This window comes from Schistocerca cancellata, chromosome 1 (assembly GCF_023864275.1).
Source record: "Schistocerca cancellata isolate TAMUIC-IGC-003103 chromosome 1, iqSchCanc2.1, whole genome shotgun sequence".
NCBI lineage: Eukaryota > Metazoa > Arthropoda > Insecta > Orthoptera > Acrididae > Schistocerca > Schistocerca cancellata.
Window position 1 is genome coordinate 1,204,064,984 of NC_064626.1, and position 72,089 is coordinate 1,204,137,072.

A 72,089-nucleotide genomic window follows, 5' to 3' on the forward strand; every position below is an offset into this window, starting at 1 on the left:
TAGCAGTTACTCTGATATTTCTTTGTAATAGAAGATATAAATTATGCCACAAGCTATAAATCTTAACTGTGTTTTGCAAGTGAAATTCAGTGTCTAAGTTTCGTGAAATTTTACTACCTAATTTCTTGATATGAAAGTTACTTATTTTTAGCAAATCGACTATAACTGGCTATGGCTTCATTCAATTTCTGACATCATTCGTACTGCAACCAGATATTTAATTATTATATAATATTCTAAAAGTTGTGAAAATTATGTTTCTTTAATCAAATAAATTTTAATTTTAATGGTGGTACGAATTTACACTCTCGTTCGGGATAAATGTAGACCAGTCTTTGCGTCTGATGTTACTGAGTGTTTCGAAAAGAGAAAATGTGTAACAATTATGCCCTACTAGAACAAAGTTTTAATTCTAATGCTGGTACGAAGCTGCACTTTGGCTCAGGATGGCTGTAGAACAGTCTCTAAAGATAAAGAATTTTTATATATCTAATGCTCTTAGTACATTTGCATCGTGTTATAAGTAAATCATGTATTAATAAGAAGTAAAACGTACAATGTTAATTCAGTGCTCCTGGTTTACCTTGAAATATCAAGATATTTGTATCGACCTGACACTGTTCAACATAAATCACTGTCGCCGAAGCTCTCTGCACAGCCAAACCAAGTAAAGGATAGTCACAAGCCCAAGAGATTGTAGGATGTTGGAAAGACAACTGCACTAATAACTATAAATCACGGAGGCAATGAAACTGTTACTGGTAGTACCAAGTAATACTAATAGGTGAAGCAGTAGCTATTTGAAACAAAAAAGGTCAGTTGCACAAAGGTACCCTGACTGGTAAGAAACCCGATTGACTGTACTTAGTTTACCCACTACACCACAGTGATGATGTCCAACTTCTAATTACTCTATCATGCGCCTTCAGAACCATTCAAACGCCGATAACCCATTATTTGACACTGAATATCAATGAACTGTACGATTTGAAGAGATCCTCGACGTGTTAGTGTTTTGGAACGGCAGTTATTAATAGGACGTAAGTTATAATGCAGTTATAATATACAACACACCAAATATGAGTTTGATGGTATACAGAGCGTCCTAACCCAGGTGCTTTAGCCAAAGGATATCTTTGCAAGGAGTGCACAGGGCCTCTCCTAACGTACATACACTATTGGCCATTAAAATTGCTACAACACGAAGATGACGTGATACAGACGCGAAACTTAACCTACAGCAAGACAATGCTATGATATGCAAATGATTAGCTTTTCAGAGAATTCACACAAGGTTGGCACCGGTGACGACACTTACAACGGGCTGACATGAGGAAAGTTTCTAACCGATTTCTCATACACAATCAGCAGATGACCGGCGTTGCCTCGTGAAACGTTGTTGTGATGCCTCGTGTAAGCAGGAGAAATGCGAACCATCACGTTTCCGACTTTGATAAAGATCGTATTGTAGCCTATCGCGATTGCGGTTTATCATATCGCGACACTGCTGCTCGCGTTGGTCGAGATCCAATGACGATTAGCAGAATATGCAAGCGGTGAGTTCAGGAGGGTAATACGGAACGCCGTGCTGGCTCCCAATAGCCTCGTATCACTAGCAGTCGAGATGACAGGCATCATATCCGCATGGCTGTAACGGAGCGTGCAGCCACGTCTCGATCCCTGAGTCAACAGATGGTGACGTTTGAAAAACAACAACCATCTGCACGAACAGTTCGACGACGTTTGCAGCAGCATGGACTATCAGCTCGGACACCATGGCTCACTACACTCAGCTGGCGGCTACACTGGTAGCGGAGGCTGTGTGGCGTGGACTGGGCGGTTTTTTAGGTTAGAAGGCCTCGGAAAAGTACGGGGTGGGCAGCAATCTCAAAGGGTGCATGGCAAATACAGGACGTGCTTGGATGAAGGAACAGTCGCAATTGTAGTTGTAAATTGTTCTAGTTGTGCTGGGAAAGTCCCTGAGCCTCAAGCGCTAATAGAAAGCACAGAAGCTGAAATCATTATAGGTACAGAAAGCTGGCTAAAGCCTGAAATATTTTCTGCAGAAATTTTTACGAAGTCTCAGACGGTGTTCAGGAAAGATAGATTAGGCAGAATTGGTGGTGGAGTGTTTGTGTTTGTCAGTAGTGGTTTATCTTGTAGTGAAGTCGAAGTAGATACTCCGTGCGAATTGGTATGGGTGGAGGTTATACTTAACAGCTGAACAAAGTTAATAATTGGCTCCTTCTACCGACCCCCAGACTCCGATGATATAGTTGCTGAACAGTTCAGAGAAAATTTGAGTCTCGTAGCAAATAAATACCCCACTCATACGGTTATAGTTGGTGGGAACTTAAACCTTCCCTCGATATGTTTGCAAAAATACTTGTTCAAAACCTGTGGTAGGCAGAAAACATCTTCCGAGCAGTTAGTCCACGAACCCACGCGAATTGTAAATGGTTGCGAAAACACACTTGACCTCTTAGCCATAAACAATCCAGAGCTAATAGAGAGCATCATGACTCATACAGGGATTAGTGATCACAAGGTCGTTGTAGCTAGGCTCAATACCGTTTCTTCCAAATCCACCAGATACAAAATAACTTTATATAATAAGCGGATAAAGTGTCACTAGAAGCGTTCCTAAGAGACAATCTCCATTCCTTCCGAACTGACTATGCAAATGTAGACGAGATGTGGCTCAAATTCAAAGATATAGTAGCAACAGCAATTGAGAGATTCATACCTCATAAATTGGTAAGAGATGGAACTGATCCCCCATGGTACACAAAACTGGTCCGAACGCTGTTGCAGAGGCAACGGAAAAAGCATGCGAAGTTCAGAAGAACGCGAAATCTCGAAGATTGGCTAAAATTTACAAACGCGCGAAATTTGGCACGGACTTCAATGCGAGATGCCTTTAATAGGTTCTACAACGAAACATTGTCTCGAAATTTGGTAGAAAATCCGAAGAAATTCTGGTCGTATGTAAAGTAAACAAGCGGCAAGGCGCAGTCAATACCTTCGCTGCGCAGTGACGATGGTACTGTTACCGACGACTGTGCCGCTAAAACGGAGTTATTGAACGCAGTTCTCCGAAATTCCTTCACCAGGAAAGACAAATGGAATATTCCAGAATTTTAAACGCAAACAGCTGCTAGCATGAGTTTCTTAGTAGTAGATACCTTAGGGGTTGCGAAGCAACTCAAATCGCTTGATACGGGCAAGTCTTCAGGTCCTGATTGTATACCGATTAGGTTCCTTTCAGACTACGCTGATACAATAGCTCCCTACTTAGCAATCATATACAACCGCTCGCTCACCGATAGATCTGTACCTACAGATTGGAAAATTGCGCAGGTCGCACCAGTGTTTAAGAAGGGTAGTAGGAGTTATCCATCGAACTACAGAACTATATCATTGACGTCGGTTTGCAGTAGGGTTTTGGAGTATATACTGTATTCAAACATTATGAATCACCTTGAAGGGAACGATCTATTGATACGTAATCAGCATGGTTACATCGTTCTTGTGCAACGCAGCTAGCTCTTTATTCGCACGAAGTAATGGCCGCTATCGGCAGGGGATCTCAAGTTGATTCTGTATTTCTAGATTTCCGGAAAGCTTTTGACACCGTTCCTCACAAGCGACTTCTAATCAAGCTGCGGGCCGATGGGTTATCGTCTCAGTTGTGCGACTGGATTCGTGATTTACTGTCAGGAAGGTCGCAGTTCGTAGTAATAGACGGTAAATCATCGAGTAAACCGCCTTTCTATATCTGTTATTTTCATCCTCGTCACTACCACTACTACTACTACTATTATCTTTTTCGTAACCACCACTGCCACTTTCCATCTTTCTTTTTGCTCCTTTCTCCGATACCTCCAGCTTATCTTTCACCTTTAGCCCACAGACGCTTGAGTCAGTCACGACCTTGGACACACCTGTAAATATGTCTTCCCCTGCGAAATCCAGCTTTTGTCCCTCTTCCGGCCAGCAGGTAGACGGAGCGCGCTCGGTCCTACAGGCGGCCACAATGGGACGGACCGGTTCCAGCGGCGGGCTCTTTGTGGCCCACGCGAACGTTCAGTCGCTAACGGCTCACTTCGACGAGTTCTGTGACCTGTTCTGCCAATCGCTGTTCCATGTTATCCTCGTCTCTGAAACTTGGTTGAAACCAAACATTTCTTCCGACGCTATCCGAATCACTGGTTACTCTCTCCTAAGGGCATATCGCGAAACACGACGCGGGGGTGGTGTGGGTGCCTATGTTCGCTCTGATCTCAGACCTACTGTACTATGCACATCGGACGCAAAGGGCGAAGGAGAAGCAGAGTTCTTGTTTTTCGAAATAAATACATCAAATCAGAAACTGCTAATTGGAGTAATCTATAAACCTCCAAACGTCGGTGCTATGTCCTCCTTTCAGTCTGCCCTGTCCTCGCTCGTGACACTGTATGAACACATAATCATTATGGGCGACACAAACATCGACTTACAGTTAAAATCTCCCTCTGCAGAAAAACTAAGGAGACTGTTCCACTCCAATGATATGAGTTTAACACCGCTGGACCCAACTCATCACACGCCACACAGCCTTACACTCATAGATATAATAGCAACAAAGCGACCAGATAAAATAATTCGCGCCAATCAGACATCCGCTCCAGGACTCTCTGCTCACGACGTGATATTCTTAAATTACTCAGTGCATACTACCAAAGAAAAATCTCACCTGGTAACCTACAGAAACCTAAAAAATGTTAACCATGCCGCTCTTCAAAAGGATTGCTCAGACATCCCTTGTCATGATATAAGCAATGAACCGACTTTAGACGGAAAAATTCGGGAATTACATCGCAAAATTATTGCACTGTATGATAAACATGCTTCTCAACGCACTGTCAAGGTAAAGAGAGCTCCCGCTCCGAGGGTCACCACTGAATTACGCCAGTTAATGAATAAACGTGATGCTGCACATAGGACCTTCAAGCGTAACCCAACTCCCGAGGCGTACGAAGCCTATAGGAAACTCCGAAATAGAACCAAGCAAAGCGTGAGGAATGCCAAAATCAGACATGCCCGCTCTGTCGTATGCGGTATAACAAAACCTGCTGCACTGTGGAAAAAGCTGCGCAGTTTCGGTATAGAGAAGCGAAGATCTGACGCTGTTTATCAAGCGTCTGCAGAAGAATTCAACGATTTCTTCTCAACAGCTGTAAACTGCCACGCAGCGACAAATTACGAGCCCCAAGATATCAATCTCTCGAGAGACAAGTTTTTCCTAAAACATGTAACTACCGGCACAGTACACAAGGCAATTATGAGAATCTCTTCCGAGGCAGTAGGAAATGATGGAGTGAGCATTGGCATGATTAAGAACGTCGTAAACACTATTACTCCAATTATCACAGACATCTTCAACCTGTCTCTTGTCAGTAGTACATATCCTACTGAGTGGAAGCAAAGTTTAATTCAACCTATACCCAAGACTGACAACCCTAAGTCGCCAGGTGACTACAGGCCGATCAGCATACTACCTGCAATATCTAAAGCCCTAGAATACATCGTCCATGAACAGCTGACGGATTACCTCAAAACTCATAACATCCACAACAAATATCAGTCAGGCTTTCGAAAGCACCATAGTACAGCAACAGCATTAATCAAAGTAACTGATGACATTAAACATGCTATGGACAGACGTGAAGCTACCATCCTAACACTGCTTGACTTTAGCAAGGCTTTTGATACAGTTGACTTTGATATATTACTAATTAAAATGAAACAGCTGAATTTCTCAAACAGCGCTATACACTGGTTCGACAGCTACCTCAAAAACAGAAGTCAACAAGTCATTTGTGGGTCGGAAAAGTCATCATGGAAAAAAGTGCGCTCTGGAGTTCCCCAAGGCTCCGTCCTTGGTCCATTACTCTTCTCACTGTACATTAATGATATTTCTTCAGTGATTCACTCCTGCAACTACCATCTATATGCCGACGACATCCAACTGTACATAAGTGCAAGCCCCAAGAACATTGCTGACGCAGTAGCGAGTATGAACGCAGATCTTTGCTCTGTTTCTCGATGGGCACAGAACCTAGGTCTGAAACTAAACCCCAAGAAATCCCAGGTCATACTTATATCTCATCCAAAGTTAATCAGTCGGTACTTTCGCGAAACAGTCCCTCAAATACTCCTCAATGGTACCCAACTACCATACCAAAAAACAGTAAAAGACCTTGGAATAATCTTGGATGAACACCTAAACTGGGAAGAACAAACAGTCACAGCTTGCCGGAAATCGCTCTCCTCCCTACATGCAATTCAAAAATTTAGAAAAATATTTCCAGCCCATGTTAAACAAAAATTAGTCCAAACACTAGTCTTGCCTAATCTTTACTACTGTGATGTAGTTCAACACGGCACAAACAGCGAAAATTCGAGATGCCTCGAGCTAGTGATGAATGCTTGCGTTAGATACGTATGCAATATACGGTTGTATGATCATATCAGTCCTTCATACTCCCAGCTAGGTTGGATACGCCCACATAAGGCACGCGATCTCCACACGATGTGCTTACTTCATCGATTTCTTAGTCACTGGTGCCCCCAATACTTATCTTCTCACATTAAACACCTATCATCATCCCACAACCGCAATACCAGATCGGATACGTCTAGCATCTTGGCTGTACCTTTACATAACACAAAATCTTTCTCTGTGTCATTCTCCATCTCAGCCATACGACTATGGAACGCACTCCCCTGTGATCTGCGTCTTATCCAGAACCACTTAACATTCAAGAGGGAACTCAAGACTTACATATTAGGGACGGTATAGCCACCATTGTCGTGCCCCTCTCATCTTTTTCTTTCTCCTCTCCATCATAGCTTCGAATTTCACCATTCTATTTCTCTTCCTCTAACCTATCTACCTCTCCTATATCTCTTTCACCCCATTCTATCGTCTTATGTCTCTGCTTGGTGAGAATAACTCACAAGCTGCAAGAATATAACGAGAAAATTCCCAACTAGCAATAGGACTGACATTCATAAAGAAAAAATATGTTTACTTTCCTATACATAGTCATTACTATTATTATTACTCTTGATTATTATAACTATTTTTTGATTGTTATAATTATCATTGTACTACTTTTATAATCTCTAATTTTTTTCTGTAACATTAATACTGTATAACATGTTATATGTCCTTAATGTTCTGTAGAAACTGAAATTTGTTGAATCTGAGTATGCCTGGTTAGGTGTAAGAGAGGGCCTGAAGGCCCTAATCTTGCCAGGTAAAATAAATGCATAAATAAATAAATAAATAAATAAATAAATAAAACTGAAGTGATATCAGGTGTCCCCAGGGAAGCGTCCTGGGGCCTCTGCTGTTCCTGATCTATATAAATGACCTGGGTGACAATCTGAGCAGTTCTCTTAGTTTGTTCGTAGATGATGCTGTAATTTACCGTCTAGTAAGTTCATCCGAAGACCAGTATCAGTTGCAAAGATTTTTACAAAAGATTGCTGTATGGTGTGGCAGGTGGCAGTTGAAGCTAAATAACGAAAAGTGTGAGGTGATACAAATGAGTGCCAAAAGAAATCCGTTGGAGTTCGATTACTGGATAAATAGTACAGTTCTCAAAGCTGTCAAATCAACTAAGTACCTGGGTGTTAAAAATACGAACATCTTCAGTTGGAAAGACCACATAGATAATAATATGGGGAAGGCGAGCCAAAGTTTGCGTTTCCTTGGCAGAACACTTAGAAGACGCAACAAGTACACTAAAGAGACAGTTTACACTACACTCGTTCGTCCTATGTTAGAATATTGGTGCACGGTGTGGGATCCTTACCAGGTGGGATTGAAGGAGGACATCGAAAGGGTGCAAAAAAGTGCTGCTCGTTTTGTATTATTACGTAACAGGGGAGAGAGTGTGGCAGATATGATACGCGAGTTGGGCTGGAAGTCATTAAAGCAAAGACGTTTTTCGTCGCGGCGAGATCTATTTACGAAATTTCAGTCACCAACTTTCTCTTCCGAATGCGAAAATATTTTGTTGAGCCCAACCTACATAGGTATGAATGATCATCAAAATAAAATAAGAGAAATCAGAGCTCGAACAGAAAGGTTTAGGTGTTCGGTTTTCCCGCGCGCTGTTCGGTAGTGGAATGGTAGGGAGATAGTATGACTGTGGTTCGGTGAACCCTCTGCAAAGCACTTCAGTGTGAATTGCAGAGTAATCATGTAGATGTGGAAGTAGATGTAGATGGCTACGGTTACACTTGACGCTGCATCACAGACAGGAGCGCCTGCGATGGTGTACTCAACGACGAACCTGTGTGCGCGAATGGCAAAACGTCATTTTCTCGGATGAATCCAGGTTCTGTTTACAGCATCATATGGTCGCATCCGTGTTTGGCGACATCGCGGTGAACGCACATTGGAAGCGTGTACTCGTCATCGCCGTACTGGCGTATCACTCGGCGTGATGGTACGGGGTGCCATTGGTTACACGTCTCGGTCACCTCTTGTTTGCAGTGGCGACACTTTGAACAGTGGACGTTACGTTTCTGACGTGTTACGACCTGTGGCTCTACTCTTCATTCGATCCGTGCGAAACCCTACATATCAGTAGGATAATGGACGACCGCATGTTGCAAGTCCTGTACGGGCCTTTCTGGATACAGAAAGTGTTCGACTGCTGCCCTGGCCAGCACATTCTCCAGATCTGTCACCAATAGAAAACGTCTGGTCAATGGTGGCCGAGCAACTGGCTCGTCACAATACGCCATTCACTACTCTTGATGAACTGACGTATCGTGTTGAAGCTGCATGGGCAGCTGTACCTGTACACGGCATCCAAGCTGTGTTTGACTCAATACCCAGGCGTATCAAGGCCGTTATTCCGGCCAGAGATCGTAGTTATAGGTACTGATTTCTCGAGATCTTTGCATCCAAATTGCGTGAAAATGTACATATCAGTTTTAGTATAATATATTTGTCCAATGAATGCCCGTATATCATCTGCATTTCTTCTTGGTGTAGCAATTTTAATGGCCAGTAGTGTATAAGTAGGTACACTTTAAAGTTCGTAGGTCACAGGATACATATATTTTCCGAAGAGTATTTATTGCTCCATACTTCGCTACTTATTTTTGCTCGCCACAGTCACCCACTTACTAGGTGCATGAGACCAGGGGATACCTACCATCACAGCCACGAGTGGGTGGCAGTGAATGGCCACAGAGAAAAGTCTGTCAATATGTACATAAGCAAGAGTTTTATATATACACACAGATTTTTTCAACATTTTAAATTCTTAATTATTCAGTAAAGAGTGACATACTGACTTTCTGGAAGTCGGCACTTTGTCTCGCGAGGGAATATAATCACCAATCACAATAAGAAATCCATTGTGGTTTTGCTTATGGGCCATTGTAAATGAACTGACAGTAAGCTAAGCACGATGTGCTTGGCAGCTTGACTCGAAAACAAGGGAAGCGCGGCGCGGAGCGTGAGGCCAGGGGCGGCACCCGCACGTATTGGTGGCGCCAGCAGTTACCTTAACGGCGCGTGCCCCCTGCCGTGGTCCTGCAGCGCTGGCGCCAGCGCTCGGCGTTCTCGTTTACGAGCCGGGCCGGGCCGGCCTTAACGCAGCGCAGACACTGTGTTTGGCCGTAATGCGGACGGCGCGTCTCCCGGGAGCGGCCGTGTTCCGGCACGACCGCCGATGGCGCCAGCGGGCACATCACGCGTCCGCACCGCCAAACTGCCACCGCAAACAGTCGCTGCCTCAGCCAGCCAGCATTCGGCTGCCGGATGGACAGTGACCGCTCATCGACTCTGTCATACATAGGAATTTAAGGTATTCACATGGACAGCCCAAATTTTGATTCTTTTCTTTTTTTTCTTTTTTGATTGCTCTAACGTGAGGCACTACTGACCTTATGATTTATCTTAGAAGAAAGATTAAGGAAGGGCAAACCTACGTTTCTATCATATGTAGACTTAGAGAAAGCTTTTGACAATGTTGACTGGAATACTCTCTTGCAAATTCTAAAGGTGGCAGGAATAAAATACAGGGAGCGAAAGGCTATTTACAATTTGTACAGAAACCAGAAAGCAGTTATAAGAGTCGAGGGGCATGAAAGGGAAGCAGTGGTTGGGAAGGTAGTGCGACAGGGTTGTAGCCTCTCTCCGATATTATTCAATCTGTATACTGAGCAAGCAGTAAAGGAAACAAAAGAAAAATTCGGAGTAGGTATTAAAATCCATAGAGAAGAAATAAAAACTGTGAGGTTCGCCGATGACATTGTAATTCTGTCAGAGACAGCAAAGGACTGGGAAGAGCAGTTGGATGGAATGGACAGTGTCTTGAAAGGAGAGTACAAGATGAACATCAACAAAAGCAAACCAAGGTAAATGGAATGTAGTCGAATTAAGTCGGGTTATGCTGAGGGAATTAGATAAGGAAATGAGACACTTAAAGTAGTAAAGAAGTTTTGCTATTTGTGGAGCAAAATAACTGGTGATGATAGAAGTAGAGAGGATATAAAATGTAGACTGGCAATGGCTAGGAAAGCGTGTCTGAAGAAGGGAAATTTGTTAACATCGAGTATAGATTTAAGTATCAGGAAGTCGTTTCTGAAAGTATTTGTATGGCGTGTAGCCACGTATGGAAGTGAAACTGAACGATAAATAGTTTGGAAAAGAAGAGAATAGAAGGTTTCGAAATGAGGTGTTACAGAATAATGCTGAAGATTAGATGGGTAGATCACATATCTAATGAGAAGGTATTGAATAGAATAGGGGAGAAGAGGAGTTTGCGGCACAACTTGACAAGAAGAAGGGACCGGTTGGTAGGGCATGTTCTGAGGCATCAAGGGATCACAAATTTATCATTGGAGTGCAGCATGGAGGATAAAAATGGTAGAGGGAGACCAAGAGATGAATACACTAAGCAGATTCAGAAGGATGCAGTTTGCAGTAAGTACTGGGAGATGAAGAAGCTTGCACAGGATAGAGTAGCATGGAGAGCTGCATCAAACCAGTCTCAGGACTGAAGACCACAACAACAACAACGCTGCCTCCTATAAATTAATCTCTTGAGGCAACATCTCAGAGCTGCTCTTTTACCCTGCGTTCTGAGCCATTTGTTAGACATAGTCCCAACTCTGTCTTCCCCTACACTTTTTACGCATTGCGGCTCCCTCTGATGCCTTAATGCAGGTCCTGTTGTTCCCTTTGTTTTCAGTGTGTTTCTTTCTTCTCCGATTCCGCGGATCCCTCATTCCCTATCAGTTAGCCCGTAACGCCGGAAATGCATATCCTCCTATTTCCATTTATGGTACTATAAATTTTTTCCTTATTTTGTTACCTGAAGATATGACATTTCTGTGTCTTTATATATTGTAATAGTCTTACAATATATATATATATATATATATATATATATATATATATATATATATATATATATATATATATACAGGGTGTTTCAAAAATGACCGGTATATTTGAAACGGCAATAAAAACTAAACGAGCAGCGATAGAAATACACCGTTTGTTGCAATATGCTTGGGACAACAGTACATTTTCAGGCGGACAAACTTTCGAAATTACAGTAGTTACAATTTTCAACAACAGATGGCGCTGCAAGTAATGTGAAAGATATAGAAGACAACGCAGTCTGTGGGTGCGCCATTCTGTACGTCGTCTTTCTGCTGTAAGCGTGTGCTGTTCACAACGTGCAACTGTGCTGTGGACAACATGGTTTATTCCTTAGAACAGAGGATTTTTCTGGTGTCGGAATTCCACCGCCTAAAACACAGTGTTGTTGCGACAAGACGAAGTTTTCAACGGAGGTTTAATGTAACCAAAGGACCGAAAAGCGATACAATAAAGGATCTGTTTGAAAAATTTCAACGGACTGGGAACGTGACGGATGAACGTGCCGGAAAGGTAGGGCGACCGTGTACGACAACCACAGAGGGCAATGCGGAGCTAGTGCAGCAGGTGATTCAACAGCGGCCTCGGGTTTCCGTTCGCCGTGTTGCAGCTGCGGTCCAAATGACGCCAACGTCCACGTATCGTCTCATGCGCCAGAGTTTACACCTCTATCCATACAAAATTCAAACGCGGCAACCCCTCAGCGCCGCTACCATTGCTGCACGAGAGACATTCGCTAACGATATAGTGAACAGGATTGATGACGGCGATATGCATGTGGGGAGCATTTGGTTTACTGACGAAGCTTATTTTTACCTGGACGGCTTCGTCAATAAACAGAACTGGCGCATATGAGGAACCAAAAGCCCCATGTTGCAGTCCCATCGTCCCTGCATCCTCAAAAAGTACTGGTCTGGGCCGCCATTTCTTCCAAAGGAATCATTGGCCCATTTTTCAGATCCGAAACGATTACTGCATCACGCTATCTGGACATTCTTCGTGAATTGGTGGCGGTACAAACTGTCTTAGACGACACTGCGAACACCTCGTGGTTTATGCAAGATGGTGCCCGGCCACATCGCACGGCCGACGTCTTTAATTTCCTGAATGAATATTTCGATGATCGTGTGAATGCTTTGGGCTATCCGAAACATACAGGAGGCGGCGTGGATTGGCCTCCCTATTCGCCAGACATGAGCCCCTGTGACTTCTTTCTGTGGGGACACGTGAAAGACCAGGTGTACCGCCAGAATCCAGAAGCAGTTGAACAGCTGAAGCACTACATCTCATCTGCATGTGAAGCCATTCCGCCAGACACGTTGTCAAAGGTTTCGGGTAATTTCATTCAGAGACTACGCCATATTATTGCTACGCATGGTGGATATGTGGAAAATATCGTGCTATAGAGTTTCCCAGACCGCAGCGCCATCTGTTGTTGAAAATTATAACTACTGTAATTTCGAAAGTTTGTCTGCCTGAAAATGTACTGTTGTCCCAAGCATATTGCAACAAACGGTGTATTTCTATCGCTGCTCGTTTAGTTTGTATTGCCGTTTCAAATATACCGGTCATTTTTGAAACACTCTGTATATATATATATATATATATATATATATATATATATATAATATGCATTTACGTCTATGTATAATTGGCTTGTTTTGTAAGTATTATTTGTATTTTTACGCTTGGTCTTGCCTAGGGAAAACTATGCTATCGAACGATTACATCGATAGGTCGTGTGGAGAACGAAAGTGTTTAGGATCTTTGGTAGTGTTAACTCGGCCGCGTGGAGCGCGGGCAGAGTAGAGTCTGTCTGGAGTAGGGCGGTGAAGCAGGAGTGTTGCCGCGCTTTCGGGGTTTGGCAGCATGTAATTATGCTCGACTTGCTATGATAGTTTCTGGCACGGTGTCGCGGACGGGAAACATTAGCTGGCACACATCAAGAGCCCGTTTCGCCTGGTGACCGTGTCGAGAAAAAGGCGCGCCAACAGCCAGCTTCTGCAACAGCGACGGCCGACAACAAGTGACTGTCGCCAACTCCTCGATCGACGATTTCAAGCCTTCAATCAACCAACAAGGAAGACTGGATGCACGTAAAGTTTTAGAACTTTATGGCAGACCTCAGCTTTTCAAACTGTTCCATTTGCATCACTAAAATACAGCAACTTGGCTTGAACCTTTGTTGCTCACTGTCTCAATTGCATTACCGAGCAGGGTCCCTTCCTTTTCCGAAATGAACCCGAGTGTCGTTGAAATTCAAACGCCAGCATTAAAGTAATATCATTCGATTTCATGGCTTCAATTTTAAAGTTCAGTTAAAGCATCCATAGCTGGCTACAATAACTAAACAGAACTATATTTAGATTACACAAGCACAAATTAAGAATGCAAGTTTTGATACTACGTTTTAGCAAACCTCTGACCGCAGCTCAGCTTGGTACGTACTAAATTTTACTATTGTTAATTGTTCAGAATCATTTAATTCAAGTTCAAAGTTAAATCTCTTATTTCTAAATTGCGTAGTTTCAAGTTGCTATTAAGATGATTGTTGAGGTAGCCCAAGAATAACCTTATTTTATTTTATCTCGTAGTTCTTCAGAAACAAAGTTCTCTATTAATTTCAGCCGGCCTGAGTGGCCGAGTGGTTCTAGGCGCTACAGTCCGGAACCCCGCGACCGCTACGGTCGCAGGTTCGAATTGTTAATTGTTCAGAATCATTTAATTCAAGTTCAAAGTTAAATCTCTTATTTCTAAATTGCGTTGTTTCAAGTTGCTATTGAGATGATTGTTTAGGTAGCCCAAGAATAACCTTATTTTATTTAATATCGTAGTTATTCAGAAACAAAGTTCTCTATTAATTACAGCCGGCCAGAGTGGCCGAGTGGTTCTAGGCGCTACAGTCTGGAACTCCGCGACCGCTACGGTCACAGGTTCGAATCCTGGCTCGGGCATGGATGTGTGTGACGTCCTTGGGTTAATAAAGTTCAAGTGGTTGTAAGTTCTAGAGGACTGATGACCTCAGCAGTTAAGTCCCATAGTGCTCAGAGCCATTCACTATTAATATCAGTCACTAAATGAACTTTCAATTTTCCCGTTTCATTAATTCATTTGCTAAATTAAGTCAGAGTGTAACGAAATTTATTACTTCTGACAAATAGTCAGTTTTTCACACGAAACGTGTCAACCTTCATTTGCCATGCTTTTAGTGCTAATTATGTATGCATTAACCTTTCTTTTTCAGTTATTATAGTAGTTGTCCATAGGACTGGCGACCGTAATTTTCCTCAAATCTCAAATATCTAATTAACGCTAGGTAATTCCTAACGTAATGACCGTACATTTACTTTCTTTATTAACATTACCCTTTCTCAAAATTAATTTCCACCAATTTCATTTGCATTTTTCCTTTCATTTAGATGTTACCCTTCCTCCCTCTTCACCGACAGATTAACTTCGCTGACGATTGATTTTCCCAAATTTCCATTAGGTACACGCGGTTTAATTTTTCACTGTCATTAAGGTCGCTAAGTGAGAGGGAGGTTACAAGCCTAATTTCCGGCAGCGTTCTAATGCACCACATATCTAAGAATTCAAATGTAAATTAGTTGTTACCGTTTAACAGCACATCCATCACCGTTGATGAACTCCTTTTTTTTATTACTAAGGTTAGTGGCTTTCGGTACGAGTCCATACAGCCATCACAGCTTTGGAATGTCTATTACGATGATGCGAACATAAGGCCGGAGTAACACCCAGTCCCCGAGTTGATGAGCAAATCTGCGACTCGGCTAAGAATCGAACTAGGTTTGGTAAGTAGGCCCCTGCGTTCACCGTGCAGCTGCTGAGGCGGACAAGAGAAATACTGAAGTAGTAATTAGTAGTGACTTAGAAACGTGTAAGCGGTTGAGGTGCCATCATATTAAAGATTCTTCTGTCATTTCTTGGTGGAATAGTTTCATTCTTCCGTCACCTCTTGGTATAAAAGCGTCACATTTGAGGAAGAAAATCCAACAAACTGTTTTCGTCATATTAGCCCAACATCAGTTGAATAAGTTTACCTCTGCAATCTTATCTTCAATTTTGATGTTATCTTCTTAACCGTTACATAAATATGATCTAGGAAATTAATTAGCCAGCCAACCGCTCTGAAAAACTGGTAAGAACGGGAACCATTCATTATCGATTAAGTAAAGTATTGGGTAAGAGTGGAACGTGATTACTAGGATTCATCTGGCAGAATATAGAACGGCCTATTCCTAGAATACAAAGCAACTTCCATAATGTTATAAGCGTACTAAAAGAGTGTGTAGACTGTTCATTTACTGCGTAACTCTCTTATCTTTCTAGATATTATTGTTTGTGACTACCATCCCTCACGTCTAGCCCATGCTGGTATTAACTTGCCAAGCAGAAACAGAAAATTTAAGATTTTTGCAATGATAGTGTTGCTTAGTTTTGGTTAATAAATTTGTTGCACACCGAAATTTATGAAGTTTCCTTTTGGACGGCGTGGAATTCGGGATCCCTTAAAAATTATAGCGTATGCTAACATTTGCTCAATATTTTCCGAATTTCCCACTGTCAGTTCCACGAAAACGCCTTTACTAAGAAGCAAAACTGAACGACACCGCCGGCCGGAGTGGCCGAGTGGTTCTAGGTGCTACAGTCTGGAACCGCGTGACTGCTACGGTCGCAGGTTCGAATCCTGCCTCGGCAAGTTCAGTCCCATAGTGCTCAGAGCCAGTTTTTTTTTTTTTTTTTTTGAGTGACACCAACACACTGGCGTACAAATTCAGCCTCCATTTCCTTGAAAACTAAAAACCTTTCCAAGTATTGGTACAAATTTCATTTCATTAACATACTTACTTAAGATAAATTTTATTTTAGTTTTTAACTTGAGCATGGCTGTAAGTAATTTTGACCATTACCTGATCGCAATATAAACTCAAGGTTGTTACAATTTTATTCTGTTGAAGACATCCTTAGAGATGTCGAAACCTACATCAATGTGTTAAAAATTGATTGCAACCGATTAGCTGTGGCTCTTCTCCGTTGAATCTATATACTGTAGCTGAGGGACAGCTATCTTCAGAATTGTTCTCCGTATATTCCTTTCTTCGCGGATCCTACGGAGAACCTCCTCATTCCTTACCTTATCAGTCCAATTAATTTTCAACTTTATTCTGTAGCACCACATCTCTAATACTTCAATGCCCTTCTCTTCCAGTTTTCCTACAGTCTATCTTTCAATACCGTACAACGCTGTGCTCCAAACGTATGTATCACTACCATACACTGCTGTGCACCAAACGTACATTCTCAGAAATTTCTTCCTCAAATTAAAGCCTATCTTTGATACTAGTAGACTTCTCTTGAACAGGAATGTCTTTTCGCTAGTGCAAGTGCTCCTTTTAATGTCGTTCTTCCTCGGACCGTCTTGTATTATTTTGCTGCCTACAGTTCTGCACCTTCTCATTACTATAACTTCTCCTCGATTTATTCTCAGTCCACGTTCTGTACTCATTACACCGTTTATTCAATTTAACCAATCCTGTAATCCTTCTTCACTTTCACTGAGGATAGCAATATCATCAGCGAATCTTATCATTGATACCGTTTCATCTTGAATTTTAATTTCGCTCCTCAGCCTTCCTTTTGTTTCCGTCATTGCTTCTTCGATGTACAGATTGAACGCTAGGTCCGAAACACTACATCCGTGTCTTACACCATTTTTCATCCGAGTCATTCGTTCTTGGGCTTCCACTTGTATGGTTCCCTCTTGGCTCTTGGACGTACAATTATTAGCCGTCTTTCCCTATAACTTACCTGTATTTTTGTTAGAATTTCGAACATCTTACACCATTTGACTTTGTCGAACGATTTTTCCAGGTCGACAGATCGTATGAAAGTATCTTGATTTTTACTTAGTATTGTCTCCATTATCAACCGGAACGAGAGAAAAGACTCTTTGGTGCCTTTATCTTTCCTAAAGCCAAACTAATTGTCATCTAACACATCTTCGGTTTTCTTTTGCATTATTCTTTAGATTATTCTTGCCAGTTACTTGCATGCATCCATGCATGAGTGTTGATTGTACGACAATTCTCGCACTTGCAGGCCCATGCAGTCTACAGAAGTGTGTGGATGACATTATTCCGAAAGTCAACTAGTATATCGCCAGACTCCACACCAGACTCCACACACCAATGTGAATAGTCGTTTTGTTGCTAATTCCTCCAATGATTTTGGAAACTCTGATCGACTGTTATATGTCTGTGCTGACTTATTTTATTTTCAGTCTACTAACGCTCTTTCAGATTCCGCTTCTAGTTCTGGATCCCCTGCCTCCCCTATATCGACTACTGGTTCTTTTTCTATCACGTAAACAGACAGTTTGTACCCCTTGCCTTCAATGTATTCTTCCTCAACTATCCTCTCTCTCCTCTGCATTTAACAGTGGAATGACCGTTGCACTCTTCACGTTAATAACCCTGCTTTTAATTTCACCGATGGACGTTTTGACTTTTCTGCATGCTGAGTCGATCCCTCCTTTTCGATTTTTTCACATTTTTCATACAGCCATTTCGCTTTAGCTTGTCTGCTGTTCTGATTTATTTCCTTCCCAAATGACTTGTGTTATGATTTGGCAGGACCCAATTCACGGAGTTTGGAGGAAGCCGAAATGCACACTATAAGCTCACGCAGGATGGCGTCAGGTCTGGAACAGTTAACGGAAATTACAGTAGTTGAAGTAATACTTAAATTTATTCCATAACTGGTGTACATCGGTCAGATGGTTCATGCTTCATCAGATACATAGCAAAGGATAAATGGCGCCTTGCTAGGTCGTAGCAAATGACGTAGCTGAAGGCTATGCTAATTATCGTCTCGGCAAATGAGAGCGTATTTGTCAGTGTAGCTTCGCTAACAAGTCGTCTGTACAACTGGGACGAGTGCTAGGACGTGTCTCTAGACCTGCCGTATGGCGGCGCTCGGTCTGCGATCACTGACAGTGGCGACACGCGGGTCCGTCGTATACTAGCGGACCGCGGCCGATTTAAAAGCTACCACCTAGCAAGTGTGGTGTCTGGCGGTGACACCACAACTTGCATTTCAATGGTTCTGAATTCCCCTGAACATTTTTATACTTTCTTCTTTCACCGATCGACTGAATTATTTCTCCTGGTACGAGTGGTTAGTTCGCAGTTATTTTCTTTGTACATACAATTTTTTTTCTAACTTCCGTGATTGCTCTTTTTAGAGTTGTGCATTGCTCGTCAAATGAACGGCCTGCTGAGCTATTCGTTATGGCAGTATCTACAGCGTTAGAGAACTTCAAGCGAATCTCTTCTTTTCGTAGTATTTCCGTCTCCCATTATTTTGGGCATTGATTCTTCCTGACCAGTATCTTAACCTTCAGCCTACTCTTCATCACTACTACATTTTGATCTAAGCCTATATCTGCTTCTGGGCACAGTCCAGTAGCTGATTTGGGAATCTGTCTGACCATGATGTAATTAGACGTTTTCCAAGTATACCTCCTACTTCTGAACCTTGAGCAAAGTATTCGATATTACTAGCTGAAATTTACTGCAGAAGTCTGTTAGTCATTCTCCTCTCTCATTCCTAGTACCAAGCGCATTTCTCCTGTAATGCTTTCTGCCTCGCCTTCCCCTACAACCTCATTGCAATCCACCATGACTATTGGAGTTTCATCTCCCTTTACGTGCAGAATTAGCCATTCAGTATTCTCACATACTTCTCTTTTTCTTCATATTCGGATTGGGATGTCGGCATGTATACCTGAACTATCATAATTGGTTTTTGTTTGCTATAGACTCTGGTGAGAATACCTCTATAGCTAAATGTTCACGGCAACTCACTCTCTGCCCTACCTTCCTACTGATAACGAATCGTACTACCATTATACCATTTTCTGCAGCTGTTGATACTATTCCATACTCATCTGATCAGAAATCCTTCTCTTCTGCCCATTTCACTTCACTGACCCCCATTAACCCCCACTCCCTTTTCTGATTTTCTAGCTTCTATGCGATTTTCACACTTGTGACACAGCCCGCCCCGACTCGTAGAATGTTATCGTTTCGTTGGTAACACTCCTAACAATGGAGAACAGCTATATATTTTAGTGCTTTCCAGTACAGTGTTCCGAAAGATGATGATTTTGAAGTTTATAACCTTCATAGCAGCATCTTCTTCGTAAAGAATTAATCATCGGACGACGGATACATAATTAGTCACTGAAATTGCTGAGCAGGCCTATAATGGGTTTATAACTAGCCGTAAGGATAACAATATGTCGTTCTTACGATATTCAACCTTACTGATTCCAGAAAAAACATATTTTTTTCACTTTTTAGAAGATTTGTGTCACAGAGCTGGTGTTGGTTTTTTTTGTGTAGAAGTGATTTCATTGCTGGTTGTTCTGTCACATCATTACTATGAATACCATTATAGGTTGTTATGTGTTTTGGCAAGTTAGAACTATTTCCTTTCTTTAACGGCGAGTGTGTATCATATACACTATGACATCAGAAGTATCCGGAAACCCCCAAAAACATACGTTATCTACATTAGGTGCATTGTGCTGCGACCTACTGCCAGGTACTCCATATCAGTGACCTCAGTAGTCATTAGACATCGCGAGAGAGCGGAATTGGACGCTCCGCGGAACTCACGGACTTCGAACATGGTCAAGTGATTGGGTGTCACTTGCGTCATACGTCTGTACGCGAGATTTCCACACTCCTAAACATCCCTAGGTCCACTGTTTCCGAAGTGATAGTGAAGTGGAAACGTGAAGGGACACGTACAGCACCATAGCGTACAGGTCGACCTCGTCTGTTGACCGACAGACAACGTCGACCGATGAAGAGGGTCGTAATGTGTAATAGCCAGACCATCACAACGGAAATCCAAACTGCATCAGGATCCACTGCATGTACAATGACAGTTAGGCGGGAAGTGAGAAAACCTGGATTTCATGGTCGGGCAGCTGCTCATAAGTCAAACATCATGCCTGTAAATGCCAAACGACGCCTTTTTTGGTGTAAGGAACGTAAACACTAGACGATTGTACAGTGGAAAAACGTTGTGTGGAGTGACGATGGCAGCGCGTGAGTATGGCGAATGCCCGGTGAACGTCATCTGCCAGCGTGTGTAGAGCCAATATTAAAATTCGGAGGCAGTGGTGTCATGGAACAGTCGTGTTTATCGTGGAAAGGGCTTGCACTCCTTATTGTTTTGCGTGATACTATCACAGCACAGGCTTTAGCACGTTTTAAGCTCCTTCTTGATTTCCAATGTTGAAGAGGAATTCGGGGATGGAGACTGCATCGTTCAATACGATCGAACACCTGCTCATAATGCACTGTCTGTGGCGGAGTGGTTACACGAAAATAACCTCCATGCAATGGACTAGCCTGCACAGAGTCCTGTCCTGAATCCCATAGAACACCTTTTGAATGTTTTGTAACGCCAGGCCTCACGGAATGACGTCGATACCTCTCCTCAGTGCAGCACTCCTTGAACAATGGGCTGCCATTCCCCAAGAAACCTTCCAGCACCTGACTGAACGTATGCCTGCGAAAGTGGAAGCTGTCATCAAGGCCAGGGGTGGGCCAACACCATACTGAATTCCAACATTACCCGTGGAGGGCGCCACGAACTTGTAAGTCAGTTTCAGCCAGGTGTCCGGATACTTTTGATCACATAGTGTACAATATACTCGTATACAAGATTATCATTCTTTCGTGTTAAAATATACTGTACCGCTACTTTCAGAAACTTGTTCATCCGAACACTGTGGTAGTGCAGAGGAGCTTTTATGATCCGAACATAAACATCAAAGTTACTGTACGATTAAGGATAGAAGATAAGAGCTCGGTATGTACTCTCATACCTTAGCTCTGTTACAGATACGGGAGTTACCATTTAATTTTGTTTGTTTATGTATTTATGCTTTTACTTAACTTGGAAAGAATTTGTTAGTTAACATCGAAACTAGTATAGTACACAAGCAGTTCGTAATATTAATATTTACTCTTACTGATATTATTATAGTTATAATAATAATGTATTATATGGGGTGAAGATTAATAAAACTGACAAACTGCAGGAATAGATTCCTGACTGGAAATAGAGGAGACAAAAAAGATCCTTTCAACCTGTGTGTTGAAGTGCATCGTGTTTACGGCAGATTTCACTGACGAATGAAAGTAGCTCTGACCACGTGCCCTGTGTTCCTTCTGTGTTGCAGGCGGTGAGATTGACGCTACATACTACATGCAGTACAACGGTCCGGCATTCATACCGCGAACAGACCGAGGTGATTTTAGTGTAAGGACAAGCAGACAGAAACGTTCGAGGGGCAGCATGGCTACACCAAAACACGTACTCTTACAGTCAGTAACTTCCTCACACAACATTTCAAGCCCTTTATGGCCGTTTGTGAGAACATGGGTCCTTTCAGAAGACAAACGCGCAGGATAATATGAGAAAATTGGCCCATCCCTTTCATATTTTAGAATTACATTTAATGTTTCTTCAAATGTATTGTGTATAAAAAAAATGGTTTAAATGGCTCTGAGCACTATGAGACTCAACATCTTAGGTCAAAGTCCCCTAGAACTTAGAACTACTTAAACCTAACTAACCTAAGGACATCACACACACCCATGCCCGAGGCAGGATTCGAACCTGCGACCGTAGCAGTCCCGCGGTTCCGGACTGCAGCGCCAGAACCGCTGGACCACCGCGGCCGGCTATTGTGTATAACTCCCTTATTTGACTTGGTTATATTTTTATATGCACTTTTATATACGTTACTTACTGCTAGCACAATGTATACATAGATGTGATTTAGTTATTGTAAATGGTCAAACTATGTTTAAAATGATCACACACAGTAAGTAAATTTCTGAACATGCCATGGAATTATCTTTCTATGAAGAAGATATTGTCTGCCTGCTAAATTAAGTAGGTTTCTGTACCATAATTTGTATCCTTCACGTAACTGCAGAGCCATAGTCTAAAATTTTATATTATCCAAAAAATTTTAGGCTCCTGAATATGACAAATTAATTTGTCGAAACCTCTAACGCATAATAAAATTTATTTGTAACTGATGGCTGACGTTTATCCGGAAAAAAATAATACTGCAGTTGTGATTCTTGAGTTTCTCCCGGCGTATTTGATAATCAAAATATCCACGGGTGTACTGCCGGTCTACAGCGTCCAACGGGCACAATATTTCGGCGATCATGCATGTCGCCATCTAGATTGATGATGGCGACATGTATGATTGCCGAAATATTGTGCCCGTTGGACGCTGTAGACCGGCAGTACACCCGTAGATATTTCGAATACTACAGCTGCTAAAAATTACAGCCATGAATCAAATGATAACTGTAATTGAGTTGGAATCTTTAACTCATTGCCGCGCGGGATTAGCCGAGCGGTCTGGGGCGCTGCAGTCATGGACCATGCGGCTGGTCTCGGTGGAGGTGTGAGTCCTCCCTCGGGTGTGTGTGTTTGTCCTTAGGATACTTTAGGTTAAGTAGTGTGTAAGCTTAGGAAATGATGACCTTAGCAGTTAAGTCGCATAAGATTTCACACAAATTTGAACATTTTTTTCTAATTCATTATTTTCTTCTGAATCATCCGTTAAGTCTGAGAACTATTAAAGTCAGTCGAACGTGTTTTAGTTTACACTTCGTTATGTGTAGTATCAGATGCGACCACAACTTAATAATAAACAATCTGCTTTCAGCAGTATCTGTGTCACTATATTCTGCGATCAGCATATGAAATATTTTCTAGATGAATTCTAGTTCATTTAAGGTAGGTCGCGGGTTGCTGAGGACTTCGGGACAAGACTTGCAGCCATGAAGATTTCGAGACTTAGCTTTTCAGATATTTATTCATTCGTTATTAGTTATACGCCATGTGAGAGGTTGCCACATCTTCATTGCAAGCGTTTCTTTTTTTTTTTATTTTTCTTTAAGAAAAGATACATTGACACTTATACGTTGTATCAGGCCGACTGAAAAACTTGGATGTAATTATTTTCTAATTTAACATATATTGGAGTCCCTTTATATACACCGTTACACTATGAAAGTTTGCTCGCTACCACACACATCGCTAACAGTAGTCGGAACGCGTTGTTTGCTGCCAATTCTAATTGAAAGGGACATGATTTTTAGGATATCAGTAGCGTAGTCGTAACTTATACACACTCTAAGGTAGATAAAAGCCGATATCAGCGAAGATTTACAAGCGATGTTTTCCATATAATATTCTGCAGATTGCTGTAGTTTCACGGATACTAAGACTCGCTGTGACGAAAGTAACACTTCCGTGTGGTGTATTTTGAAACTACGAGTGTAAACTGTTCACGGCATGTATCCGTCGAAAGCGATCTTAGAACCATAACAGTCGTCAAACTGATTATATTCATATCATGAGAAATGCAATGGTTTTAGTTGATTATTTATGGGTTTGCAGCACGCAACGGGCAGAGGTACCGTTTAACACGGACAGCTAAGTGTTCCAGCTTTATGAACTGTCAGAAAGATTACCCTGAGCAAAATTTACAGTTTCATTTCCTTTTTTAACGACGTTACTAAATCAGCTTTTTGTATAAATATTTTATTAGTAAATGAATTGAGTGCTCGCGTAATCATTGTTACACTAGGTTTTCAGATTACAGTAACCTTGAAATTCATGGTCCAGTTATTTATGTAATTTTACTTGAATATATGTTTTTCAGACACTTCATTTCGAGAATAAACAAATGTCACACACTTTTGTGTTATTAAGAGCTAAACACGATTAATGACTTGCACCTTGTTTTGCTCTTGTTTGTTACAGTGCATTTTTCTTCAGCTTTGGGGACGGGATCACCTCTTCCATGTGTGTGTTTTATTACTGTTGTTAGCGAAACTTGTCTCCCCATGGTGCAGTATAAGATATACGCGATAATTTTACTATCTGACAGTTTCTGTTCTGACGAATCAGTACACAGCATTTTATTAATGATTTATTGAAGGTAGCTTGAACGTGATAGCTGCCTCGTGACGAAAACTTATGTTTACTTAACGTAACTTGTCGTATTATAGCTACCTGAATTTATGAGTGAACTTACTTGCTCTTTCAGTAATTTATGGACGTTACCACCGCATCTTTGAATTTATGTCATCTAGAAGCTTACGATATTATCATAACTTAGACATTTTGTGGCTCATTTCTTAATGGCGTGCGAGGCTTTTTAGAATATGACACGGACACACGTTTTTGAATCTTTCAAATAATTCATGGTGCTCTTGTTTCTAAACGTGCTCGAAATTTTGTGAGTTTTTTGCACACAGTCTTACATGATCTATATTATATAGGGAGTACCAGGCGTCACACGAAGTAGTATTGCTTAACATAATACTGCGAAAAACACAAGAGACGATGAGGTAACTCATTTGGGTACAGGACACCAGTCCGGCAGTGCTTGACGTGTTGTTTGTCATCCACAGATGCTTCGCCTGCAGCGCCACTTTGCACTCCGCTAATGGCCCACATTTTGTTGCATCCTGAGCAAGCGGCTTGCAATTACACCATAATCCCGTATATCGTACGCGTGCGGAGGAGTCTGAGCATTCTCTGAACCGGGTTCACGAACGGGAGGGTTTTAACATATTTATTAAATATCGGTCGCTGCGAGTTTTTCTACACTTTTGCTAATACTTTTATCACGTTGTTTGTGACAAAAGCAGAAACTGGTTTCAACAGGCCGTTATTTCTTTCGACAGAAACTATCTCTACGTAGTCAAATTGGTTTTATAAATTTTACATCACTTTTTTGGAGAAACACGACTTTCATTGAAATGGGTGTTACAGCAATTTTACCAAACTTTCCCACCACATATCTCTGCACTTGTTCCCAATGCTAAAGAATAATTTATATTAAAGAATAATATGCTGTAGGAGTCTTTTAAGAAGAAATTTTACGAAATTCCACCCCGAAGGTTGTGAAATAGGGGATGAAAGGCTATTAGAAAATATGTCAATATTGAGACAGTTTTAAAGCTGGAACGACGAAAATTGATATTTTGGTTTCTTGTTCAGAAGTAAGGAAATGCGTGTTCCAGAATTTTTGGTGGACAAAGTATTTTTGAAAATGAATTATTACTAAAGAAAGTACTAAAACATTTTGAAGTTACATCAATAAATTTTCGTATTTGACGTTTCGTTTGGAAATTTAAAAAATATGTGTTTTAGTTTTTGGAAATTCTGCCCCCTCATGGTGTGAAATGTGGGATGAAAAGTTTGAGGAAAGTATTTATTTCCCTTAAAGACTTTAAAGCTAAATCTAGGAGAATTGATATTAGATATAAAAGCATATGTGTTAGGGGATGAACGTTTCAATGGGAAAATCTCCACAAAAACACTAAATGAATGATGGACAAAAACTTTGGACTAGAGCTACTAGAATCACTTTTTGGTCAGATGAACATTCGAGGAAGACCATGTTTCCAGGGCCTTAATTAGCGTGAAAAGTTTAGAAGGTGTCAGTCTGTGAATAATACAAAAATTTGATTAAAGGAAAAGAAAACAGTCTGTGCAGGCCATACCGATGACGCGAGAGAAAGAGTTGGCTCTTAGATAGTGAATATATATGCATCACGATGTATGTATACCATAAATAAATATATCACGTAACCTACGGCACTTCATGAAGTTAGTAGTTACAAATAACTTCATTAACATTGTCAACAGATGGCATAAAAAGCTTTAGAAATCTTTTCGCTCATTTTGGATGCATTATAGAGGCTTGTTGCGAAGCAGTCTGAAATTGTACAGTTTATCAAAAGCGTATATAGAAAAATAAAGTGCGAATAGTAATAGTGAGGATGACAGCAATCTTCTTCTTCAAATGAAGACACTGTGGCTGCTTTCGATCCTGGTATTTCAGGATCTCAAGGCCGAGAATATCGCTCTTCGTGTTCCGGAAGCCCGCCTTCCAGAATTCAACCTCATCATGACGACAAAGAAGAAGGTGACAACAGGGGAAGATCCATTCCAGTCCGTGGACGATTTTAACTGACAGAGAAAGGACGGTAATGGCTTACGCAGCCGGAAATGACATGGGGTACGCTACGACAAACACCAAGCGCGTTGCTAACACAAACTCAGCAGCGAATAGGTTAACGAACTAGACAAAGCGAAGTCATCCTTGTTATATGGTAAATTCCGAATTTGCAATCTCTCTTGCGATTTAGTTCCTGCAAATGGTAACTAATGGCTAATACCAAGCTATTAAATTAAAATTATGAAAGCACATTTAGTGGTAGTACGTACAGGCTGCGAGTAGTTCACAGATACTCAATTTACTGTCCTTAAAATGCTTCATCACTCCAGTTGCATACGTTTCTCTGCTCCCGAAATATACACAAGCAGCCACCAAAAGGGCAGTGAGCCGCGCGGGTCGCTACGACCTTTCGAGTGTCGATTGTACCGTGGTACAGTCATCTTTGCTGGAGCGTGCATCTGCGGCGCGACAACGTAATGCCGCTGATTGGAATGTGAGCTCCAAGTGATAAATCCTGCCTAGTCATCAAAGTTGGCGTGTCTTGGAAACCTGTTTTCTCGGACTGACAGACAGCAAATCATATTAATGACTTTTATTACGAAAAGTAAATGACAATGCTTAACTTTGAGAATTACGTAGATGTGTCGCAAGTAAAGGCGACATGCAAAATAAACAATGTTCTTCATTATGAACAATCCTAATACAAGTAAATTAATGGAGTTGGCGCTTCTCTTCAGGACGCTACTCTTGAAGCTTCTCTTCGACTGGGCAGTGACCAGTCGGGCGCAGGCGCTTATGTCCTCTTCGCATAGAGGCCGCTGCTGTTTCGTTGTCGTCCTGGAGATGGGTCGGTGAACGTGCAGTTAGCTAACGTCTTCTCCACAGCCCTCTCCTCTGCTCTCTCGTTCCCGACTGGCGTGTCATAGCCTGACTTCTCGCCGTAACGTTCACCCCCTCAGAGCGATGGACCGTCGTTGTATAGAGACCACGACAAAGGCTCGGGAGGCAGGAGCGTGGATACTTTGATGGACTGGAAGCTGTGGCTGCGGGAAAGACCTCCAGTCGTACCCCGCCATTCGGTCTTCAGTCTGGCACAAAAGTTCCCCGGAAAACGGCCAGAAGGATACGCGTCAACCTCCTGAGGCACATTACAAGATGTAGAAGGCGTCGGCTGCTGCTGTGTTGGCGGGTCCAGCTTCATAGGTAGGACGAGAGGAGGTGGAGGAGACAAAGGCTTAGTCCCCATGTGGTCGTCCCACGTTGTCATGTTGATATTCTCAGGCGGCTGCTGTCGCGCCGCGCTGTCCTCGGGTCATGTGAATCCGGGAGAAGAGAGACAGAAGGATCACCGTGCACATGAAAGTGGCGAATTTGATTGTGATGTCGGTGATGTAATCTGTCTTATCTTGAAATGAGATACATGCATGCGCCAAGTGGACGAAGTATCTCGACACGCGCCCAACGTCTGCTGCCTGTGAAAACGCTGAAAAACACAATATCATATGGCGCAAAGCGATACTTGCGGCCTTCCTTCGGCGCTGGATGCTGAGGAGGGTGGAGCAGGTGGAGTAGTGTAAGATCTCGGATATCGTGAAGGAATTCCGTCGGCGATGGTCCATCTCGTGGGTGTGAATGATAGGAGGCGAGAAACAGTTGCACTGCTTGATCCCTGACGTGTGTGTAGCGCCATTTGGCCGTCTGCTGCTTGAATGTTCTGAAAAAACGTTCGGCTTCGCCATTTGACTGTGGATGGAACTGTATACTAGTTAAAAGCTGTATGCCAATGAGTTCACAGAATGTTTCAAATTGATTGACTTCCGGCAAACCGTCGAGGTCAAAAATAGAGGACAACGTCTGAAATGCGCCTCGTGACGTTGTCGAGTTCATTGACACAGCAAAAGGAAACTTGCAATAAGAGTCAACCACAATCAGCCGAAGAGTCTTCCAAAAAGGTCCCAGAAAATCTATGTGCACACCCATGGTAACTGCGTATCAGACCAAGCAGCGAATTTTTGTAGCGAAGCGGCCTGGTTTTCCGGACATGCATGACATTGTGACGTCATCTGCTGTATTTGGATGCCCGTACCCTGCCAAGTACAGAGTACAGGCGCTAACTGTTGCGTCCTTGGTGAAGTAACTGCAACACTTCTTCGTTCAAAGTTTTGGTGATCAACACACGTGAATGTCCACTGTGATTTTGAACAAGAATCACACCTCTCTGTATAGCGAGGCTACGCCGGCGTGCAAAATATCGGTGCGCTACAGAGTTCTTTATGCTGTACAATGAGCGAAGCCAAGGTGTGTGAATGCATTTCAGCAAAATGTTCAAGTATGAAACAGATTCCGTGACCTGTGCAATTTTCCTACAGTTCAGAGGAAAGGATTGAAGCAATTCAGAATCCTGAGCATCGATGTGGCAACAAGATGCAGCAGAAGTGTCGAAGTCTGTATCAGAGCCAATCGGAAAGCGCGAAAGTGCGTCCGCATTACCATGTTGAGCTGTCGGACGATACACAATCTCGAACTGGTATTGAGACAACAGCAACGCTCATCTTTGCAATTTTTGGCAGTTCGTACAGGAACCGGCTTCATCGGATGAAACAAGGGCTACAATGGCATGTGATCCGTTATTAACTAGAATTTTCTGCCATACATATAGTGGTGGAATTTGGTGACACCATACTCAACAGCCAAAGAATCCTTCCCTATTTATGAACAGTTAGACTGAGCTTTGGACAACACTTTTGGTGCGAAAGCAGTACGCCTGTCCTTATCCCAGTGTAATCGCCGAATGTTAAATCCTGCCTAGTCGTCAAATATGGGGGTGAAGCGAAAGCTGCTTCTTCGGATCGCTAGACAGCAATCAAGCAAATCGTATTAATGAGTTTTATTACGAAAAAGTAAATGACAATATGTAACTTTGAAAATTACATAGATGTGTTTGCAAGTAGAGTGCGACATGAGAAATAAACAATGTTCTTCAGTATTAACATCTGCTGGTAAGTACCTTTCAATTCAATAAACATTATCAACAGCCGTACTCTTTAAGATATTTCACTTTATTTCGAAAGCAACCAACTTGTTCCGCGACCTGTCGGGCGCGGCGCTTATATCCTCTTCGCATATAGGACGCTGCTGTCTCGTTGTTGTCCTGGAGAGGGGTCGGTGAGCGTGTGATTGGCTGATGCCTTAGTAACAGCCCCCTTTTCTCTCTCGTTCACGACTGGCGCGCCGACGTTTGACTTTACGCCGTAACACCAACCAGTAAGGGATCGAAGGAAGGACTGCGACGTGAAACAAGTGCCGATGGAGCATTGAGCTGTTAATTGGTGAAGCCGCGAGTCTGTTGGAACAGGCTCGCTTTTTTGGCCTGCCAGGAGATATTTATGCAAGGAACGCGACGGTAACTGAGCCGCGTCCGCTGTTTGTGCCTGCCGGGATGTGTCTAGCAAAGTATGCTTACGAGCGATAAACTGAAAAGTGGATTTGCATCCATCCTCTGCCACATGCCGGTGGGGTGTTGGAACCTTACTTTCCTTGTTTTACTGTCTGAACCTTGCCTCAAGGAATTAAAACTCAACGAAAATGAACGTAGTGGTCATTAAATTGGGTGCAGGTGTTGTACGTTTGGCCGCAAGACTTTGTACCACGAAACGTCAAAGACTGCGCCTGTTCTGAAATTTACTATGTCCGAGAGAGTTTAAGAGTTTAAATTATCATTCCGCTTGTTTCATTGGTAATGTGGTACAGCCTGTAATGCCCGTCTTATTTTGAGTTAATTTTAAGAGTTTGGAAATTTATAAATCTTTCCTTGTTAATTGAGGAAGCAGCTTAAATAAACGTAGTGATTAACTTTCGGACCGCTTGTTATATCGTGAGTTCTTGGTTCACAGTAAACTACGACCTGACTATGAGCATGGTGTTAAGTTGGGCTTCTAGGGGTATACTGTTTACCCTTACCTAACGGCCATTACCTGCAACCCGTATTATCCTAATCTCGTATTAATAGTAACAGTTCTCTGAAACTTCGCCCATGCTAGGTGGCGAAATATTTAGGCCTGTTATTTAAGCCCATCGCTGAATGGCGTGTTTAAGAAGTAATCTCTTGAACCTTTTTGTTAATTTTACTGTGACTACTGTCAAATGTTAAAGGCTTTAGGCAGCGTTAGACTTTGGCAGTTGAGCTCCGCTATTTTACTATCACGCCCCCCTCTGGGTCTTTTTCTGATGATACATTTCTTTGTGTGTTAATCATGTGTAACTGTGTAATCTAACTTTAGTTTTTCTCATTGATTGCGGCTGTGCTCCCTCTGGTCTGGCCGGTCGTTATCTTGCCTTACGTCGCTGACCCTGCCGTTGCTTCCCGAGCAGTTACGCTGTCGTCCTATCTCACTGCAACGTCACTCTAGCTTCATACAGGGCCTTGCTTAGACGTCCTATTATTGTTGTATCTTGTTTAACCCTGCTAATTTTAAGCACTGGTATTTTTACCAAGCTGTTCATTCCGTTGTTTCTAAAAGTTAAACTTTTCATTTGTTGACGCAGCTGGCAACTGATTTAAACCAAAAATTATGAATTTTGTTTGCCTTTTCATTTCTTTAATTCATTAACAGCTGTAAATAATTGTGATTTTCAAGTAAAGGCTTCTTCCATTCATAAGAACTAATTCACACAATTGTAACAATATTTCACTGTAATAATTCGTCAACGTCGCCTCACTGACTTATTAAGCTGCATGTTGTTTCAACTGTGAATGACGCTCTGTTTGTTACACGTTTCGTTCTGCCATTCCACCTGACAGCTGTGTGTGCTGAATCCTAATGCAATTTGCGAAAGGAATGCGTTGTGTACTCAGGCAGATTATCTTACTGAAAACTCTACAGTTGTCGCGATGCATGTCTCAGTGATAGTGAGTGGCCTCACTTGAGATACGAAGAATGTAAAGGGTGATTTCGGTTTTGAATGAGCTGTAGGTGCCCCTGCATATGAGTTTCCCATCGAGAGTACCTTCGTAATTCATTCATAATTTATATCACGGTTGGTGGCATGTCTAAGGAAACTGTTCAGCTTTCTTCAAGAGCGAACTTTTAATAAAACTAACGTGTCGCAGAAGACTTGGTGGCTACACTTTCAGGAAACGACATCGCACGTAGCAGACGCTGCGACACTTCAATAAAACCGTCCCTCGCACTCAACTCAGTTGCGAGCCAGGTTAACAACGTAACAAATCCTCTCCCACCCTCCTCGCTACGGAGCGCGTTGCCGTGAGGTGTCGGAGTTTCTGGTCCCCTGCCAGACACGGCCGCACTTGTTAGCGCCCGGGCTCGCCTTACAGGCGCCTAGTAAACAACACAACGCAAGCCCGCAGGGCAGCGCTGTTGAGCGTGTCGTCTCGCTCCCTGGTATCCGTTTCACAGGGGCCGCCCGGCAGCCGCTGGGCACGGTAAACATACCAAAAATTTCACTCCTTCAAGGAGGGTCAACGATCGGCACTTCACCAGTTACATTTGCTTGTACTTATTTTGCAACCTGTAAATCCTGCTGCTCCACGAAATATCATACTGCAGAATTTTTTGCATTATTGTTATTATTACTAAGTTTCCTCCCATCAGTTCACAAGAGTGGTGCCGTGACCCCGATTCGATTTCTTAGCAAATCGTCGTCAGATGATCTGAATACATTTCATAGTAACACGTGGTGTAACATAATGTTGATTGGATCAAAATGTAATGTAAATTTATGGATCTAGTTGAATCACAACCTTAGAAACCTATACAAATGTCTAATGGATGGAATTTAGAAATTATTTTTATACACATCAATAAACTATGCCTATAGCGTTGTAGGAATGTGCTAGCGTTACCTACCAGGGTAGTTTTAGTGTTTATTTCTCTCTCCTTGCAGGACATACCTTGAAGTTTGCAGTAGGTTCAAATGGTTTTGAGCACTATGGGACTTAACATCTGAGGTCATCAGTCCCCTAGAACTTAGAACCACTTAAACCTAACTAACCTAAGGACATCACACACAACAATGCCCGAGGCAGGATTCGAACCTGTGACGTAGCGGTCGCGCGGTTCCAGACTGTAGCGCCTAGAACCGCTCGGCCACAACCGCGGGCAGTTTGCGTTAGGTACTTGTCCTTTGACACATAGTATTACACTGCAAGTAGTCTTACAGTGCAGTGGACATGAAGTCATGTGTACTGCAGAAAATGTTTTCAAATAAAATGGGTATGAGAGTTTTCTTAAAGGGATTTTCCTAGGGCTTTTGGACCTATATAAGATGGCTTTCACTTGAGCTTTATGGTGTAATGTCTGGTTGATGAAGAGTACCTCTTTCCTTGTATCATGGTTGTGTTGTATCTTTATACCTTCAAAATTATGAACGTATTTGATTTTTGATAATCATAGAAGTTCATATAAGTTTATACTTGCTAGTGTTAGTATCTGAATTGTTTAAATACTAGCCTACGTGATTATCTTCGGTTGAGGTTAGCTGTCATTCATACAGTTCTTTTCTGCATTCTGAATACTCTATCAATGCTTTTCCCTGTAACGTAAGGTAGAATGAATCAGTGCACAGCATGTCATCTCCACACTACTTGTTCTTTCAGGTAACTAAATTTTTTCAAGACATATAGGTTTCGCCTAAATGTCCACTTAGACATTTTATGTGCTTATTGCCATTTACGTTTACATTATCACAAGGAATCTTGCGTATGTAGGATTTTCTGCTATGCACTCGTATACGCAAATTTTGATATTTTTGTTGCATTGTTTCTTAGTCCGAAATTTAATTGAGGTGTTTAACAGTATTATGTTAATATATTTCAGTGACTCTTCGGAGGACACTGTTTTTTCCAGAGAAAGCTCCCTTGAAGCCTGTTCAGTGGTTCTTTGACGAGATAATACACTCCTGGAAATTGAAATAAGAACACCGTGAATTCATTGTCCCAGGAAGGGGAAACTTTATTGACACATTTCTGGGGTCAGATACATCACATGATCACACTGACAGAACCACAGGCACATAGACACAGGCAAAAAGAACATGCACAATGTCGGCACTAGTACAGTGTATATCCACCTTTCACAGCAATGCAGGCTGCTATTCTCCCATGGAAACGATCGTAGAGATGCTGGATGTAGTCCTGTGGAACGGCTTGCCATGCCATTTCCATCTGGCGCCTCAGTTGGACCAGATTTCGTGCTGGACGTGCAGACCGCGTGAGACGACGCTTCATCCAGTCCCAAACATGCTCAATGGGGGACAGATCCGGAGATCTTGCTGGCCAGGGTGGTTGACTTACACCTTCTAGAGCACGTTGGGTGGCACGGGATACATGCGGACGTGCATTGTCCTGTTGGAACAGCAAGTTCCCTTGCCGGTCTAGGAATGGTAGAACGATGGGTTCGATGACGGTTTGGATGTACCGTGCACTATTCAGTGTCCCCTCGACGATCACCAGTGGTTTACGGCCAGTGTAGGAGATCGCTCCCCACACCATGATGCCGGGTGTTGGCCCTGTGTGCCTCGGTCGTATGCAGTCTTGATTGTGGCGCTCACCTGCACGGCGCCAAACACGCATACGACCATCATTGGCACCAAGGCAGAAGCGACTCTCATCGCTGAAGACGAGACGTCTCCATGCGTCCCTCCATTCACGCCTGTCGCGACACCACTGGAGGCGGGCTGCACGATGTTGGGGCGTGAGCGGAAGACGGCCTAACGGTGTGCGGGACCGTAGCCCAGCTTCATGGAGACGGTTGCGAATGGTCCTCGCCGATACCCCAGGAGCAACAGTGTCCCTAATTTGCTGGGAAGTGGCGGTGCGGTCCCCTACGGCACTGCCTAGGATCCTACCGTCTTGGCGTGCATCCGTGCGTCGCTGCGGTCCGGTCCCAGGTCGACGGGCACGTGCACCTTCCACCGACCACTGGCGACAACATCGATGTACTGTGGAGACCTCACGCCCCACGTGTTGAGCAATTCGGCGGTACGTCCACCCGGCCTCCCGCATGCCCATTATACGCCCTCGCTCAAAGTCCGTCAACTGCACATACGGCTCACGTCCACGCTGTCGCGGTATGCCACCAGTGTTAAAGACTGCGATGGAGCTCCGTATGCCACGGCAAACTGGCTGACACTGACGGCGGCGGTGCACAAATGCTGCGCAGCTAGCGCCATTCGACGGCCAACACCGCGGTTCCTGGTGTGTCCACTGTGCCGTGCGTGTGATCATTGCTTGTACAGCCCTCTCGCAGTGTCCGGAGCAAGTATGGTGGGTCTGACACACCGGTGTCAATGTGTTCTTTTTTCCATTTCCAGGAGTGTATGTAGTCTATTCAAGCCATCTGAAGAAAACTTGTTAATAAGTAGAACTGATGATAGTACTAGTTTTGACGTTCTGGCTAAACCTTTGAAATATCCTTGTTGATGATCCACATCACTTGGACTGTTCAAATGGTTCAAATGGCTCTGAGCACTATGGGGCCTAACATCTGAGGTCATCAGTTCCCTAGATCTTAGAACTACTTAAAACCTAACTAACCTAAGGACATCACACACATCCATGCCCGAGGCAGGATTCCAACCTGTGACCGTAGCGGTCGCGCGGTTCCAGACTGATGTGTAGGAAACGCTCGGCCACACCGGCAGGCTAACTTGAACTATACAATGACTGGATCACTCTCCATGGACTCACGTGCAGTTAATGTTAATGTTATCACCAACAGGTAACTAAAAGAATGGGCGTCGCCGCAGCAGACATGAGACATAGATAATTTGTTTCACACAAGGTCAATAAACAGTGAAACTCTGAAATAAAAGAGTCCTCCACATTAATCCCTGATTATTATAAAGTTTCCTGCTGTTATGCATGAATGATAAGTTATTACAGGACCGATTCGGTTAAAAGCAATGCAGAGAAAAAGAAAACTATCAATTAAGACACATCTACGTGAGTACCTCGGCAAAGATTAGATAATTTTAGTGAATGGGACAACACTATAATTCACACATGAATAGCCCGGGAGGTAATTCCACGGTGATCAGTGACTACCTGAAATAGTCAGGAAAGCGAAACAATTAGGCATGGAACTAGCATATTTGATTGAGTACTGGGGGATATAATGGATTCTGAAGCGGAGCTACTCCTAGCACCGTACATACAGATGGGCGTTAATTCCCGATCTCTGCTTGCCTACGTTGCAGAATCTCACCATGTTGAGCCCTCAAGTGCATGAAGCCTTTTGAGTGCAATGTTTTCCGTAAACTGCAGTTTACCAGCTCTGTCTCGCATGTCCATATGTAGTTTCCAAGTGTTCTGTTTTGTACCTTGACCAGAAGTCTCCCTCGGCATGTTCCAACCCGAAGTCTGTTCTAGCAGTATTCGAACTGCAATGACCACAGTTATATCTTGAACGGAAATGTTCTCTGATTCGAGAAGTAACTTCGTAGTCCACTCTGCAGATCTATACCATTCCCATGTGTCAAAGACAATCTGTGAAAGTTACTGGCGTATAATATATATGTAAGCAAAACAATATCTCCTCTCCATGTGAGACATCGGTAATATTAACCAGTCGTTACACACCTGGGTTTACAGTAGTTACTCCCTCACTCTTCAGGCAGTTTGATTATTTGCTCCTTGTTTAACTTTGCCTATGAGGAGGCCTACTATAACTCTAGGCCAGAGGTCAGCCTCCTCACGTAATGTCGTGTAAGGGAAAATGAGGTTTTTTAATTGTATACTGTAATTGGACATTTTATTTACAATATCTTAGATATGTAACTATCACTTATCTCATAAATTCTGAAGGAATGCATCTGAATTTAAAATCTCAAGTAAGTAATGCCGTCTCACAAGAAACAATCATGAAATAAACAAACTAAAACCTTGGAAGTATTAGATAAGGGATAAGGCATGGTAATTCAAACTTAACGTGTATCTGAACCAAATACTTATGTCTGCGAAGATTGCATTGTGATCGACAATGGTTTCTACAAAAAGATGAAAACTACTACACAAGTGTTTGCGAGAGCATCTGTTGCTGCAGTTGACAGAATGTTGAAATTCTAACTACAAAAAAGTGTCCACAATTAATATTGCAATTACTGTACAGAGTTCCATAAAGTTCGCCTTTCCCTGCAGTTCACTTCACTGTTGCATCTGTGCCTCACCAGATTTCTTGTCTGCAAGTGGCGGCTACAGCGCGTGCAAAATAAGTCTTCGGCTCTGTGCCAATAGCTCACCTCTTCCGAAGTCTATGTTCATCCTCAGGCCGTTGAGATCCTCTCATTCCAGACGTGCAGTATCGAAGCAGACGTGTTGTGTAGAAGCGAAGTCTAGGAGACTACTGACTATCTCTAGAGCGCTTCCGCCAAGGAAAACTTCGACCTTGGTGGTTTTTGGAAGAACAATATTTATTGTGAGCGCTAACAGTGGGATGTTGTCTTACAAGATGACGTCCTCCTTCATTAATAGGATTTCAGTTGCTTAGCCAGTTAAAAAAACTTGTCAGTCTTGGGGCTCCCAGAATGTGTATGCCTTATTCCTACTCTCTGCGTCCTTTCCTCCACTGGCCAATATGATTAGATGTGTGTACGCACAGTCACACACTCTTCTCCCACTCCTAGATTGTTTATATGAACCAGTGGGGGCTATCTTTACGTTTCTTTAAAACATTCGGTTGGTTTGACACCACACGGTTGGGCGTCGGCGTCTCACATAACACAAAGAGGTCCCATCTTTCTGTTCCCGTTCCAGTTTTTGTGGTGCTATACCAACAGCCCAAGTTTTTCGGCGAAGTTTGACTTCCCGCTGTGTTCTGCTACGAAAAAAGTTTTTTCTCCAGCGCTCTGGTCACAAGCTAAATGGAATCCGTGGGTGTGGCCTGTAAAAAACAAACGCTATTGACCTGCACAGTCCTGAGATGTACTCTGCGCTGTCAGTGACGGACGCACAGCGCCAAACATGTCATGGGCGGCTTTTTCCCTCTCTCTCCCACTAAACAAAATACTGTTCCAGCTGTTTTCAGAGCTGCCTCATGTTTGCCTTCACACAGGGAGGTGAGTGGGTGGTTCTGCGAATGGGACGGTGATACACTCCCAGTGGGTTTTACGACCTACACAGCATTTCTCACTATTACCGGCATTCAACATGATTTCCTAGTGGCCTCTGATTCAGCAACGCTTCATTTAGCATATTAAATCAAAATCCAATTTGTTATATGTCGGCAATCACTGGTACTAAATAATATTTTAATTACTGATGAGAATTTAAATAATCAGATTTAACACTCTTATGGGTTGTGCACATGCTATGGGGTGCTTAAACGGCTACATAACAGTGGCAACATGGAGTCGCTCGTAGCCTCCTCAATTTTGCAAAGCAGGCCAGTTACTTCTCATGGCAAACCGAGATGTTCATCCGGCTCTGATTGCCCCTAGCGCAGGATTCCCAGCAGGCAACTTCTCAGCACGAAACTAAGTTCCTTTGAAATTTCTTTTACCTGGACGTCCCTGTTAATAGAAATTCTAAATCTTGGCGAGTGCATATGTTCGTCATGCGACAATTCTATGGATGCAGTCCTCGTCTCATGTCATGCAAAGCATTATGCGAAACAGGCAGGAAGGCACCTGACCCTCTCTAGCTCTGACAATCGCTGGGACAATAATCTGTACCTGCTTCTAGCAGTTTGTGTGGCTTGCAGTCTCCTCTGAAAAAGCGGGGGGGTCGTCCTTAACATTGGGTCACTGCCCTGGACCGTCTACGTTGGCTCATCAAGCACTACCTACAGAGAAAGTCGCATCAGAAACCTCCACCAGTAAGAGAAGAAATTAATCCAGTGGTAAACGGAGTAAGTAGGCTGTTTAGGTTTTTATGTTGGTAATTTCACGTAGCGCTCTGTATGATAATCACTGGCTGTGCTGTGGGCAGTCTGTGGCTGGTTGGCATTGTTGGAATATTCGCTATTGTAGTGTTGGGAAGTTGAATGTGAACAGCGCGTAGCGTTGCACAGTTGGAGGTGAGCCGCCAGCAGTGGTGGATGTGGGAAGAGAGATGGCAGAGTTTTCAGAGCGGACGATCTGGACGTGTGTCCGTCAGAAGAAGGAAATTTATAAGACTGGATGTCATGAAGTGATATATACATTATGACGTTTGAATACTATTAAGGTAAATACATTGTTTGTTCTCTATCAAAATCTTTCATTTGCTAAATATGCCTATCAGTAGTTAGTGCCTTCAGTAGTTAGAATCCTTTATTTAGCTGGCAATATTGGCGCTCGCTGAATTGTAATAGTTCGAGTAACGAAGATTTTTTGAGAGGTAAGTGATTCATGAAAGGTACAGGTTATTGTTAGTCACGGCAATTCTTTTGTAGGGATTATTGAAAGTCAGATTGCGTTGCGCTAAAAATATTGCGTGTCAGTTTAGTGATGATCAGAGTAAGTAAACAGAGAAATGTCTGAGTACGTTCAGTTCTGCTCAGCTGTTTGAAAATTAAATAACGAGCACAGTCATTCATAAATTTTTCTAAGGGGACGTTGGGGACGTTTCAACGGCTTCTTCTGGAAATCACCGTCGTTATTCATTAGAATTGTTAAGTATTTTACTAAGAGATGGAAAGTATATTTAGGCAGAGACTAATATCAATGAAGTTAGGACTGGTATAGAAGACGCGCCTGTCTATCCATGTTGTTGTTGTTGTTGTGGTCTTCGGTCCTGAGACTGGTTTGATGCAGCTCTCCATACTACTCTATCCTGTGCAAGCTTCTTCATCTCCCAGTACCTACTGCAACCTACATCCTTCTGAATCTGCTTAGTGTATTGATCTCTTGGTCTCCCTCTACGATTTTTACCCTCCACGCTGCCCTCCAATGCTAAATTTGTGATCCCTCGATGCCTCAGAACATGTCCTACCAACCGATCCCTTCTTCTAGTCAAGTTGTGCCACAAACTTCTCTTCTCCCCAATCCTATTCAATACTTCCTCATTAGTTACGTGATCTACCCACCTTATCTTCAGCATTCTTCTGTAGCACCACATTTCGAAAGCTTCTATTCTCGTCTTGTCCAAACTAGTTATCGTCCATGTCTCACTTCCATACATGGCTACACTCCATACAAATACTTTCAGAAACGACTTCCTGACACCTAAATCTATATTCGATGTTAACAAATTTCTCTTCTTGAGAAACGCTTTCCTTGCCATTGCCAGTCTACATTTTATATCCTCTCTACTTCGACCATCATCAGTTATTTTGCTCCCCAAATAGCAAAACTCCTTTACTACTTTAAGTGTCTCATTTCCTAATCTAATACCCTCAGCATCACCCGACTTAACTTGACTACATTCCATTATCCTCGTTTTGCTTTTGTTGATGTTCATCTTATATCCTCCTTTCAAGACACTGTCCATTCCGTTCAACTGCTCTTCCAAGTCCTTTGCTGTCTCTGACAGAATTACAATGTCATCAGCGAACCTCAAAGTAAGATAGATACTGCCTACAGGAAAATTAAAGAGACCTTTGGAGAGAAGAGAACCACTTGTATGAACATCAAGAGCTCAGATGGAAACCCAGTTCTAAGCAAAGAAGGGAAAGCAGAAAGGTGGAAGGAGTATGTAGAGGGTCTATACACGGGCGATGAACTTGAGGACAATATTATGGAAATGGAAGAGGATGTAGATGAAGATGAAATGGGAGATACGATACTGCGTGAAGAGTTTGACAGAGCACTGAAAGACCTGAGTCTGAATTTTAATACCTACTCCGAATTTTTCTGTTGTTTCCTTTACTGCTTGCTCAATATACAGATTGAACAACATTGGGAGAGGCTACAACCCTGTCTTAATCCCTTCTTAACCACTGCTTCCCTTTCATGTCCCTCGACTCTTATAACTGCCATCTGGTTTCTGTACAAATTGTAAATAGCCTCTCGCTCCCTGTATTTTACCCCTGCCACCTTTAGAATTTGAAAGAGAGTATTCCAGTCAACATTGTCAAAAGCTTTCTCTAAGTCTACAAATGCTAGAAACGTAGGTTTGCCTTTCCTTAATCTTTCTTCTAAGATAAGTCGTAAGGTCAGTATTGCATCACGTGTTCCAGTATTTCTACGGAATCCAAACTGATCTTCCCCGAGGTCAGCTTCTACCAGTTTTTCCATTCGTCTGTAAAGAATTCGTGTTAGTATTTTGCAGCTGTGGCTTATTATATTGATTGTTCGGTAATTTTCACATCTGTCAACACCTGCTTTCTTTGGGATTGGAATGATTATATTTTTCTTGAAGTCTGAGGGAATTTCGCCTGTTTCATACATCTTGCTCACCAGATGGTAGAGTTTTGTCAGGATTGGCTCTCCCAAGGCCGTCAGTAGTTCCAATGGAATGTTGTCTACTCCAGGGGCCTTGTTTCGACTCAGGTCTTTCAGTGCTCTGTCAAACTCTTCACGCAGTATCGTATCTCCCATTTCATCTTCATCTACATCCTCTTCCATTTCCATAATATTGTCCTCAAGTTCATCGCCCGTGTATAGACCCTCTACATACTCCTTCCACCTTTCTGCTTTCCCTTCTTTGCTTAGAACTGGGTTTCCATCTGAGCTCTTGATGTTCATACAAGTGGTTCTCTACTCTCCAAAGGTCTCTTTAATTTTCCTGTAGGCAGTATCTATCTTACCCCTAGTGAGACAAGCCTCTACATCGTTACATTTGTCCTCTAGCCATCCCTGCTTAGCCATTTTGCACTTCCTGTCGATTTCATTTTTGAGACGTTTGTATTCCTTTTTGCCTGCTTCATTTACTGCATTTTTATATTTTCTCCTTTCATCAATTAAATTCAATATTTCTTCTGTTACCCATGGATTTCTATTAGCCCGCGTCTTTTTACCTACTTGATCGTCTGCTGCCTTCACCACTTCATCCCTCAGAGCTACCCATTCTTCTTCTACTGTATTTCTTTCCCCCATTCCTGTCAATTGTTCCCTAATGCTCTCCCTGAAACTCTCTACAACCTCTGGTTCTTTCAGTTTATCCAGGTCCCATCTCCTTAAATTCCCACCTTTTTGCAGTTTCTTCAGTTTCAATCTGCAGTTCATAACCAATAGATTGTGGTCAGAACCTACATCTGCCCCAGGAAATGTCTTACAATTTAAAACCTGGTTCCTAAATCTCTGTCTTACCATTATATAATCTATCTGAAACCTGTCAGTATCTCCAGTCTATCCATAGGCTGACACATATCAAAGCAGTGTGGCATCCTGCTGAAATTGGAATAAAAATTTTATTTACAAGACAGTTACAACATGCGACTAAAGTGAAACAGGAAACACAAAACTCGATATAAATGACATTTCATAAAAATCATCTATGTAACGTAGAAATGCTGTTGGAATATGCTGTTCCTAGAATTCACCAGTGTATACTCTCCGAGGACAACACGGTAATACATTTACGTTAATGTACACTGACGAGCCTTAACGTTACGACCACCTGCTCAATAGATTGTTTGTCCGTCTTTGGAACGAAATACATCGCTGTTTCTACGTATCAGGGATCCGACAGTTTGTAGGTGAGTTTGTGGAGGCATATGGCATTAGATGTCCACCCACAGGTCATGTAACTTTCATAAATAACCGGCGCTGATTTACGCACGCGGTGATGGCGCCCGATTGCGACCCAGGTCGTTTCCATAGGATTTATATAAGGCGAATTTGGTCATCGAGACATCAATGTGAGTTCACTATAATGCTCTTCAAACCACTGTTGTACGATTCTGGCTCCGAGACATTTTGCTTAAAGATGACAACTTCAAGCGGGAAGAGTTGCATGTGGTTCGCAGCTGTCAACGTGTCTTCGATTACTATCACATGTTCCTTGCAACCACAGGAGAATGTCTCCCACAGCATAATACTGATATCCCTTCCGCGTCTGCTCCTCTTACATACTATTTTACTATGTCGCGTGCCCGCAACACCACCAAGCGGCATCCAACGTGGTGATGAGCAGTGGTCATAATGTGTCGGCTTATGAGTATGTACCATGCAGGCGAATATAGCACTAAGTGTTAAAATGCCAGAAAGAAGGGGAAATTCTCGGATTATGGGTCAGAAATGCAGACATTCTCCTCCATTATTCATTCTGTGTATGGATTAAGCAATATAGCAAGTGTATAAAAGTATCAGAAGTGAGCTTCAAATTCAGGATGAAATGATACCAGTGTTAAACACACGGATAACATTGTTATCGACACCGAACTTGATCGGATTTACTGATTCTGGTGCCCATAGCTTCGTGCAAAAATAAAACTATACGTACAATAAAATAACAACACAGTCAATATGAGCAATGATCTAACATCAGTTTCAGAAACGCAAGACTAATAGCTAAAGGATGTTCTCATGGTATTACCTATAGGCAAACAAAATCTAGTAATGCGTACAACAGAGATTAGAGGGTTTACCCAGAGTTTCATAAATGAAAATACTGTTTATATTTTAGCATCCTCAAGAGACAGTAAGGCAAAATAACTATTTCGGAAGGAGCACGTTCAACATCTGATGTATGTATTGCACATTTTATTGGTCACTGAAACATGCAGGGTGGTCCATTGATCGTGGCCGGGCCAAATGTCTCACAAAATAAGCATCAAACGAAAAAACTACAAAGAACGATACTTGTCTAGCTTGAAGGGGAAAACCATATGGCACTATGGTTGGCCCGCTAGATGGTGCTGCCATAGGTCAAACGGATATCAACCTCGATTTTTAAATAGGAACATCCATTTTTATTACATATTCGTGTAGTACGTAAAGAAATATGAATGATTTGGTTGGACCACTCTTTTTCGCTTCGTGATAGATAAATAGTCATAAACACATGGCTCACAATTTTAGACGAAAAGTTGGTAACAGGTAGGTTTTTTAAATTAAAATACAACACGTAGGTACGTTTAAAAATTTTATTTCAGTTGTTCCAATGTGATACATGTAACTTTGTGAACTTATCATTTCTAAGAACGCATGCTGTTACAGCATGATTACCTGTGAATACCACATTAATGCAATAAATGCCCAAAATGATGTCTGCCGACCTCAATACATTTGGCAACACGTGTAACGACATTCCTCTCAACAATGAGTATTTCGTCTTCCGTAATGTTTCCGCAATTAGTTTTTTTGTTTTTTTTTTCTTTATTGTGATTTTTATCACCTTACACAAGGCGGGCTGGCAGCAGCAGAGTACGCTGCTCTTCAGCCTTGAGTGTTACAATAAGTAATACATAGAGGGGGCACAGAGAATACAATCAAAACGGCGGGCAAAACAATATAGACACTAAAAAACAAAAAACATGGACGAGAAAACATCACTGACACTAGTTGACACGGCGCACATAACATGGATGATGGCGACGGTAAACGTGAATAGTGGCGGCGTGACGGCGAACAAACACTAAACACAAACGAAGGTACACACACGAGACACTGATGGCGATGACCTCCGGCGCGCGAATGTTCACTGTGCGTGTGCGAGTCCGGGGACCTGCCAAGAGAGGAGGAGGAGGAGGAATGGGAGTGGGAGAGCGAGAGGAGAGAGCCGAGATGCCACGAGCAGTGGCGATAGGGGAAGGGAGGAAGGGGAAGCCTGGGGGAAGAGGGGTGGAGGGAGGGGACGGGGGAAAAGGAAAGAGAAGGGAAGGGAAGAGAAGGGAGGGAAAGTGCCTAACGGAAAGGACACCGGAAATGGGGGGTGGGGCAGGGTCAAAGTTGATAAAAGGGGTAGATGGAGGGGAGGAGGACATCATCAGGGAGGGGGAGCTGGCGAAAGCCACCTTGGGAGAGGGTAAGGAGGGTGGAGTGATGGAGACCAGGTGGGACGTGGGAATACAGGCGCAGCAGTGGGTGGGGGTGGGAGAGGATTAGGGAGACTAGTGGGTGAGGAGGATCGAGTTTACGGGAGGTGTACAGGATCCATATCCTTTCAAGGAAAAGGAGGAGGTGTGGGGAGGGGTGAGATCGTACAGGATCCGAGTGGGGGAGGGGACATGGATGTGATAGGCGAGGCGGAGAGCATGGTGTTCAAGGATTTGGAGGGATTTATAAAAGGTAGGGGGGGGGGCGGAGATCCAAGCCGGATGGGCATAACAAAGGATAGGGCGGATGACGTATTTATAGGTGTGGAGGATGGTGGAGGGGTCCAGATCCCACAAACGGCCGGAGAGGAGTTTGAGGAGACTGAGTCGGGAGCGTGCCTTGGCTTGGATTGTCTGGAGGTGGGAAGTCCAGGAGAGGCGACGGTCGAGGGTGACGCCAAGGTACTTAAGGGTGGGAGTGAGGGCGATAGGACGGCTATAGATGGTGAGATAGAAATCAAGGAGGCGGAAGGAAGGGGTGGTTTTGCCTACAATGATCGCCTAGGTTTTGGAGGGATTGACCTTGAGCAACCACTGGTTGCACCAAGCGATGAACCGGTCAAGATGGGATTGGAGAAGGTGTTGGGAGCGCTGTATGGTGGGGGCAAGGGCAAGGGCAAGGAAGGAGGTGTCATCGGCAAACTGGAGAAGGTGGACAGACGGGGACGGTGGCGGCATGTCCGCCGTGCACAAAAGGTACAGAAGGGGGCAGAGGACGGAGCCTTGGAGCACACGGGCGGAGGGGAAAAAGGTGTAGGAATCTGTGTTATGGATGGTGACATAGGAAGGACGGCGGGAGAGAAAGGAGCCGATCAGACGGACGATAAGTTAATGGGAAGGGCGAAGGTTTGGAGCTTGAAGACGAGACCGAAATGTCATATGAGGTCATAAGCACGTTTGAGGTCCAGGGAGAGGAAGATTGCGGAGCGACGGGAATTAAGCTGGTCGGAAAGGAGATGAGTGAGGTGAAGGAGAAGGTCGTCGGAAGAGAAGGACGGCTGAAAACCAAACTGGGTAACGGGTCGGAGACGGTGCTGGCAGAGATGCTGGTGGATGCGTTGGGTGAGGATAGATTCCAGGACCTTGCTGAAGACCGAGGTAAGGCTGATGGGATGGTAGGAGGAGACGGCTGACGGCGGACGGCGGTTTGCCAGGTTTAAGGAACATGAGGATACGGGAGGTTTTCCACAGGTCGGGGTAGTAACCGGTGGACAGGACTACATTGTAGAGCCTGGCCAGGGTGGAGAGGAAAGAGACAGGAGCTTCACGAAGGTGATGGTGATGGTAGGTGACACGATCGTGACCAGGAGCGGTGTTGCGTTTTGTGCGAAGTGTAGCAATGAGATCCTGTGTAGTGATAGGGGCATTGAGTTCCGTGTGTGCAATGTTGTCCAAGTACTGGAAACCAGGAGCGAGGGGAGGGACAGAGGCGTCAGTTGGAACGCAGATATCCGGGAAGTGGGAGCAATCGAACTGGGGATCATTGGGGATGGAAAATACATCTGAGAGGTAGGAGGCAAAGTGATTGGCCTTACTAAGGGTGTCAGGGAAGGGGTGATCATCATGGAGAAGGGGATAGTAGGGGGAGGGTTTAGTTCCGGTAAGGCGACGGAAGGCTGACCAGAACTTGGACGAGTTGATAGGTAGCATTTAAACGGGTGCATGTCTGTCGCCAGTCCCGGTGTTTCTTAGCCAAGAGCCAATTACGAATGTGTTGGTGGAATTGCCGGTGGCATTGTAGTGTGCCCGGGTCACACGTGCGGAGGAAGGCACGGTAGAGACTGCGGGATTCACGGAGGAGGAGGACGGCCTGTGGGGATAAGGTAGGACGGTGGGGGTGGATGGCGACAGTAGGGACGTGGGCCTCCATGGCCTCAGACAAGGTCTGCAGGAGAAAGTAGGCGGCATGGGTGGCATCGTGAGGGTGGTGGTAGGTGAAAGGGTGGCTATCGACCTGGGTGGAGGGGGTATCCCGGTAGGCATTCCAGTTGGCATAGGAATAGTCATGGACATACTTAGGGGGAGGGTCATTACGAGAGTCAGGGCAGGGGAGACGACCATCTGAAATGGTGAGGAGGACAGGGAGATGGTCGCTACCAATAGGCTACAGGACATCCACCGTTATGTGGCCAAGGAGGTTGGGGGAGGAGAGGATAACATCGGGAGTGGAGTTGGATTTGGGATGGGTGTGCTGGGGGATGGGGATGAGGTCGCCTTGAAGGGAGGAGAGGAACCAATGCCACTGCCATAACTGGGCAGCGGAACGACTATGGATGTTGAGGTGTTGGCGATCACATAGGAGGAGAAGGTACGGTCAATGTGGGATGGGAAGTCGAAGGGAATAGGGGCGTTGGGGCGGGCATAGATGGTGGCACAGGTAACGGTAAGGCCGGGGGAGAAGAGACTAAGGTACAGGTGTTCGGTGGGATTGGGAAAGAGAGGTTGGAGCCGAACGAGGATCTGGCATCGGTGACCAATGGCAACTCTGCCACGAGCAATTGGGATGGGATTATCGGAGTGGTGGAGGAGATAGGGCGAAGTGTGGATGGTGTGGTGGGGTTGGAGGAAGGTTTCATTGAGGAGGAAGGCATCCATGCGGTGGGTGGCAAGGGTGTGCAGGAAGAGGTTCCTGTTGGCGGGAAGGAAGCGGATTTTGTCGAAAAGGATTTGTTGATGTCGCGCCATGACAGGGATTTAGATGAGGGTGTCAAGACGGGAGAAGGTGAAATGGGCCTGGTTGTTGGAGTAGGTGGCGTACATTTTGAGTTGGAAAATGGAACAGGCGGCGAGGAATATCTGTTGGAGGATGTGGGGGTGCTGAAAGGGATGAACATTCTGAAGGAAGGTGGTGAGGAACCTGATGATGTCCTCAGCAGGGGGGGGGGGTCGAAGGGAATTGCCAGGAGGGGTGGGGGCGTCCAGAGGACGGACAGGGAAGGTGAGTTCAGGAGTGGTCGGAGGGGGTCGGGCTTTACACTTTTGGGAGTAAGTGGAATGGGGGAGATTGCAGGTATTGCAGGAGGGAGGGGATTGAAGGTTAGGGCACTGCCAGAGGAAGTGCGCTTGCCTACAATGCGGGCAGGTGGGGGCCTCGTGGCACTCAGCTGTTGGGTGTGCGTTATAGTGCAGACACCTCTGGCAGCGCAGGGATTGAGGAGGGGAACAGAAGGGATCGACCTTGTAGTGCTGGTTGAAGAGGAGGGCACCCTCCTTCAGGAGACAGTCAATGGAGGGGGCATCCTCGGAGAAAACCAGCATAAGGCGGGTGGTGCCGGCCGAGTTGAAAATGCGGCTGACCACCCGCACCTCCAGCGTGGGATGCGCCTTGACCTCCGCCAACACCTCCTCCTCCGTGATCGACGGACTGAGCCAAGTGATCACGGCGGTGATGTTCGGAAGGCGATGTGGGGGTTGGGGTTGGCGGGTAGGAGATAGAGAAGGAGCAGGAGCGAGGGAGGTGTTGAGGCCAAAACAGGTGATGGGGAGGCAGGAGAGGATGTCCGTATGGAGGGTTGGGCTCGGGGAGGAGATGAGAATGGAATCCTGCCTGGGAGTGATGAGAGAGATGGGGGCACCAGGGAAGTATTGGCGGAGGAGGAGGGAGAGATTCTGGGCCTCGAGAAGGGAAGGATCTGGATTGGAGAGGAGGTATTTGTATAAAGAGGAGGGGAGGAGGAGGAGGAGGAGGAGGTGGAGGGAGCAGGGCCAGGTGGGGAGACATCCATGGCACCCTGGGGGGAGGGGAAGGAGGACAGGGCGGACCCTTTTTGGGAGCAGAGGAGGTGGTGGTGCCACTAGGGCGTTTAACGGCGGCAGAAAGGCGGGTGGTCATATGAGGGACGGGAGCTATAGGGAGGTGGTGGGAAGAGACAGGTCCCGGCATGGACGCAGCAGTCGGCGCCGGAGATGGTGACGGTGACGGCGATGGCGACGGTGACAGTGGCGGCGGTGATGGCGAAGGCGATAGGGAGAGTTGGGCATGGACAGTGGCCCGACGGGCCACCACCCTAGCTGGAACTGCAGTGACAGGCTGGGGGAGTGGGAGGAAAGAATCAGAGGGACTGGAACGGGAGGAAGAAGCTGGAGAGAGGGCGACAAAGAGCGAGGGCGAAGGGAGAGTGAGAAGAGGCGGGATGGAAAGAGGGGGGTGTGACTGGGCACACCATGTGATGGTGGTGGTGGCAGCGGAGGGGGAAGTATTAACTATGTCTGTGGTGGTAGTGGTGGTGGGGGCTGACATGACGACAGGGAGAAACAAAAACGCACAGAACGAAAAAGGAAGGACAAAAACTGGGGACAGATGAAGACGGATGAAGACGAAGACGGAGGAAGACGAAGACGGACGAAGACCAGAGTCCCACGCTGTTGGCGCTGGCGCTGACTCGACGACGGGTGGCAGGAATGCTGCTGCTGCTGCTGCTGCTGCCGCGGACGGGGCTGGGGCCGCTGCTGCTGCTGCTGCTGCTGCTGCTGGAGGGCCGGCTGGCTGGACCGCTGCTGCTGCTAGAGGGCTGGCTGGCTGCTGCTGCTGGCTGGACCGCTGCTGCTGCTGGAGGGCTGGCTGGCTGCTGTCGGCTGGACCGCTGCTGGGACCGCTCCTGCTGGCCGGGACGACTGCTGCTGCTGCTGCTGCTGCTGCTGCTGCTGCTCGGTTGGACCGCTGGAACGCTGGCTGGCTGGCTGGCTGGCTGTCTGGCACCTGAAACCTAGCGCTTCGATTAGTGCTGGAATGGCACAATCGAAGGGCGGTATCCTTGCGGAGTACCGCCGGAGATGCCGCAATTGGTAAACGGTCCACTTTAAAATAGGTGATATATCACGAAGCAAATACCGTCCGAACTGGCGGAATGTTGCGTGATACCACGTACTTATACGTTTGTTATTATTACAGCGCCATCTATCACAAAGCGAAGAAAATGGTCCAACTAAAACATTCATATTTTCTTACGTACTACACGAATATGTAATAAAAAATGAGGTTTCCTATTTTAAAAAAACGCAGTGGATATTCGTTTGACCTATGGCATCGCCATCTAGCGGGTCAACCATAGCGCCATCTGGTTCCCCTTCAAGCTAGACGAGTTTCGTTCTTTGTAGTTTTTTCGTTTGATACTTATTTCGTTAGATATTTGGCCCGGTCACTGTCAATGGACCACCCTGTATATAGATTGACTGAGTATTGAGGAGCTCTTGAAATGTGAGTGGCAACAAGAGCACCACTCAGTAGACGAAGAGAAGGAATTCTCGTACCTTGGAAGCGAAATAAGGCATAAAAGAAGAATTAAGGTGAAAATTAGTATAGAGGCACAGGCAAAGGGAGTTTCCCTCACCCAAAGAAGTCTATTAGGCCATAATTTGGAAATTAAATTTCTGAGGGACGTACCGTTGCATGAGACTTATGGTCTGTGGACAAGCTGTAAAAAAAGAGAATGAGAACGTCTCAGATATCGTGTTGCTGAAAGGTATTCTATATTATATGGAGTGGTAAGATTTGTGGTTGTCAGGAGAACCGATGGGTAAAACTATATGAGGAAAACAGTGACTTGAAGTACGTACGAAATGATAGGATATATTTCAGCACTTTCGGTTTCCTAGAGAGAGAGGAGTGACGCGCAACAGATGAAATGAGAGAATAGGAATATAAACAAGAAATAATTGGCGGTGTACCATTACATGACACAATGAGACGAAGTCAACGGCACAGGAAAGGATGCAGCTTCATCGCATGGAGCCATTCGGGGAAAATCAATGTAAGAACAAAAACACTCTAGAAAGGTGGCTACATGCGCGAAGTAAGGTAAACCTTTCATTTTAGAAGACCACGAGCAACGATCTTATACAGTCTCAACAAGTGGGGAAATATAACAGCGAGCTGAATCACATAAGCTATGTATAATGTCAGGTTCTACGGAGTAACTGTCAACAGTGCAGCCGGACAAAGGGATCTTACGGGCACCCTTCGTCAGTTGGTGTACGTTCCGATTTCTTTGTTACAAAAGGTAATACGATAACGTAATCGTTTTTACTGGAATAGAAGAATTTAGGGCCTCACGAGACGCAGGATGCCTTTTCTCTAGATACTTGTCTGCAGTCCCTTCATTTTCGAAACGTACTCGTGGTCACCAAGCAAATATCTGGTGAATGAAAATAATGTTCTTTCGGATTGTTTCATGTTGTATGGTACCACAGTCAGTATGTGGTTATAAAATTGTAGTTTCGACAGGCAATTGTAGGTAGTACGATATTCCAATGATTCTGATTGATTTTCGCAGTGAGAACCGTATCACGTACAGCCTCTCGGGTAAAATGACATTTCATCTACTTTTCGGATACTTTTCCTTTATTCTGCAGAAATGTATTGGAGCGTGTCTCTTTAGGCGTTGTCACTCACCATCTCCCAGTCACAGTCGCTCGACTTATACATCTGCTGTCCAGCAGAAAGTTTCTAAAAGTTTCTATACCTCGCCTGATTCCTTCCACTGTACTGTAGAAGTAAATTTCTACAGTACATCGTCAGATTTAAGTAATTATAAAACATTGAATAGATCTTAATGCATTTATCTTTGGCTCTTAGGAGGCCATCTGAATGCTATCTTGCGTCTGTTCAAATTTTTATGTGATTTACATTATTATTTATAAACTCGAAATGTAAAATTAGGTTTTTTGGTTACTGCGATAATGTTTTAAAATACGTTTAAGAATAAGATGAAGAGAAAATCAAATTTTGGTACAGTTTTTCACGACTTGTCTTATATTGATGAAGTAATGTCTTGTACGTTTTTACGCTTAAGGCTGTTGGGAGTCATCAATGGGACTCCAAGATGGGAAATCAGAGACATAGTGGAGAGAGCAGGAAAAAGTGGTAGCATTTAGTTTGCCGGTAATAAATAAAAACACTAGAGCGCTGCAAATTTCAGATGCCCGAGGGAGCTGTCCAGGGAAAAGTTCCAGTTCAGATAATTAACGTCAGTGAGTTTAAACAGATTAGGGTGCTATTTCTGCAGTTTCCACTCAGAGAAAGGTAAAGGCCCAGGCCAAATGACGTAAAACACTGTTGTTTCTGGCAGTGATGGAAGTGGCAGTAACGTTTAGCTTTCAGCTCAACTCTGTTGCTATCAAACTTGGAGTTTATAAATGTAGAGGTCAGAAGCATCCACACACACCGAGTAGGAGAAGGGGAGGAATGTAAATTTGGTTGGCCAGAGGCGCTCTGGAGGTGCCGAGAGAATTGTCAGATTGGCCGAAGCTTAATAAGTACCGGTGGATTGGTGGATCGGCGCATTCTTTCACATCTAAAAATGAATTACTCAGGAAGTTCATTTATATCAAGTGGAAAAAAATAGTAAAATTTGCCGTGTGTCATATAATATCTTCCACAAAATAGTAAGGGCACTTACTTCGCTGGAGAATGCATTGCTTTTAATGTGGTAATTTGGTAAACAGTTCTAATGGTTTTCATCAATTCCTTTCCTAAACGAAAGCCTCTTTCAGCGAGAAGTGCCCTCTTTGCCTGTACTAATTTTACTTCTTTTATTCTCCTTACGTCATGCGTCATACATAATTTGTTTCCAAAGTAGCGTAATCCCTTCACTTTCTTTATGACCCCTGTTTGCGTTGTTGAGGTTGTCTCATTTGTGTCACTTCTCATTACTTTCTAATTTCATAGCATCTAAAAGAACTTTTTTAATTTCCTTTCATTAAAGAAAACACGACTAGTTACAACTAAAGCCGACCCTCATAATTTTGTTTGGACTTTTTCTTCATTATCAGGCAACATTCAAGTACCATCTGGCAGTCTGTTGCGACGCACTAATGACTCTTCTATTGTAGTGTTCAACCGTGAGGTTTGTTTGCAGCAGAGCGCCATTCCTCTCTTCTGTCTGCCTTCCTCTTCATTTCCACGTATGCGTTACATCCAACGTCACTCATGATATGTTGCATGTATGATATCCTTGGTCGCCCCCGCCGAGTCCTTCCCTCTGCTCCTTCTGCTATTGCTCCAATTATATTGTTGTGTCGTAGGATGTGCCCTACAAATTTGCCTCTACTTCTTTGGATGTGCCTCCACAGAGATTTGGTTTCCTGTACTCTTCTAAGCACCTCTTCATTTGTTACTGTGTCTCTCCATCTGATCTTCATCATCCTTCTATAGCACAACATCTCCAGGGCCTCTAGATGTCATCTCTCTTCTCTTCCAATTGTCCAAGTTTCACATCCGTACAGGGCCACACTCCAAACGAAACCTTTCATGATACGTTTCCTTATTTTCAGACTGATGTCGTTGCTGGTGAGTAAGTTCCTTCTCCGATTAAATGCAATTTTGGCCTTTTTGTATTCTGGTCGAAATGTCTTTCCGTCTTTTACCCTCTCTTGTGATTTTGCTTCCCAGGTAATATTCATCCATCACTTCCAGCTCCTCTCTTGCGATTCTCATTCTCAGAGGTACATATTCTGCTCCTGTACTGCATACCATCACTTTGGTCTTTTTCTTATTTATTCTCATTCCATACTGATTGCATAGAATTTTTTCCATTGTTCTGAAGACTTCCTCTAGATCTTGTCTCCGTGACTATAGCAGTATTATCTGCATAACGTAGCATGTCTCTCTTCCGCCCATTATTTTTGATCCCCACCTCAGCAGTTTCTCGAACTTCGTCTATATCTTCCTGGATGTAATCATTGAATATAAGAGGAGAGAGAGCACGTCCTTGCCTTACCCACTTTCTAATATTTGCTTCTTGTTCCTGGTGACAGTTCCTAATCACTGCCACCTCATTCTTACAGAAACTGAGTATCACTCGGATGTCTTTGTACTTTATTCCAATCCACTTTTCCTCAGCACTCTGAACATCTCTTGCCAGATAACGTTATCAAATGCCTTGTCCATGTCTACAAAGGCAATATAAGTTGGTTTATTTTTCTGTAATTGCTTGTCAATAATGAGTCTCAGTGCTACAATCGCCTCTCTTGTTCCCAATCACCTTCTGAAACCAACACTAATGACTAAAAAGTCGAAATTGATCAACAGCAGACCAACTAAAAAGGGCGCAGCCCACGACGCCCAATGTTTTCATTTCTACGTAAGAACCATTTGTCTACGTGTAGCTGTGTTACCGCGTGTGACAAGTAGGTAGTGTGTTACAAGTACACTGAAAGTAGCCGGTGTTGTTGTTGTGGTCTTCAGTCCTGAGACTGGTTTGATGCAGCTTTCCATGCTAATCTATCCTGTGCAAGCTTCTTCATCTCCCAGTACCTATGCAACCTACATCCTTCAGAATCTGCTTAGTGTATTCATCTCTTGGTCTCCCCCTACGATTTTTACCCTCCACGCTGCCCTCCAATACTAAATTGGTGATCCCTTGATGCCTCAGAACATGTCCTACCAACCGATCCCTTCTTCTGGTCATGTTGTGCCACAAACTTCTCTTCTCCCCAATCCTATTCAATACTTCCTCGTTAGTTATGTGATCTACCCATCTACTCTTCAGCATTCTTCTGTAGCACCACATTTCGAAAGCTTCTATTCTCTTCTTGTCCAAACTATTTACCGTCCATGTTTCACTTCCATACATGGCTACACTCCATACAAATACTTTCAGAAATGACTTCCTGACACTTAAATCTATACTCGATGTTAACAAATTTCTCTTCTTCAGAAACGCTTTCCTTGCCATTGCCAGTCTACATTTTATATCCTCTCTCCTTCGACCATCATCAGTTATTTTGCTCCCCAAATAGCAAAACTCCTTTACTACTTTAAGTGTCTCATTTCCTAATCTAATTCCCTCAGCATCACCCGACTTAATTCCACTACATTCCATTATCCTCGTTTTGCTTTTGTTGATGTTCATCTTATATCCTCCCTTCAAGATACCATCCATTCCGTTCAACTGCTCTTCCAAGTCCTTTGCTGTCTCTGACAGAACTACAATGTCATCGGCAAACCTCAAAGTTTTTATTTCTTCTCCCTGGATTTTAATACCTAGCCCGAATTTTTCTTTTGTTTCCTTTACTGATTGCTCAATATACAGATTGAATAATATCGGGGAGAGGCTACAACCCTGTCTTACTCTCTTCCCAACCACTGCTTCCCTTTCATGTCCATCGACTCTTATAACTGCCATCTGGTTTCTGTACAAATTGTAAAAAGCCTTTCGCTCCCTGTATTTTACCCCTGCCACTTTTAGAATTTGAAAGAGAGTATTCCAGTCAACATTGTCAAAAGCTTTCTCTAAGTCTACAAATGCTAGAAACGTAGGTTTGCCTTTTCTTAATCTTTCTTCTAAGATAAGTCGTAAGGTCAGTATTGCCTCACGTGTTCCAGTATTTCTACGGAATCCAAACTGATGTTCCCCGAGGTTGGCTTCTACTAGTTTTTCCATTCGTCTGTAAAGAATTCGGGTTAGTATTTTGCAGCTGTGGCTTATTAGTAGCCGGTACTGTGTGTTAAAATGTATTAGTGCACCGATGTAACGCACAGTAAACCACGATCATCATTAAAATTATAGTAGGGTGAAAGAACTGTTGGCTAGAACAATAGACATTCTGCGGTGCATGCTTCGTGATACATGGGGGTATTCAGGCCGAAACGCTGTGGCTCGGCGCAGAGCTGCTGTGCGTGTTTGCCTACCTGCGCCTCGCTCGGCGGAAAGGCCGAAGCTTGTAAGCTGGGCTTGCGGATTGTTTTAACTCCGCCTACCTGAAACAACACGATTAGCGGCCCATGGCTACACTGTTGTTGCATCAAGCGTGAAGACAAACGATATCCGACGGCCGTATCGCTATTTCGGATTCATTCAGTGATGCGGCGTGATGCAGTCCGGTAACACGGATCTCTTGTTAATTACGGACTTAGTATGGCTGAGGGGATCTCGCGGATCATTGCGCACCTGTTCCATTTGTTGCGACTGCACACTAGGTAGACTTCTTTTCTCGTAGTAGGTGCATGTAACAATATTTAATACTTTCACGTCTACAATTTTATTTTTGAACAATTTTTCAGTTTTTACTGCAGTATCGCCTCTCTTGACCACATAAAATTTTTACTGAACAATGAAACTGCTGTGTACAAGATGGGTTACTGTACTGTAATCAAGTCTATTAGAAGCGTATCCACCAATTGAGAGTTGTGGCTGTAAATTACTAAAAACATATGACCCGAAAATCTTATATATCTTATATCCATCCGCGCTGGATTAGCCGAGCGGTCTAAGGCCATGCAGTCATGGACTGTGCGGCTGATCCCGGCGGAGGATCGAGTCCTCCCTCGGGCAAGGGTGAGTGTGTGTTTGTCCTTAAGATAATTTAGGTTAAATAGTGTGTTAGCTTAGCTACTAATGACCTTAGCAGTTACGTCCCATAAGATTTCACACACGTTTGAACATTTTTCTTCTATCTATGATATTAAATGAGAGGTTGTCCAGGGGCCGCGGAGGTGAACCTTAGACCCTACAATAATTGTCATAATCAAGCTAAAGTATAAGGAAGCATAGTAGCAAACGTCTAGTTTAAAAGCGTTTTCAGTCACTTCCTGTTTCTGTCAGCTGTTTCACTGATCAGTAATTTCAAAGCTATTTTTGAACTATTTTCCTCACTTACCAAAGTCTTTTGATGTTACTTTTTGATTTTAAAATAATTTCAGGCTACTAATATCCAATCATTAGTAATTTAATGGTATTATATATGACAACAGAGATTAGCTTTATGTAACATTCTTCTAGGAGCAGACATTTTCCGAAAGTTTATTTTCTTTGTTACACGCAAAATGGGCTTCTTACTGCTTCTGATGAGTTTTGAAGTAGCTACTAAACAATTCATTTATTTCCTTTCGTGAACGTGTGACACTGTAATGAATTAAGTATTATGAAACACAACGAATACAAGGATATGAATGCTTTTTCTTCATTAAATTTTTGATTTTTATATCATGAGAGTTAGCAAAGGCTCATTTTGAAAAATTTTGACACCATAATTCTCACACGAGGATCGCAATGGGGTCTTACACCAGTGCTTATTTTCGCTATGTGATATATATTCCAACGTACTTATTAGTTCCTGAAGGTATTCCTTGAATCAGGAGCATGGTGCTACTTATGATACGTAATAGTTCACACCATTATGTGTGAGTCTTCTCAGTTCATATCCACAAAAATTGTTCTCCCACCAGCGAATAGGCGTACTTTTGCTTCTTGTTTAGAATTTCATTGAAGTCACTCAGGAAATCTCAAACCAATATCCTTAGCTGTCTTTTCTATAACACCTTATTTATGTACTTCGCCAGATCTACAGACAAAACGATTTCTGTCACTGAAAGAAATACCCACATCATTTGGAAATATCGCGTTGGAAAAAATTTACTTACCATTCCAGTTGTTTTAAATATTGAATAAGTAGAAGGTTAGAAGTTTTAATATGTGGTTGTTAATGTTCCTTCCAGTATGAATTCTTACACATAGTTAATTCTAAGGATATATGTCTGAGGAAATACACTGCAATCCGGGAACACTACAGATGTTTAACCCGGGCTGTGAGCGAATTATATATAAAAACCTCAGCACATATATTTATGAAAAGCAAATGTTTTGATAATCACTGTATGACGAAATAGAAAAAGTTCAATCTGCTTCTTTAAATTTTTTTCAGTCACACATTATTCAAACTAATACTGTATGCAATTAATTAGTTAACATTTGTCATGTATATGTAGAGAACAACAGCGAGAAAATTAGTTTGAAAATAAAAATTTATTTTAATCTGATGCTCATGCAGTTACTACCTAGTCAAGGAGACCAGGTCAAATTTTACATGAGCAAAAGCATCTTAAAGTTAAACAAGTGAAAGGTAACATGAAAATCAGATTCTACCAAGGATATTTCTAACCTGATTTCTGTCTTTATTAACGTTGAAAAAGTAGAAGAAATACAACTAAATAATTCTTGACAACTAACACTACTGGAAAACTCCCGTGTGTATTATTTTATAGTAAAATCATTTTGACTCATGCACACAGCCCAAACTGTTATGAGTCTCACTGCCAGGATTTACAACAGCTTCTCCTCGTCGGTATTCCAATAAGGTATTGACGAATTTATGGTATCAGTTTTACAGTTTATGTAGTGCAATTATATATTTATTTAGTTTACGAATTTAAGGTCGCTGCTAGGCTACCTGTCCACTATTTCTTCCTAATTTTTACGGGGGTACTGAGAATGTTTGACGAGGTACAACCAGTTTACTGGTTAAGGAATTTACTGACTTTCAGTTCCTACTTATTTATTTTATTAATGTAATTTCATAATATATCTACTTGTTTAGCAATTCTTAATATTTACGAGGCAATGATAAGAGCGTCGCCAGTCGAAACTCCTTTAGGCTTTTAACAATTCATGTGGACATTTTATTGATATAAATGTCATTGGGAAATATTTTTTGCTTATGAAATCTGTATCAATAAATAATCTCTACAGCATTTTGTCAACTCTTTTCTTCGGAAGGCTTAGATGTTTAATTAAATGCTTTAGAGAAAAATACGCCCAAAGTGGCATCGAGATATTCAAAAATGTTGAATGAAAACTAAATATGCAATTCAGGGATCAGCAAACAAAATACAGCACAGACACAAAATACAGCAAATCAGTAACACAATATGAGTATTATGATCAACCGTTGTTTATGAGACTTTCCGTTTACACAGCTTTAACGTAGTCTGCAGTTGTTTCCCGTAGAAACGCAACAGAGGAGAACCTCAATTCAGACGATTTCCATGGACGGACAACGAAAGAGTTAATTGAACTTAGGCCTGCTCGGCAAAAATGAATGCGACTCGTGTCGAGTGCGTAGGGCGAACTCGCCCGTGGGCCCTTTGGGTCGTCATGGCACAGTCGCGGAAATTAATGATGCCAACTTCGGGGGCGCTAATTTCCCTAGGGAACGCCTACCTCTGACATATACTAGCAGGGAGAGGGGGACAGCGGAAGAGGAGGAGGCAAACGAGGACATAGCGAGAGAAACAGCAGTCTGAAAAAGTATACGAACTTAGTAGAGATTCATTGAATCTGGAGCGCCGTATGTTATTTCTCAGAATACCCCAGAAACAGAAACAAATCAAAGGTATGCTGCACGAGCTGCTACCCGCTTTGTACATGTGCTAAAGTTCGTAATATCTGTAAGTTCAAACTTCAAATAAACGTACTTCTTAAGCTGATAAAAAAGGAAAGAAATACTCATTACTGTCCGTCTGTAGCTCCAAAGTTTTTGCCTTAACATTGTGCTGTTCACCGTTAGTACAACTTAAATTTCATTTACTTATTTTGTCATCAGTCTTCCTTAATGGTTTGACGCAGCCCGTAACGAGTTCCTCTCCTGAGAGAACTTTCTCATCACAGAATAGCAGTTGCACTCTTCGTCCTCATTGTCTGTTATTTGTATTCCAATCACATTATTTCATACTGTTTTTACCCTTTACTTCTCTCTCAAGTACCATGCAAATTACTTGTTGATTTCTGAACATAAGCACTATCACCTTGTTCCTTCCTCTTGTCAATATCTTCCACATGTTCATACGCTGTGCTCCAAACTTATCTGAGAAATGTATTCCTTAGATTACTAAGGTCGATGTTTAATACCAATATTTCTTTTGGTCACAAATACCCTCTTTACCTGTGCTGTTCCGTTTTTGTGTGTCCTCGATGATTAGTCTGTGACAAGTCGTTTTGCTCACAAGATAGCAGAATTCCTTCAGTTGTATATCGTCATACAAATACGAATATGGCTGCAAATACGAATATCAGAATCATTTCACTTTTTCTAGGGTAACCAAATTTCGTGTTAAGTTTATCGCCATCGCTGCTATTCTTCGTTTCTTTTGTCTTCCTTAATTTCAATCTGTTCACAGCTCGTTCTTATTAGGCCGTTAATTCCATTCAACAGGTCCTGCAGGTCTCCCTCACATACGTTTGGGGTAGCAACGATATCCGTGAATCTTCGCAGTGGTGTCCTTTCAACCTGACTTTTAATCCCATTACTGAACCTTCCTTTATTTCCATCTCTGATTCTTCGATGTAGAGTTTGAACAGTAGGGATGAAAGTCTATCTTTCTGCCTTAATCACTTTTTAGTCTGAATGATTCATTCTTGGTCTTCCGTTCTTAAAGTTTCCTCTTGTTTCCCGTACGTGTTGTACCCTACCCATCTTCCTTTATAGATTATATACATTTTCCTCTAAATTTAGAATATGTTGCACAATCCAATATAGTACAACGCACTCTCTAGAACGACAAAACCTTTGAACACATTCAGATGTTTCTTAAGTTTTACTTTCTTTATCAAACGGGTCAGTACAGCCTGTCTCGTGCCTTTACCTTTCCTAAACTCAAACTAATCGCGATCTAGCTGGTCCTCGATTTGTTAATCATTCTTCAGCATATTAATCTTGACAGAAGCTTTGATGTATGAGACGTTATGCTGACTGTGCGCTAGATCACACGCTCATTGGCCCTCGCTGTCTTAGTGGTTGTGTGGATGATATTCTCCGAATGTCTGAAGGCATGTCTCCAGATTCCACGAGCTAGCAGAATAATAGTTTGATTGCTTTTTGCCCCGATGATTTTAGAAATTGCAAAGGAATAATTTTTATGCCTTTAAACTTATTTGCTCTCAAGTTTCCAAACTGACTGTAATACTAGGCAACCTATGTTTTCCATGTCGCCTGAAATTTCTCATTCTGTCACGTCGTTATATAGTTCTTCTCTTGAAGAGGCCTACTTGTATTCCTTCCACCCAACCGCTCTCTTCTCTAAAATTAACAGTGCATTTCTTATTGCACTCTTAATGTTGACGCCTTTCCCTTTAAATTCAGAAAAGGTTGTTTTTACTTTTCTATGCTGTGAATCAGTGTTTTCAATTGTCATTTCCTTTTCGATTTCTTAGAATTTTTCGTGCAGCTATCCTCCCTTGACTTGCTTGTACGTTCTGTTTGTTTCATTGCAAAATCACTTATATTGCAGTACTCCTGTGTTTTCATGAGCATTTTTGTTCAGTCTTCTTCGTAGAATAATCGATTTATGTCGTCTGTCACCGAAGATTTCTTCGTATTTACTTTCCTTCCTGTCTAGCTTTGCAGTTTTTAGAGATGTTCATCCCTCTTCAACTGAACTGCGTACCTATTGCGATATTCACCATGTCAGTATCTACAGGGCTAGAAAACTTCAAACGTTACTAGTCATTAATATAAGTTCGTAAGCTTCCACAGTCAGTGTTATTTTGGATAAAATTATTTTTAGTACTGGACTGCGTTGGTGTAACGTACTAAAACCACCAAATTTTTGACGTTTCGACTGACTTGCTGCGGTCCTCTTCAGGGCGGTTCACTGCCTTATACTTGTAAATGTCTTTTATATAACGTCATTTTAGGTTGTCTTGTGGCTATCCACCTCACATATCTGAGATGTCATTCGACAGTTTCATGAGGTTATTACGATTGGGTGGCTGTACGGTACCCTATTGCCTGTGCTACCACGGTGGCTGATTGGAAGGCAATTCTAAACGTGATTGGTAGAAGGTAGCGTATCGGTTGCCTATTACCTGTGACACTCTGCTAAGCGATTAGTAGATGAACCCTCTTTGGTACCTGGAAGTCAGGAGCAAAGACCGCACGGTTTTTCTCTACTTACATTCTACAGTATCCACTTCTTTCCACATTGATTCTAACAGACGAGTCTCCTCCAGTCTACTCTTCAGCGCTACTAAATTATAACCTGAACCAATATCTGCTCCTGGATATATCTGATTTCAGAATTATGTGTAACCGTGACGTAGTGCAGCTGGAATCTTGCCATGTTTCCAGGCCCTTTCCAGTTATGCGTACTCATCTTGTGAGTTTTGCACAATGTACTCGCTGTTATCAGCTGTAGTTTAGCGCTGGGTAATTTTATCACATCAGCTGTACGACGTAGTTTGAGTGGTTCTTTCCAAAACGCATTCACCGCTGAGAAGCTTCAAATACAAGCTATTCGATAGTAAGACTTTTTCATTACAACTGAATTTTTAAAATTTTGAAAAAAATAAACGTCGTAAGTCAGATGATTAAAATTTCTTAGGAAAACAGAGATTTGTATCACAGTATATTGCCATTTATTAATAATGTTGTGATTGTCGTATGCTGTACGGTCATTGTTAACCTAAACAAATTTAAACTGACGGTCATTATTCTGTCTTCTGGCCTCATAAGCCTGCCATATGATATGACTTGTATTTACAACACGTCACGTGAGTCATACACACTTCGAAAACTCATGATGCGTATCATAAGGCATATTAGTTGTAAAGCTCAACAGACAACAGTCACAAAATGTTAAATATACGGCTCGTAAATACACTTAACAGAGACGAATCCAGTTCCCCGTAGGAGACTATGCGGAGACGAAATTGTACGGTGATATTGTTGTCGATCAGCTACCGTAACTCCCCTCGTTGGAGATTCGAGTCTTCCCTCGGGCATGGGTGCGTGTGTTGTCCATAGCATAAGTTAGTTTAAGTTAGATTAAGTAGTGCATACGCTATGGAACGAAAACCTCAGCAGTTTGGTCCCATAAGACCTTACCACAAATTTCCAAAAAATTTCGGCTACCGTAGCATACAGTGAGCATACACACGAAGTGTATACCGGCCAACTCTTAGTAAATATATTCGCGGTGCTGTGCACCACAGTTAATATACAACTAACGCTGCCTGAACAGCAACCTCGAGACGGATCTGAGCAGCACTGAATGCCAGCAGTTTGCCAAATATACACAAAATGAATACCGTCGACTTTTAGACTGCTGGGCAGACATTTCCGGTGAATTATAGATGCAGTGGACGAGCGGTTCTAGGCGCTACAGTCTGGAACCGCGTGACCACTACGGTCGCAGGCTCGAATCCTGCCTCGGGCATGGATGTGTGTGATGTCCTTAGGTTAGTTAGGTTCAAGTAGTTCTAGGTTCTAGGGGACTGATGACCTCAGATGTTGAGTCCCATAGTGCTCAGAGACATTTGAATCATTTTACATGAAAGATAAACATTTAATCTCTAAAGAGCCAACGGAAACCACTAACTACTTGTGCCAAAATGCTCAGACTACCTCCCTGAATGACCTCTGAAATTCTATGCAGGAATTCGGGCTTACTTTGTATACGCGTTGTAGTATGCTGCTAAAATAAGAAACAAATGACAGTCTTTGAGTAAAGCTATGTTTTCTTTTGGCACGAACTTTTGTTACAAAATTAGAGTACCTCTACTATAAATCAAGAAGAAGCCGCATCAAATTAGACTAGAAACGGGAGCAGAGAGGGCAGTCACAGACCGAACCCCCGGCAGAAAATGTTGGCCCCGATCCGTATAACTTTGCATTTCTACAGAGCCGCGCGCCTTGACGTCTTCGGCATGAAGGAATTTCATTACGACGTCCAAGATTAGCAATGCTAAGCAAAGCAGTTTCCTCCAAGTTCGGCAAACTTGATCCGGTGGAGATAAGGAGGAGGAGGCGCGGAAGAGGCGCTAATAGCCCATTTGCAGTCGCGGCTCTGAAACAAAGCGGCCCCGACGTCCATTGGCCTACAGCGGGGAATCCCCCACCACGTAACATGCGGCCGATCATCCTGCAAGGTCTACGGCAGTGGAGTTAGACTCCAGTAGTAGTCTTTAATTTCAATTGTTCGCAGCACATTAGGGGCTATCTGAGAATGAACGCTACTTCCATTTACTCGTAATAAGAAGGAATGTGTCATAGTCATTCTACCACAAACCAACAAGAGTCGTGCTCTCAAAACGTAGCACACTGAAAATACGGTTCTTAATTTTTTGAATATTGCCAGTAACTGATTGGAGTTGAATAGCATTTAATTGTGACTCTGGTTAGAAGAAAAAGGACAACATGCAGTAACACAAAGAAAACCCATTACATCACACAGACGACGGACATCTAGAAAAAGTATACCTTATTCCATTCTTGGCAAAAGGAAGGACACTGATGTACTCTTATTTTTGAAAGATATTCGTTCACCTTAGTCTGTCCTATTCAAGTCTTTGTTTCACTGCATAAATACTACAGCGTATTTCCATTAGATCATATTTGCTGTATTCAGATGTAGGCTCCCTTCATAATTCGACCACCACGTACCCTCTCCATCCCACCTCTCTGCATTACTGAATTAACTGTTTCGTAATGTCATAAAACTGTTTTCTCCCCATTGCGACGGACTACCTCGTCTTTGGTTACTCAGTCTACGCATTTAATCTTGAGCATTCTTCAGCACCTTAACGTATCAAAATTTCTTTTCAATTTTGGTTCCTACGGTTCATTTTAAAGTTTTCATTTCCCTATCAGGCTTTATTCCAGACAAATTCTTTTTCATAGTTTACATTCGACTTTAAATTGTTTCCATTTTTAAGAAACTCATTCCTTGATATTGACAGTCTGCATTTCATATTCTGCGTACTTCCGCCGTTGTTAGTTCTTTATCTACCGAAACACCGAAACTCTTCAACTAATTTTGGCGTCTCCCTGCCTAATATTATGCTAAGGATCAATGTTGGTTGTTGTTGTTTGATTTGGGGGAGGGGACCAAACAGCGAGGTGATTGGTCCCATGAGATTAGGGAAGGATGGGGAAGGAAGTCGGCCGTGCCCTTTCAATGGAATCATCCCGGCATCTGCCTGAAGCGATCTGGGGAAAACACAGAAAACATAAATCATAATGGCCGGATGCGGGTTTCAACCGTCGTCCTCCCGAATGCTCGTCTAGTGTGCTAACAAATACACCACCTCGCTCTGGGCTACTAAGAGTCAATTAAGTGAGAACGATTGCACTGTGTAAAACTTACTTTTTAAAATTTTTTATGGTCATCTCACAACATAGCTTCGAGATATTCTCCATTCCGTTTATCTCATCTTCCACTTAAATCTTCATACAACTTTCATCACCAATTCTTTCATAAATCATCATCAAAGTACGCCTGAGTTGAAAATCTTTGATAATATCTGTATTTCTTATCCATGAAACTTAATTAATTTTTCAAATACTTGCTTGCTTTGTGTTACGGGTTGTTCTATCTACAGATCGAATAGTATGACTAATAGAGATGCAGGACGATTATAGTTTCACGTGCCGTCAACGATACCTTCATTAGAGACCGACCATACAACGACTCATTATGGTGGACCAAATGAGACAGAAGAAAACTAGAAAGTCTTAGAAATAACCAAGACATCGTAGCCATCCAGACAGACATGGCCGACAGCCGTGTACTTGCGAATGTGATGGACTCTAGCCGCATTATACAAACTAGCGTGTGACACTATTTGGGAAGTGGAAAATAATACTTGCTTACGAGACGAATTACATAGTAATGATCGCCGTTATTATCAGCAAATCTTCCCATATAAGCTCTTCAGGAAACTACTCTTGCTTCCTGGTAGTCCGCTAATTAAATTCCGTGGACAGAACTACTGCACGTTCGACTAGTTTCTGAACATATGATCCAAAACTTAAGAGTAAACATATAGGAATACCGTGCAACTTTTAGGCAGTGTGTACACAGGAGTGTACAGACCGTCTAATACACACTATAGCTACAGCCGTTTTTATAATTATTACTATTAGTATATTGTTTTAGTCTGAAAAGACGATCAGGTTGCACTCCGTATGGTTGGAGGGAGGACTAGTTCGAGGTGTGGAGGAGCCTCTGCCCTTGGCTACTGAACGCAAGTCGGTGCAACTCGCTGCATATAGCAACTCATGTCTCCACGTGTAACGTTTTTTGCCTAGGTTCTGAAGCCATCCTCGGTTCCTCTCATTTATTGGCTGCAGAGTGGAATCAGAGTTTAATGATTGCAGCAATGTATCCAGGGATGATAGCAGTCTTTTCATGTGGAGCCGAGTGGGACGTCTGTATGAAAGGCTCAGACTATTACGTGCCAATCCTGAATGCAGACTTGTGGACATCCGCTATCTTCTGGAGAACTCTAACGCCCCCTCAGTGGGTCAGGTGTGAATCATACAAAGGAAGCTTCTACTCGATTAGCAACGTACATGCCGTGCAGATGGCAATTTTTTACGTGAGAGGAAACTTTCGTTAGAGCCAATGAAGAATTGCCAGAAGAGGATGAAGAGAAATCAACTTCATTACCATGAGAGGAAAACTTTCATCCTTACTTATTGGAAAGTGAACATGTAAACATAATATTACTAACACGAAAGAGTGTCCAAGTTAACGTTGCTAGTAGCCTGCGTCATTTCTAAAGTCAAAAAGAGGGAAGAAATCATTGCAAGCGGAGATTATGTACAATTTACTTAACAAATGAATGAAATAAAGATTAAATGAAGGGAATCATACAAATTGCGGTTTAAAGGAATGATGTATGGCCGAAAAGCACCTATATACACTATTGGTCATTAACTTTGTTACACCACGAAAATGACGTGCTACAGACGTGAAATTTAACCGACAGGAAAAAGATGCTGTGATATGCAAATGATTAGCTTTTCAGAGCAATCACACAAGGTTGGCGCCGGTGGCGACACCTAAAACGTGCTGACATGAGGAATGTTTCCAACAGATTCCTCATACACAAACAGCAGTTGACCGGCGTTGCCTGGTGAAACGTTGTGTGATGCCTCGTGTAAGGAAGAGAAATGCGTTCCATCACGTTTCCGACTTTGATAAAGGTCGGATTGTGGCCTATCGAAATTGCGGTTTATCGAATCACGATACAGCTGCTCGCGTTGGTCGAGATCCAATGACTGTTACCAGAATATACAATCGGTGGGTTCAGCAGGGTAATACGGCACGCCGTGCTGGGTCCCAATGGCCTCATATCACTAGCAGTCGAGATGACAGGCACCTTATCCGCATGGCTGTGACGCATCGTGCAGCCACGTCTCGATCCCTGAGTCAACAGATGGGGACTTTTGCAAGAGAACAACTATTTACACGAACACTTAGACGACGTTTTCAGCAGCATGGATTGTCACCTCGGACACCATGGCTGCGGTTACCCTTGACGCTGCATAACAGATAGGGCGCCTGCGATGGTGTACTCAACGACGAACCTGGGTGCACGCATGGCAAAACGTAATTTTTTTTGGATGAATTCAGGTTCTATTTACAGCATCATGATGGTCGCATCCGTGTTTGGGGGCATCGTGGTGAACGGACATTGGAAGCGTGTATTCGTCATCGCCATACCGGCGTATCACCTGGCGTGATAGTATGGGTTGCCATTGGTTACACTTCTCGGTCACCTCTTGTTCGCATTGACGGCACTTTGAACAGTGGACGTTACATTTCAAATGTGTTACGATCCGTGGCTCTATCCTTCATTCGATCCCTGCGAAACACATTTCAGCAGGATAATGCACGACCGCATGCTGCAGATCCTGTACGGGCCTTTCTGGACACACAAAATGTTCGACTGCTGCCCTGGCCAGCACATTCTCCAGATCTCTCACCAATTGAAAACGTCTGGTCAATGGTGGCCGAGCAACTGGTTCGTCACAATACAACAGTCACTACTCGTGATGGACTGTGGTATCGTGTTGAAGCTGCATGGGCAGCTATACCTGTACACGCCATCCAAACTCTGTTTGGCTCAATGCCCTGGCTTACCAAGGCCATTAAATGTAATTACATGTCAGTTCTAGTATAATATATTTCTCCAATGAATACCCGTTTATCATCTGCATTTCTTCTTGGTGTAGCAATTTTAATGGCCAGCAGCGTAGATTTCGGAAATCGGATTTTACGTCATCCCCACACCCCTCAATCCCCTCAACTCAGCGGATCGAATATGTTACGTACTGTAACGCTTTCGACCTTGTGCGTAACAGAAACATTGATCAGTTGTTCCCAGGGGTCTTGGGTGTCCAGCCGTATGCGACCGTTGAAATCCCACTATATTTCGTCGAATAACCTTTCCGCCATCATCAGCTGATTCTGATGTAATGGTCTGTCTGTTCGTTGTCACACATCAACAATGATCAGCATTTATTTTCGGGATGGAGCAGAAAGAATTGGATAACAGGTAAAAAGGTAATACTGACTCAACAGACTCACTGTTTACCACGTGAAAAAGGGATCACAAAATCTAACAACTGAACAAGCATTCAGTGTCACATTATGAGTCAGACACATCTCTAGGGTTTTAAATAGAAAAATAGACAATTTGAAGGCACCCAGTGTGTACGCGCCACATCTAACTGACCTACAAGCCACTTGTTCATCACACAAAGAAAGTATCACCAAATGTAAAAACTGAACAACTAAACCAGTAATCTACATCAAGCTAATAAAGGGAACACTTCCTGCATTGTGTTAGATAAAATAAAATTCAGTGACAGTATTTAGACAATTCTTTGAGATACCTGCAAAAGAATTACCACTTCTAACGGATCAGAAAAAGCAAACCTTTACGACCAGAAAGGCCCAGTAAACGAACAGTAAACCTTCACGACACGTGACCATTTCACCTGTTCCATTATAGCGCACACTGATTGACAGTTACCATTATTACCAACATGGAATCATTGCTCGAAATCTTCTCTGTTCAAAGACACATACATAGACGTAAAGTTATTTTGAAACTCTGGCGGAACTTTTAAAAGACAGATTGGAGAGAATCCCAGCCACGTGATTCCAACGCGCGGCGTTGCGGTTCTGACCTCCATCGCAGATGGGTCAAAAGAAAGATGTGTGATGACGTTCCCCTCATGTGATACATGTCTGGTGGTGTTGGAGAGAACTGTGGTGAAATTAGATGGCAATGTGACACCATTAACCCACTTCACACTGTACATGAACTGAGCTCTGGCGTTTTCTTACTCGTGTCCACGCCTGCTGTTTGAATAGCAGTCGAGGCTGAGGATGGCGTTGCCGCGCGTCACGTTTTGTCACAGTCACAGAGGAAGATGGAAGTCATCTTTGACCGGCATTTCAAACTTCTGCGTCGTAGTGGGAGACAGAGGATAAAGGAAGAGTGATTCCTTAATTTAGTTGAGCATTATTGTTGATAAACATTTATGTTTGTATATAAAGACGAAGCTATTGATTTCTATATTTTTTAATTTACCGGATATTTAAGGGGGAGCACATGCTCATCGTCAGCGGTTCTGTATAAGATACATAAAAGTAATTCACAAAATATGCTACAGGCAGTATGTTAAATCCTGCCTAGTCGTTGGAGATGGGGTGTCTAGGAAACCTGCTTTGTCGGATCGCTAGACAACATTCAAACAAATAGTATTATTGAGTTTTATTACAAAAAAGTAAATGATAATACTTAACTTTGAAAATTACATACATATGCCTCAATAAATAGGTTCGTCAGTGTAGACGACGCTACATAGTACAAGGGAGATGACTAGTCTTGAAGCTGATGCAGAACTGGGCCGCGACCAATTGGTTGCGGCGCTTGTGTCCTCTTTGCATAGATACCTCTGCTGTCGTGTTGTCGTCCTGGAGAGGGGTCGGTCAGCGTGCAGTTGGCTGACGTCTTGTCACAGCCCTCTCTGCTGTATCGTTTCCGACTGGCGTGCCGGCGCTTGATTTTACACCGTAACACTATATGTTATGTGAACTGGAATGTGTTCATAATTTTGTGTATTTTAGTATTTACCTGTATCTCCCTTTCAGCACAGAAATTTTCGCAGGTATTCTATTAATTTTATGTGGCTTATAGCACATTCTTGTTTTAGTATAAATGAAGCTCATCATGCTTTATAATACCAAACACATTTTCATCTAGGTGAAACAAACAGAGAAAGCAGAATACAGAAGAACCAATATCTTCGACGTCTTTGGCATCAATATATGTCGCTGATATTGTGAAGCAGACATAGTCAACCTTTTTTTCGTACCTCACACTTCTGTATCTCTGTTAGGAGTAAAGCTTTGTAACCATCCTTTAGTTATACAGTAATGATGATTGATAACGTAGGGAATTAACTGTACATTACAAAATTTATAGGACAAAGTTGCAGAAAGTTGAAGCATACAATAATAACGACTTATGAAATTTTTGTCAAAACCTGATGAAACCTAATTAAAACATGTTTAGCCCGCAACCGTCCCCGAAGCCCACAATGATAGCTGGAACGATCACTAGTGGGAGGGAGGGACCATGTACACTATCACTTTTACTAAGCAATGATTTATATTAGTATGGGAATGTGCTAGGAACCATATAAAATTAATGGTACAACTGTAAGATTTCTATGAAGGCTTAAAAGTAGAATATAATATTAAACAGTGTAACACAAAATACCAACATTATAGACAAATTACAACTCCCATAACATATAGCCTATATCAGGTATCGTGTGTCATATATATATATATATATATATATATATATATATATATATATATATATATATATATATATATATATATATATATAATGTGTATGTATCTGTCTGTGTGTGTGTGGATGTGTGTGTTCTATAGGCCTGTTGACGATGAGCATGTGCTCGATAAAGCAGTAAATTGAAAGTGACAAAAAAGAAGCAGTATTTTCCTTATACACAAATGAAAATATCGTTTATCAAGTTGATAGCAGTGTCATACCCAAGTTGCTGCTTTGTCTCTACTCTTGCACACAGATTTGAAATACAACACTGACTCTCAGAAGATGAATAATGTATGATGATTCCAGGTATCCTGTGAAAAGTATTTAGAGGTTGAGCCTGTAAAGAAACATTTATTTTACATTTTATGCCATTCACAGCTTTCGCTTCCACTGACAATCGGACGTTACAGATTGGGCCCCTTCGATTCTCTTCTTAATCACAGAATGTGAGGTTAGGACCCTAGACATCAATTTCCGAGAACAGTAGGACGCAAGTCGCAAAGAAGAAAGGAAAATATTAGATAAATTGACTTTGAAGATTACAAGACTTTTGAGTCTCTTTAAGTACAAAAGAATTTACAAGATTCGGCTGTAACTGAATGTGAAATATGTATAAGTCTTGTCACTGTGAAGCCCCTAAGTCGATTATTGTGTGCTACAACATTTTAATGCTAATTAGCAAATATTAAAGCGTAAATGTAATAAAGGAAATATTTTTACATTTAATTACTAACTGCATGAAATTCGAGTAACCAAAATGATTAAAACGTGGTGAAAAAATGCGAAACATCAAAAAGAAAATTAAGTACGTTTTCAACTCTGGGAATCGAAATATATTATCAAAGCGTACATTCTTGAAACTTCCTCACAGATTAAAACTCTGTGTCGGACCGAGACTCGAACTCGGGACCTTCGCATTTCGCAGGCAAGTGCTCCACCAATTGAGCTAACCAAGCACGACTCACGACCCGTCCTCACAGCTTCACATCTGCCAGTATGTCGTCTCCTACCTTCCAAACTTCACAGAAGCTCTTCTGCGAACCTTGCAGAACCAGCATTTCTTTTCATTTATGAGAGAGGCATTTTACATGTCTGTCTCGAATTTTAATATATTTCCATGCTGTTAATAGTCGAATATTAAATTATGTTACTTTTATAGTTTGTTAACTATCATTTAGCTTTGAAGAAATCTATACTATTTTAAAACTAAGAGGCATGTTTTTACTTACGAGTATCGAAATGCGGATATTGTTACAGGAAGATCTGTATGCTATGCACTTCCTTACCAGATACTTTGATAAAATGGTGAAAGTTAATTTTCATTTATTGTTCTGTCTCTGTTGCACATTTTTTAATTATATTACATGTTTCGATGACTTCAGATTCTCTTCAAATCTAAAACAAGGTAAAACTGAATACATACCAACTAATACTTTACAATAAGTAAGAAAGACAAGAACTGTACAAAATGTTGCCCAAAGCTACCCGTCTCTACAACTCAAAACACATATCAGAGTACTGTGTCTTGCAGCTGTCTTGACTATGTTAAACAGGTGTATGGAGGTGGTTAGGGGGGAGAGGATGGAATGGGTAATGGAGTGAAGCTGATTAAGGGAGGGGTGAGGAAGCAGGGAGGAGGGGGTGGTTGGTATGTCATGAGTCTACAAGAGAGGCTGCGTTAAAATTACAGAAAGCATAATAATTTATAGTAAAATACTAGTTGATACATATTTATCTTTAGTTTGCTTCGGATCTGAAGATGATCCAGACTGATGGAAACGCGTAATGTAATTACAAATGTGCAACTGAGACGGAGCAGTAAATGAGAATTATGTTAATTATCTAAACAGTTTCTGAATCTCTCAAAGAAGATTATGTAGACTGTAGTAAAAATGGTGAAAATGTTGCTACTTGACAGCGCTCGCATATGTTCTAAGACCATTTTTTAGCATTTTAGTTTTGTGAATTGCTTCGTACTACTTTAGGATGTTGAGTTCCGGGAGCTGACTATGAAATACTTTAAGTGTGAAGAGATATATGTGAGTTAATGCAGATGAGGGGCAAAAATAACCATGTTATGCTGGAATAACACTTTTGTGTTACGCTGTTTGAGACAGTCACATCGATTAAATGTCTGGGCATAACGTTGCAATGCGACATCAAATGAAAAGAGCTCGCAAGCCGATTAGTAGGGAAGCCGAATGGTCGACTTCGATTTATTGGAAGAG